The 50,758-nt window shown below is 39.8% G+C and overlaps 1 protein-coding gene across 1 annotated transcript; it reads left to right on the top strand.

Annotated features, from left to right (window-relative positions):
* Window positions 1-20,160: 20,160 nt before the first annotated feature.
* OPN5 (opsin 5) lies at window positions 20,161-49,684 on the top strand (the record flags this gene model as incomplete). The annotated part of the gene is made up of 6 exons (XM_081094646.1): window positions 20,161-20,290; window positions 23,988-24,107; window positions 27,576-27,746; window positions 31,463-31,797; window positions 45,412-45,653; window positions 49,621-49,684. The coding sequence occupies 6 exons, from the start codon at window positions 20,161-20,163 to the stop codon at window positions 49,682-49,684; spliced, it is 1,062 nt and encodes a 353-aa protein (XP_080950772.1).
* Window positions 49,685-50,758: the final 1,074 nt, after the last annotated feature.

Here is a 50,758-nt window from a genome sequence, read left to right as displayed (position 1 = left end):
AGATAGAAATATCAATGATGAGAGAGAATCATTGATCGGCTGCCTCTGCATGCCCCCTACTGGGGATCAAGACCAAAATCCTGGCATGTGCCCTGACTGGGAATCAAACTGTGACCTCCTGGCTCATAAGCCAATGCTCAACCACTGAGCCATGCTGACTGGGCTTTCCTTTTTTCTTGATATATATGCCTGGTAATTTTTGATTGAATATCAAAATACCATAGAGGCTCTAGAGCAGTGGTTCTCAACCTGTGGGTCGCAACCCCTTTGGGGGTCAAACGACCCTTTCACAGGGGTCGCCTAAGACCATCAGAAAACACATATATAATTACATATTGTTTTGTGATTAATCACTATGCTTTAATTATGTTCAATTTGTAACAATGAAAATACATCCTGTATATCAGATATTTACATTATGATTCATAACAGTAGCAAATTATATTATGAAGTAGCAATGAAAATAATTTTATGGTTGGGGGTCACCTCAACATGAGGAACTGTATTAAAGGGTTGCAGCATTAGGAAAGTTGAGAACCACTGCTCTAGAGTATTACCTTCCTCCAGAGAAGAGCAATCATTTTAATTCAGTCAGGGTTTAAACTGATTCTAAGCTTTATTTCAGTCTTTCTAAACACATGATCTATTTCCACATTATCTTAATTTAGGACAAGTCCTTTTGAAGCCTTGGATTATTTATCAGCATCCTTCCCAATAAGCAGACACATAACTCCAGTTTTTATTTGCTCAGAACAATGAGATTACCAACTATTGCTGAGATTTTAAGCCTCTTACCAGGCACTCTTTGTTGACCATAGACATTAAGTTCACTTTTCTGAGTCTTTCTTCTCTACAGGATTTTGGTTGCTCAAGTTCTGATTATACTGGTAGCTCTAAACTTTAAATATATCTTTCCAGCCACTTGAGACTGCTGAAAATTATACTTAAAAATTCTTCTGTTATCCAGTTTTGCTCAACTTCTAAGCTCCTTGACCACATCACTTATGAATTAGCAAATGCTTTGAAGAGCAAAGCAAAGAAGAATGTCAAACTGCCCTGGTGGTGTGTCTCAGATGGTTGAGCATTTCCTCATGCACCGGGGGTCCCTGGTAGATTCCAGGTCAGGGCACATGCCTGGATTTCAGGGTCAATCTCCAGTAGGCGTGCAGGAGGCAATTGATGGATGTTTCTCTCTCCCGCTCCCTTCCTCTCTCTCTAAAAAAAAAAAATCAATAAAAACATATTTTTAGAAAAGAATGTCAAGCTCACCACTCTGATCTCAGCCTCTTATGTCCCGGCTGCCTTGGTAGCATTTTGATACTTTCATTTAGATTTTTTTGTTTGTTTCTTTGTTTTGCATTTCACAAAATTGCCCCCCCCCCATTTTTTTTTTTCTTAGTGGGAGAATTGGCTTTCTCCCAGTTAAACCTTTATAGATGGAAGCAGGAATCTTTCTAATCAATAGAAACTAGAATTTACCGTAGATTTTATTATCTTAATTACATAAAGTATAAGTATTTGTTTTAGCAAATCTAGATAGAAGACCCAGAACACATTAAAAGAAGTCATTCGTCTTTCTGATAATTACTTTTAACATCAATATATGCTATGGTCTAAACGTTTGTATCCATCCAACATTTATGTGCTGATGCCCTAATCCCCTGTGTGATGGTATTTGGAGATGGGGCCTTTGGGAGGTACTCAGGGCAGGGGGCTGATGGGCTGGAAGAACTGCATCATCTGAGGAAACGTTTCGCTGCATTGAGGGTGGAAGCAGCTGAGACTGTCAGGAGGTAGATAACAAATGAGACAGCCATCAGCGTTGGAGACTGAGAGATCCGATGAAGCAGAGTTGGAAAGGGTCAATAAAGCAGGGCGAATCAGCGATGGAACAGACTCTGGAAAGAGCCATCAAAAAACTGGAGGTAAAGAGCAGCATTGGTGGGAGTAGCATGCCAATGTGGCAGGTGCTCATGTAATTGGAAGCCTGAGAAATTGAGAGGTGAGAGAGAAATGCAGGCTTTATCCCTCTTGGTTTATAGCCCAGGCTCTAGATCCCCGCCCCCCCCATAAATAATGTAGCTGAGAGAATCATATGGGTTTTTGCTTCTACTCATTTTATTCCAAGTAACTTATTTTCCTCCACTTGGAATAAACATATTAACCATCAACAAAATAGGGCCTCTTGCAAATTAACCAAGAAATCAGATTGCTGAATCACACTTCTAGACTCTAGAATCTAGAGCCTTCTCCTAGAGCAAAATGGCTGCCCCTAATCAGGAAAATGCACAAGCAAAAAGTAAAGCAAAACAGACTACAGTTCAGAAGAAAGTTACAAGGTTTAGGGAAAATATCTCTACTTGGGGAAGCTGAATATACCTCATGACAAGTGGCTCTTGAAATGAGCCATGAGTGGCATGTATTATAAGACTAATAATGGAAACAGCTCCAGACCAAAGTGCATGCGCCAGAGGCACAGAGCATGTTGGTGATTAGGGATCGATGAGACAATGGTTAACTGGCCCATACGTTTTCCATAGGAAGTGAGAATCAGCTAGAAAGCACATTTGAGACCATATAGCATGCCAGGCTGGAAAAACTGCAATGAAGCAAGCAGGAACTAGGGAAATTGCTAAATAATATTGAGAAAAAATTACTTTCTTTGATTTCTCAGAATAATAGTCTAAAATCTCCATCCTCATTTTTTTTTTCTTTAAACATTTTGCTTTGGTTTAAAAATCAGTAGTGGACTATAGAACATTTGTGTAGAGAATAAGAATAGAAAAAATAACACCCATAATTTTACTACCTGGAATGAACTTTTGGACTGCAAGTTTGACATGCTTGCTCTAAGTAAACTAAAGATGTGAGCTCTTTGCCAATGGAGCTATCCACCTGATTAGAGGGTTGGAACTTTCAGTCAGACCCACCCACAGCCCTAACCTCTGGGATGGGGATCAAGGATGGGGGCTGGAGAAATATCGTCTTCTTGACAAAGGTCATATTCTAGCTAGATAACAAGCTGTGCTTGAAAGTAGATAAATATACCTCAAAGGTCTTTTTAATAACGTGGTTCAAATACAGGAGGTTTTCATCCTTTAGTTAGTCAGAAAATTATTAATAATTTTGCTGAACAATGTGCATTACAGGCCGAATCTCCTTTATTCTTCACTGCAACTCTGTACCAACATAGGCATTATGTTGTTATCCCATTTTGCTTCTGGTGAAATGAGATTTAGAGTTTCAGTATCTTCTTTAGCTCACCCAGTCTGACCTGGTATTTGAATCAATTTTCTCAACTGCTGTTTGTTTTCTAATCATTCACACTTACTTTTTTTGAGATGTGTGTGGGTGGATGCAATATGCAATGATTGCTTATTATTACCTGACCACATATTCATTAAACCTCACTACTCTCCTATTTTAAATTTGACAGCAAAACTTTCTATGCACTATTCTAAACATTTTGCTTATATTAACTCATTTCAACTTAAGTGACTTGCCCAAAAGCACAAAACTAGTAAGTACTGGAGCTGGGATTTGAACCTAGGATGTAGGATTCGTTTTGATTTTTATTTAAATATATTCATCTTGCCGGAACCGGTTTGGCTCAGTGGATAGAGCGTCGGCCTGCGGTCTGAAAGGTCCCAGGTTCCATTCCGGTCAAGGGCATGTACCTGGGTTGTGGACACATCCCCAGTGGGGGATGTGCAGGAGGCAGCTGATCGATGTTTCTCTCTCATCGATGTTTCTAACTCTCTATCTCTCTCCCTTCTTCTCTGTAAAAAATCAATAAAATATATTTAAAATATATGTATATATATATATATATATATATATATATATATATATATATATTCATCTAACATATAATCCTAGCAAATAAAAGAGTAATATGAAAATTGACCATCACTCCAGCACACAAGATGGCCTCCCCCATGTGGTCAAAGATGGCCAGCAAGGGAGGGCAGTTGTGGGCAATCAGGCCAGCAGGGGAGGGCAGTTATGGGTGACTGGGCAAGCAGAGGAGGGCAGTTGGGGTCGACCAGGACTGAAAGGGAGGACAGTTGGGGGGGACCCAGGCCTACAGGGGAGGACAGTTGAGGGGGACCCAGGCCTGCAGAGGAGAACAGTTGGGGGGGAACGCAGGCCTGCAGGGGAGGACAATTAGGGGCAACCAGGCTTGCAGGGGAGGGCAGTTAGGGGCAATTGGGCCGGGATGGGAGTACAGTTGGGGACGACCAAGCCGGAAGGAGAGGGCAGTTAGGAGTGACCAGGCCAGCAGGGGAGGGCAGTTGGGGGCAACCAGGTTGGCAAGGGAGGGCAGTTGGGGGTGACCAGGCCTGCAGGGGAGGGCAGTTAGGTGCAATCAGGCCTGCAGGGGAGCAGTTAGGCTTTGATCCTCCTGGCAGGGGAGTGATTAGGGGGTAATCAGACTGTCAGGCAGAAACAGTTAGGGACAATCAGGCAGGCAGGCTAGCGAGTGGTTGGGAGCCAGCAGTCCTGGATTGTGAGAGGGATGTCCGACTGCCCGTTTAGGCCTGATCCCACGAGGCAGTCGGACATCCCTCGAGGGGTCCCAAATTAGAGAAGGTGCAGGCTAGGCTGAGGGACACCCCTGCCCCTGTGTGCAAATTTTGTGCACAGGGTCTCTAGTTATGTATAACATAATATTAAGATATTTAAGTAGACTTCTATTTAAATCTTAGTAAATCCTTCAATTCCTTCTTAAAGTCATCTTGAGAGGATTTTAGAGACAGGAGAGGCAGTTAGGGAAAAGGGGGGAGGGGTGCATGGAAATGAATGCATACAGACAGGTGGAGACAGCTCCAAGCTGCCAGATTGTTTTCTCTACATACACAGAGGAGAGAAGAATGTTACAAGAAAAGGGGAATAAGAAGAGGGGGGCACCAGGTGAGCTTTGAAACTGATACCATGCAGGGCAAAGGGGGAAAGTGGCTGATTAGGAAAAGCACGGGGGATATGAAATGAGGAAGCATCCAATTAGAAAATGGCATGAACAGACAAAGAAGCTGCCAGTATTTATAAACCCTTAGCCAAAGAGACTCATGATTTTTTTTTTCCATTTTGGGGACTTCTCCCCAGAGAAGAGTGTGTATATGCTTATAGTAAATTTCCATGCTTTTGCTTAAAATATTGTAATCCGTGAATTTTTATCCTTCAAAGTTCATAGGACAAGAACCTGGGATAGAGTTCTAGCTTGCCACTCGGGGCATCAATCTCACCTATTAAGCTGTCTCCTACAGTCTCAGGCTGAGCTCCCCAGCCTCATGTAGATATGTAACTTACAGCACTGCAACCTTTCTGCATTGTTGTGTCGTTATTGCACTACACATGTTCATTTCTTTGCTCTTACCAGACTAAAAGCCCCTAGAAGTAAGCATCTATCACTGACATCACCCTAAGCCACTTCTTCTCTCCCTTCAATGTTTGTCACCTGGAAAATACTTAAGAAACATTTGTGTAATGACTAAGTTTCAATCATAATTATGAATATCAATTCATTATTATATGGTGCTATAGAACACACTGATGCTCCCAGATGCTACTACCATATAGAGAGCTGCTTATCACTCTCAGTATCTCTGCATTTTAATGAATTCACTATTTTGTTTAATATATATATATATATATATATATATATATATATATATATATATATATATTGAGTTTCCCTTGCTGGCTTGTGGACTGCAATCCCCTCTTTTTAAATTAATAAACTATTTTTTAGAGCAGTTTTAGTTTCCCAGAAAAATTGAGAAGAAAGGACAGGGAATTCTCATGTAACTCCTGTTCTCACACATGGACAACCTACTATCAACATCTGTCACCACTGATGAACCTACCTTGACACATCATTGTGGGAGGCTGCCCATTGTCTTCACTATCAGAGAAGTGCAAACAAGGTTCCCGGAATGCTGGTGAACATTGAACCCATGGCAAGGGCCTGAGTTATGCACCGATTATCTAGTCCTGACAATGGGGACTCAATCTATTTCTTGATCAAATAGTCTCAGAGTAAATCCTTCTAATATTTACTGACCTTTAAGATAGCCTGTCTGTTACTGCAATTACTTGACTAAGGGCTTTATGTTTAACCAAAGTTGAATAAAAGGCTGGTGAGGCCTGGGCACCGGTGGAAGTCCTTCCCCTTGAGTTGGACTTGCCCGGCTGTCCCCCCAGTACTTCCAAATTATCTCTTGTCTCTTCTCTTTCATTTGTGTGCAGCTCCTCTTCCAGATCCTGAACCCTGAACCACGAGGGATGTGGGGGAATACACAAACACACATCATGATCATCTATCTTCCATAGCTGACATTAGGGTTCACTCTTGGTGCTGTGCATGCTATGGGTTTTGACAAATGTATAATGTTTTGGCTGCTTCCAAGTCACGGCAATTATGAATAAAGCCGTTATAATTCTGTGTACAGGTTTTTGTGGGAATGTAAGTTTTAACTCATTTAATAAATACCAGGCAGAGTGATTACTGGATCTTATGGTAAGGGCATGTTTAATTTTGAAAGAACTGCCAAACTCTCTTCCAAGGTGCCTATTGCTTTGCTTTTGAAATACATTTTCTCTGGTTATAGAATTCTAGGTAAGTGTCTACTCTACCACCCCATTTAGCGCTTTGGACACTGGTCTATTGCTTCTTGTTTCTGTCTATGACATCTCCAGTTTTCCTCTGAACTTTGTTTTTTATTGAGGTAATACATAACACGAGATTACCCACTTACAATTTTAAGTGGACAGGATAGTATTGCTAACTATACACACTTTGTTGTACAGCAAATACCTAGAACTTTTCATCCTCTATGACTATTTAAAGAACATATCCTTGGGTAAGAATCTTAAAAATGTAATGAACAGTGCAATAAGAGTTATATAAAATACGTAAATGAAATCTATTGTTACAATATCATTAGGTAGAGGTCCCTGATGCCCGCCATCATTAGCTGACAAGCTGTCATATTTATGCCCTGCTTGACATGAGAGAGGCTGGGAAAATTTTGTTTGCTGTTAAAATAAATTTTGAGGGTTGATGTATTTTTAAAATTCGGCCCTTGTGTTATTATAATATTCTCCTCATTGCAAGAAAGTGTCACCTGAGTGGTTCTCAAATTATGTCTGAATGAAAATTTCAGTTGCTACTAAAAATAACTATGACTTAAAATATCATCTACTTTACCTCATTCACTTTCCTCTCTCTTTGAAACTTCCTGTGAATGGAATTGTATCTGCACTTTGCTCCCTGTAAATCTCCAGAGTTAATTCAATGAAAACTTACATAAATTCCATTCAAAACACACCCACACGGCTCTTTTTTGAGTTTTCTTATCTGACAGGCTCTATGTTTCATTTGATCACAACATTCAACATTTGCACACTTCCCAGGGTATTAGACTAGCGTTCATGAATGTGTCCAGTCATACTGCAGCTGGTTTTGACTCCTTGTCTTCCTCACTGCCTCATTGGGGCAGGACGCATTGCAGAATGAAGAATTGGGTCTCCAACTGATCACCCAACAGTAGTTCATGGGCTTGTATGGGTTAAAGCAAGGAAAAATAACTTTTAATAACCTAAAATATGGTTGTGATGAGCATTCTTGGCTTGTTGACCTAAGATGTGTGTTTGTCAGTTACCAGGGTTTTTTTTTTATTTATTTATAGCATGTGAACCTGATAATATTATACTTCTCTCTCTTCACTCCTAATTTTTGTAATGTTTTCATTTGCTTTGCTTTTATATATACTGTACATCCCATATGACATTTTATTATTTTGGCTTAAACAGTTGCATTTCCAGAAGATTTAAATAATGAAAAGAACATTTACATACTTACCCACATAATTATATTTCTGTTGCTCTCCATTCCTTTGTGCAGATTCATATTTCAGTCTGGCATCATTTTTCTTCTGCCTTAAAGAATTGCTTGAACGTTTGTAGTATGGTTCTGCTGCTGCTGAATTCTTTCGGCTTTTGTATGTTTAAAATGTCTGTATTTACCTTTGCTTTTGAAATACATTTTCTCTGGTTATAGAATTCTACGTAAGTGCCCACTCTACCACCTCATTTAGCACTTTAAACACTCTGGTCCATTGCTTTTTCTCTTGCATTGTTTCTGGTGAGAAATTTCCTGCCACCCTGTATTTGTTCTGCTGTGTGTGATGTGTCTTTTATCCTCTGGCTCTTTTTAATTTTTTTCTTAATTACTGGTTTTAAGCAAATCAATTATGATGCACCTTGATGTAGGTTTGTGTGTGTGTGTCGTAGTTGAAGTTTGTTTAATGTCTTGAATCTATAGGTTTAGTGGTTTATTTTATTTTTAAAAAATATATTTTTATTGATTTCAGAGAGGAAGAGAGAAGGAGAGAGAGATAGAAACATCAATGATGACAGAGAATCGTTAATTGGCTGCCTCCTGCATGCCCCCCACTGAGGATTGAGCCTGCAACCAGGCATGTGCCTTTGACGGGAATCAAACCCAAGACAGCCCACAGGCTGACGCTCTATCCACTGAGCCAAACTGGCTAGGGCTAGGTTTAGAGTTTTAAACAAATCTGAAAAAAAAATCAGTTATTATTTGAATATTTTTATGCTAAAGCAATTGCACATATGTTGAACTATTTAAAGTTTTCCTGCAGCCTACTGATTCACTTATCAATTTTTTTAAATTTTGTTTTCTCTGTATGCTTTATTTTTTGAGTTGTGATTTTTTTTTTTTTAGGTTAACCAGTGTTTCGATCTAGTTTGTTTAATATGCTGTTACTCTCATCCAGAGTTGTTTTGTTTTAATTTTTATCTCAGACATTGTAGTTTTTGTTTGTATCAGTGTGATTAGGGACACTTTTACCAGTATATTTTATATTTTTCATGTCTCTGGTTAACTTTTGAGCATGCATATGGAATACAGTCATAATAACTGTTTATATGCACTAGCCTGCTAATTCTAACATCCCCATCAGATCTGGATCAACTTTGATTGGTTGATTCATCTCCTCACTAGAGATGGCATTTTTCCTTCCTCCCTCCCTTCCTTCCTTCCTTCCTTCCTTCCTTCCTTCCTTCCTTCCTTCCTTCCTTCCTTCCTTCATTTCTCTCTCTCTCTCTCTCTCTCTCTCTCTCTCTCTCTCTCTCTCTCTCTCTCTCTTTCTTCATCCCCCAACTCCATCTCTTCAACTTAGTAAATCCAGATTCTTCCTCCTTGAGTCACACCTGGAAACTCTCAAGGCAGGAAGCTGGGCAATAGAGCGGCCATGGAAGCACACACTATAAGGGTGTCATTGGGGCAGAGTATGAGGGAAGTGAGCGGGAAATCTTTGAGGATGTCGAGAAAATACCTTCTTTTTCAAAATACATAAAAACAAAACAAAAAACAATTGACCACATCTTATGTGATAAAGAGAATCTTACTATATTTCAAAGCATAGACATAATCCACACAGCATCCTCTTACCATGGCAATGCAACTAGAAATTAATGATACCATTAACCAGCAAAACACCTGCCCACCGAACAGGCTACTGAACAGTGCGGGTGCGGATGGGGGGCGGGGGTGGGGCTGCAAAAGCTTACCCTTGCATGAATATTGTGCATCAGGTCTCTCGTTAATTATAACAAAGCTTGATGCTTTTATCAACCTCAGTGCCCTCATCAAGCACATCCTCTCATTTCCCTTGGCCTTTGAGTTGTTTGTCCATCTCTAAAGTAGGGAGTTTAGGACACAGATTTTGGAGACATTTATAATTCTTCTAAATGGTTATTGGATAAGTACTTATCTGAATTATAATGAAATAAATTTTGCTTAGTGGCCATGCACCTCCATGAAAATGGAAACTATGAAAACAGGAATACATTTTGTCTGTCCCTTTCATAGTTGTATTCCCAGGACCTAGTACATTTCCTGACTCATAATGAACAAACTTAGATTTTTTTTTCATTAAGTAGCTAATATTACCCCTATGGTCATATGGATACTATTATATTGCATAGAAAATGCCAACATCTTTCAGTCCCTTTATGCCTTCCTCCTCAAAATTCCAATGTTCAGGCCATTTTTTTAAAAACAGGTAACTCTTACTTTTTGTGGCCATTAGTTATCTTTTCATATAGATTGTAAACACAACTAATCCTGGAACTTGGGTTTGCTAAATCTACAGTCAAAGATTTCATTTTGTGGCAAGCATGAATCCATGTACAAGGCATGATTGGACATGAGTAGAAAATCACATGCTAACTAAGGAAGTTAATGTTCTTTGCATTGTCCTCCCCACACCCTCACTACCCCCCACCCCCCCAAAACACACACACACTCCCATTTAAGCATCTTTTCATTACTTTTCTCATTCCAGTATCTTTCTTTGGGGAGACATAGGATTTTTAAGGTTTAAAAAATAAATCATACACAGACAATCCAGGCTTTTGAAAATAAGGTATCTATCTTATCTCTAGGTAGATGATAGGTGAGTGAATGGGAGATGAACTGAGGCATGATTTATGGTGAGAATCTTCAAAAATGGGATCATATAGAGAGCCAAGATATGGAAAAATCTGTGTCTATCAAGGGAGGAAGGGATAAAGGTGAGGTATTTTTGTACAATGGAATAGTATTCAACCACAAGAAAGAAGAAAATCCTTTTAGGACAACTCAGATGGACCTTGAGGGCATTATGCTAACTGAAATAAGTCAGACAGAGACAAATATGCATGGTATCACTTATCTGGAGAATTTTAAAAAGCAACTTAAGCTCATAGAAACAGAGTCAAAAATTATTTCTGAGGTTCTCTTCTTCTATTTTAGTACTCTTTGTCAAGCATTTATATTAGGTAATTGAAGAGAGTACGTTTTGATAAAAACTAAGCTACGACAACAAATGATTAATAAAAGCTTTAGAATTAAATTCTTGATTATTTAAAGATTAACCTGAGACTTTGAAATCTGAAAAGAGAAAAGCAAGTATATGGTGTCTTAAAGTACATTCAGCAAACAGCACTGTTCTAGTTTCCGATCAATTTAAGAGCCCAGTGGCTGCTGCTGGGTTTTTAATCACCAATAAGTTAAGCTTCCAAAAATTGCATCTCTCCTCACAATTCAATAAGATGAGATTATATTTTCCAAGGATGTGATTGGTCCTTCCAATAGAGGGGTGGAGAGAAGAGGACAGTCTAGAAAATGAATACCTTTCACTTGATAATGTCTGGAAGCAGCTGAGTGCAGACTAACTAGAGGGAAGAACCAATAGGAAGACATTGCAAGATCTGAGCAATTCCAGCCTGAGCAGCCCAGGAAAAGAATCTTGGTGTTGGCAGGCCCTGAAACTGGTGAGTTGTAACAAGGGGATCACTAAGAAACAATAAATGCTAAGGTTTACTGTCTGGACAGCAAGAAATTAATTTGCATGGTCACTTTAAGGGAATTATGACGATAGCCAATGCATGATCCATGGGGCGCAGAAACAATGGTGAATTAACTTTTAGGGGTTTCCCCTCTCTTTTTTGTGGTTATAAGAACTAAGATCATGTTAGAGCCTTTCTGTTAGACTCTTTATTCTGAATACCACTATGTAATTGATGACATTAACTGGATTTTTTTTCTCCTGTTGAGTTTAAGCCAAAATCTATCAACTAATCTTTATCAACTGATGTTTGAAAGGTATCTCAGAAGCAGAAATTCAGATCATGAGTAAAACCAGGAATGCACCCAGCAGTAGAATAATGAAAGACTATAAAATTACAGTTTCTGACCTGTCTGATGTTCTCCCCACAGTAACTGTGTGTCTAACCTGTTTGTTCCTCCTGGCTTGTATTTTTCCAAACCTTGTGTGGTATGGTTCATTTGTTTTTGAGAAAGAAAGTATACATTCTATTGTTGACAATTCTGCATGTACTTTATGTTCACTGTTGTGATTACTGAAGGCAACTTTAGAAGCATAAGTCACAGCTAACATGATCTATAGAGATGTATGATCTCAAAGCAGGAGTATTAAATGTGGGGAGTAAATAGAGGATTTCTGACTATGTTTTTCAAAGTTATTTTATTTTGCCTAAGTTTCCTTTCACAATAGGATTTTAGAGCTGGAGGAGGAAATACAAAGTCCGCAGACAAAAAGTGTCCCAACTTGAGAGAGATTTGCAGATCCTGTGTTCTGTAATGATGCTGAGGGTAGTCTGAGGTTCTAGTTTCATACCTGGGGTTTAAAGTGCCCTGGATGTCCTCAAGTCAACCTCTAGGCCAGGTGTTACCTTGATTATCTTCAGAGGTTTGGGCTATTTGATTGTTTACTTAGAACAGGCTCTTGGGTGTATGGGAGCTTCCCCCCAGAGAGGAATAGAGGAAGAGTCCCCTGCCAGAGCTGGGCAACATTGTCTGGCACATGAGTTGAAGGGGCCTCATGTTATGAGATAGAAAAGTATTGAGGGCTGGTGATTAAAATAGCAATTATTATATGAAATGTGCCCCTCATCCCTTTTGCCTGGGGGGAGTAGATTAGAGAGAATGTGGGATAAACTCATTTGAAATTTAGTACTCACAAGTTCAGAAAGAGGAGAGGTGGTTGAAATAAGAGTTTCATGACAATTGACACTTAAAAAATTAATATTAAAGTTTAAGACAATATTAAAGCAGACCTACCTCTCTATTGCTTACAATTCTCCCATTACCTTAGACTTGTCAATTTGCGTCAAGCTGAGCTCCTTAGGAAAAGTTGACACAAACTTTATTATTCTCTACAGACAACTCTGCCCCTTTTTTGAATGGCTTAGGTTAGGAGCTATTGAGTTGAATTGATTGCTCTCTTGCTGGCTTTATTCTATAGAGGAAACTATTATTTTTTCTCTCCTCGTTCACTCCTTCCCCCCTTTCCTTTCTCCTTTTCACTTCTGTTTCCTGCCATATTTCTATTTAAGTGGATCAAAAAATATGACTATTTCATTTCTCCTATAATATCATATTGAACCATGGCAGGAAAGCCTGAAGTGCGTGCGTGCATCTGTTTGACAGCCAACTGTGGCTGATCACTAGTTTTCTTCATGGCTGGGACAGTTCCCCCGCAGAGAAGGCGAGACTCTCATTAGCACTAACTAATAGATAAAGGTCACGGGGTGGGAGGGAGACTTCAGTCCCCAAATTATTTATTTCATTTCTTGATTGCCACTTTGGCAAAGTGCTTACAGTTTCCTTTATAATGTATATAAAATACGATATCTTTACATACACAAAATAACCCAAATCCGTGCAGGAGGACACAGATTTGATCCATAACATATTAGCATGGGTGTTATTACTGCTTGGTGCACATTAAACACCTGTAGTTGCTGACACAGAAATAAAATCATTATGAAGTTCAGGCTTATGCTTATTGAATTTACAGAACTCTCGGTGAGTAAGAAGAAGCACAATTACTGGGGACACACTCCCCAGTGACACCTGGGGCCACAACCTGCAGCTGACACACAGCCCAGACCGTGCTGGGCATGTGAGCAGGAGCACACGTGGGAGCTGCCACCTGTGTGGTGAGATTTCAGGGCCATGAAAGGAGTCCTTTCCTGAAAAATCCTCTATCTCAGCTCCTGGGAGGCACCCCATTAATGGCAAAGCCCCAAGAGAAGTAACTCATGAACTCAGGAGGGCCCTGCCACATGATCTGTGTTCATTAAATATTGACATAAATGGGTGAATGAATAAAATGTCACTAATGTTATAAGTAATCTGTAGCAAATCTTTCATTAAACTATAGATAATATAGATTATAAAAGTAATATAGCATTGCATAATTAGAAAATGGGTATGTCAAATAGCACCCCAACAAAGAGTAAAGAAAAATAGTATTCCTACCATCACTAACATAATAACTATACTATCACTATTCATAATTTAGAATTTTAATTCCTTGACATATTATCTTTCTACATATTTTTCACTATGCTTTCTTTATCTTAAAAAAAAATGTTTTCTAACACCAATAATTGTATTTCTACCACCAAGTATATTATGAATATTCTACCATGTCAATAAAATGTACTCTTCCAGGAGAATATGACAGGAAAGGAATGGGGGTGGGAGGAATGGCATGAGACACCCTGGTGCTCAAATGGGGAAGACAGAGGTAGAAGTTGAAGAGAAGAGAGAGCAGAACAAAGAAGCCAAAGAAAACACCCCTTCCTGGTCTTTAGCAACATCCTTCCTGCACACAGAGGTGGACCTAGGCTGGCTGTCATCAAGGTTGAGATGCATGGAAGTTTGATCCTGGGTTCTTGGCCCCTCACCATAAAACACCAGCCTAAGTCAGTGGCACAAATTTCTAAAGTTGATGTCAAAATGAATTTATCCAGAAACCCTTTCTCCTGCAGGCATAATATGGGGAATTCTTAAAGACAGTGGTGAAAATGGGCACTAATTCCCTTGGCAAAGGCCTATACTTTAGGCCATCCATAAGACTTCCAATTTTTTTTTTTAAACTGTGTTTCCTTGCTTACATTTTATCAGGCTTAACACTAAGCAATTTTATCCCTAGAGGTTGAATATTTCAATTCTTGCTGTTCATCTTTTGTTGGCATCCTTTCCTAGTTCTTGGATGCTTCTTCGTTAACTTTCTGGACATTTCATGGCTTTCCATGTTCTTTTAAGGATGACCATGGATTACATTGTCCCCAGCTCCCTCTTCCATGTCATGATGGATATAACCTATGTCACACCCATTTTCAGCTCCTCTGGCTGCTGCTACGTATCAAGTACTTAATCTCATTAATTCCTTCACGTTCAAGTTTTCATGGGTGCTAATAGATTCAAATCTTATGTTCTCAGACAATACATAACTAGAAATAAATTTGGGGACAATGATGCCTTAAGACAAAAAATGGCAAAAGTTTCAGAGGCTAGAGCAGGCCAGTGGGAAAGCTCATTTTGAGCAGAACACATTCAGACACTTTGCATACATAGCCATCCACAGTGTCCATGCTTTTTGCTAACTCCTCCCTTAAAACCAATGAAAATGTAGCATGTCAAAAAAAAAGAAAAAAAAAGAAAAAAAAATGTGTTGCCTAGCATTTTTAAAGTAATTCAAAGACTGGATAAAGTTGAACTGTATTACACTGTCATCCTTGATTCTAATTTACTGTCCTTATTTCCTCTTAGGAGTGACACTTTGCCATTCTTCTTTTTCAAACCAGCTAAATAGTGATTTTTTAAAAAGACCATTCAATTTAGGCATGTGAGGACTTGGGTCTGGCCATGTCTCAAATTACCCTTTAATTTTTATTGTGGAATCATAGAGTTTTTTGGGTTTTTTTTTTTCAGGTTAATCCTAGTAACTCAAAAATATTTATAACTTTTATGGGTAGTGAGGGTGGGGATGTTTTCAGATTTTTCTGTAATAAGCTGTTATGAGAATAGTCTTAAATATTTTCCATGGTCAAAAGAACCATTAATTAGCACATGTGAGGGCAGTAGAGTGCATTTTGTTGCTTAAAGGATTATGCTAATATGAGTAATGTGAATAATCACATGTAATTTACTCCAAGAGGTTTACTTTATATGTTTGCATAGAATCGTAAAAGCAGGAGGAATCTTGAGAAGTTGTTTATTTTTTCCTCCACTTTTACACAGAATGCTTCTCTAGCAATGCCCTCAACATCTTTTCTGAAATATTAGACCCTTCAAAGAAGTGCTTCCGGTGGTATGCAGAATTTTTCCAGCAACCAAAAGCTTCATTCAGTTTAAAGTTATTTTCTCTACATGCAATATGCTTTTCCAATTCCCAGTCACAAATAAGTTATTTAAAGTGTTGTTTCTTTAATGCAGTTTTACTAAAGCAGCATTTCCCCACATATGCTTTCTCTCTGAGCACTGGTACAAGGAGATACTATGAAAGAAAAGTTTCCATGATTACAAAATTTGGCAGCTTCTGCATACTAAGGGGCCCTGTTGGAAATGATCTTCGTGTAGTTATCACAGTCTTTGAAAATTGTCTCCAAACCACATAGCTAAAGAACAACTAGAACGCAATCAACAACTAACATAAAAAGCGAACTACTAGTAAGTGCACAGGTATTCAGATGTACAGCTGGTTGAGAACCATTGTTGTCTGTTTAATTGTTTTGTTCATCCTCACCTGAGGATATTTTTTCCATTGCTTTTTAGAGAGTGTGGAAGGGAGGCAGAAAAAAGAGAGAGCAAGAGAGAAAAAGAGAGAGAAACATCCACGTGAGAGAACGACATCGATTGGTTGCCTCCTCCATGCACCCTAACCAGGGCCGGGGATCTAACATACAACCCAGGTACGTGCCCTTGACCAGGAATTGAATCCACACACCACTCTAACCACTTAGCAGCACTGGCCAGGGCAAGGGAACCATTGTATTTGATTGTAGGAAGTCGTCCCAGGAACTGGGACATGCAGTGATGAGGATCCTGAGCACCTGGAGAGGTAGAATGGGACTCTAGGGGCCATAGACAGTCTTCAAACACAGGTGGTAAAACAGGGGAAAAAATAAACAACCTTCTTTTCATTTACACCAGTGGTTCTCAACCTTCCTAATGGCGCGACCCTTTAATACAGTTCCTCATATTGTGACCCAACCATAAAATTATTTTCGTTGCTACTTCATAACTGTAATTTTGCTACTGTTATGAATCGTAATGTAAATATCTGATATGCAGGATGTATTTTCGTTGTTACAAGTTGAACATAATTAAAGCATAGTGATTAATCACAAAAACAATATGTAATTATATATGTGTTTTCGGATGGTCTTAGACGACCCCTGTGAAAGGGTCGTTCGACCCCCAAAGGGGTCACGACCCACAGGTCGAGAACCGCTGATTTACACAGTGAGGTAACTCAGGTCCACTCAATAGTGAAAAAGGAACAAACACAATTATGACTGTAGGTTGTATTGATTATTTGAGGTAGTAGAGTTAGTGTTGTTCTATAGATGCCCTTGTGATGGTCACATTGCTTCCTCCTGCTTTAATCCCTCTCAGAGGATGAAAGAGCCCCGCCATAAAGTAATGATAATGATCTCAGAGCCAGTGCTCTTTCTCTGTGCATTGGTACCTCCTCCCTTTTTCTTTAAAAGCTATTCTGTGGCTGTGAAGGTAAGCAAGAGGAAAAAGGAAGTAAATGAAGCATAAATAAGTACCCCTCAGAGTACTTTAGGAAGTGGAGAGAAGACAGGTTCTTTTCTCAAGTAACTATTGAAAGAGCAAAATTTATCTTCTGAAGGATGTGGACTTTGGACAGGGGTCTGAAGGTCAAGTAGAGTATGAATAGAGGAGGAAGAAAGGGAACAGACGCTACATGGAAGGGGAACAACACTTGTAAAGTGTGGAGTTGAAAATGAGCCTTTAGTGTATGGGGAAAAGTGAAGAGTACCCAAATACCCTAAATATTTAGGGATTTTTTTTTTTTTTTTTTTTTTTTTTTTTTTTTTTTTTTTTTTTTTTTTACCAATTTCTCTCATTCTGCTGCAGGAAACTATCTAATTTTTGTTTTTGAAAAGAATCGGAAATGCCTACCCTCAAATATGTTGTTGACAAGTTATTTTTATAGCACAAATTTGGATCAGTAATTCTAGTGTGTGGGGGGAGGGAACCCCATATATGATTTGTCAAAAGCAACTCACGCCAGGTATTCCAGGCCCCTTGGGACAGAATCCTATTGTAGCATGCCAAGGTGGCTGTCCCTCCTCCCATGGGGACGCTCTATCCCAGTGAAGCCAGCCTTCCATCCTTTACATGTTTTATGTTAATTTTTGCCTCCAAATGTTTGCTCATGTTATTTTGCCACTGAAAATCCCCCCCCACCGTTCTCACTTCCCCTTAAAGCCCCTCACTTCCCTTGAAAGCCCCTCAAAACCAAGCCAAAGTTTTACAACATCATTAGCAATACCAACATATTGAGTCTTACTCTGGAAGTCCTGGGGGCCCTCCAGATATAGAAAGAAAACATTTTAATATTAACACAAACACACACACACACACACACATACACACACACACACGTAATCTACCTAATTTCTCAACCATAAATATTTATGTTATGAATATAACACACTTATTTTCTTGCTTTAAAAAAATTACTGTCTAAAGCAAAATAAGGCAGCATCTTATTGTTTTACAATCTTGTGTTATTATTTTCTGATCATTAGCTGTTTCTGTCCAAAGTGAAAATTATATTCCTTACATCTAGATAGCATGCTACACATATGTAAAAAAATGGACACATATGTAGATAGCATGCTACATATCTCTTATCCTATCTCATAGAGTTGGATTAAAAATAGGTGCTCAACAAGTATTTTCATTGTCACACAAGCATACAGTTATTTAGCTGAGGACCCTGAGGAAATTTGTTATACAATTGCTAGTCTTCATGGATGGGCAAGTTTGGGAAAAGCAAGTGTCCCAGAGCATAATAACTAGACAGGATTCCCCATTTACAATGTGCTTTCAAATCCAATATCCTATTGTTTCTACAACAAGCATGAGTGGTGAGTACAAATGTTAATACCCGTTTTACAGATGAAATGATTGTGGTCCAGAGAATTGAAATAATCTGCTCCATGTTAGAGGGTGGGTGTTAGGGGTGGGTGTCACAGCTGGACTCAAACCCTCATTTTATGATTGTGAATCTAAAGTAGAGGACAGGGCTGGACAGCCAGTGGGCACGGGGAATCTGCAGTGAGGAGAGAATTTATCAGAAGGAGGGTCAATCCATGGGGAATGAGTTCTGAAGATAAACTTGGACTCGGTAACCAGATGTTTCTCCTGGAAGCTTCACTTCCTACAGCTCCTGGGAATAAGAATTTTGAATGGCCATTAATCACGTGACTGTACTCGAGCTGTGGGTGTGGAAGTAGGCAGGAGTTTCAGCTAACTTGGCACCAAGAAGGTTAAGAGTGGGTTAAGAAGTCATATTTCAGCTGTAAATTGGCCATTAGCAAGTGGTTAAGCTGTGCCTTTTGAGGAAAGTGATTGGCATCTGCTAATCAGCCTGCCACCCATTATGAGGTATACATCTCCAAGTTACACTTGTGGAGTGAGAGGTTCTACCCTACATATCTTCCTACAGGGCTGAACAGTGGCATCTAGTGGTTTGTTTTGAAATAAGCAAGTTCAAAACAGGTTGGACCATCCACCTTAGTATTTCTCCTCAGGACATGCTCAGCAGTATGTTTTATCAAAGGAATAACACAGCACTCCCAACTTTCAGTACTGGGGTTATTGTGTGATATATGCTTGCACAGGGCCAATCAAAGACTTATTGTAAACTTTTGAAATCAAAATGTAATAGAAACACTACAAAGGCTGTTTTTTTGGGGGGAGTTCCTCATTGCTCAAAGTTTCATTCAGGAATGAGCAAATTTAGAAAGTGAATTAGAAGGGGTTACAGTGGAAAATAAGGAAGCTGCTTTCTGCTTTGGAAAACTTTAAATCCAAATCTTCCTGTGGATGAATTGTGAGTTACAACCAAAATTGAATTCTTTTCCAAATGGCTCCTCAAAAATCCAGCTCTTAAAATTATTTAGTGAAGTTTCTATATTCCTTTGTACTTAATACCCTAATATCAACACTATTGATTCTCTTAAAATACACTAAACATCATAGAGATTCTTTTTGGATAATTTGTGTGATTTTAAAAAAAACACCTATAATCTGAATTTTAAAAAAATATTCTATATATTTAAAATATTGATGGAGTTTATCTATCTATCTATCTATCTATCTATCATCTATTATTTACCTATCTATTATAAACTCCATACAATATCTTCTCTTAGTTCAGACCTTTACAAAAATTGCTAAGAAGCAGTAAAATGGATAGGATTTGGCCTTCAACTTCATAGTCATTTCACCCAAAGGAGGAGAGAAGTAGCCCAAAGAGGGTAGCATGATGAAGAAATGAAATAATGTAGGCATGGATAATCAGCACACTGAATAATTAAATATTGACATATTTAGATCATCGAAAAGATTGTTAAATGTTCTCCAGTTATTAATTAGACAAACAAACATGACTTTGGGAAATTGTTCTTTATTTTACAAGTGACATGGTTATGAGATGGTTCAAGTTGCCTTATTCAGGTTTGTTGAGATCACTCCCAATTTGCTTTTCAGACTCTTGGTTGCCTGAGAACAGCATGGCGCTAAACCACACTGCCCTGCCCCCGGAGGAGGGCCTGCCACACTACCTTCAAGACGGAGATCCCTTTGCTTCCAAACTTTCCTGGGAAGCGGATTTAGTGGCTGGATTTTACTTAACAATAATCGGTAAGCTTCCTTAATTTTTCTGTGCAAAAGCTGCATCTAGAAAATTCCTGGGCTGATATGTTGATTTTGCACAAAGATTCCAACACTCACGTGGATATTTTGAATGGAGGTGAAAGTGGGAGGAAGGCAGAAGATGGGGTGGATTCTCTATTATCTTTATTCGTCGAGATAAAAATTCCCTTGATGGTTCAAAGAATTTTACAGCAAAAACAAATTTACTTTGAGACTACACTTCATTTTCATTATTTTGGTAGTGAGATTGTCTTCTGAATAAGAAAAGTAATGATAATGAGCTCTTATTTAAATACAGGGCTTTTGCTTGCTAAAAAATGCTTTGATATAATAAAAATATTATAAGCTTAGAATGGACCATGATAAAGTAATTTGGGTGAGAGTTGAAAAGATGGATTGATAATAAATAGGTGTCAGTCCAGGGCCAAAGGCTTTTGTGCATAATCCACATTGGCTTCCAGGCTGTGCCATCCAATGCGGTGGCCGCGTGGCTCCTGAGCACACACCTGAGCTGTGACTTTTCCAAACTGAGATGCACTACAGTGTAAATACACACCAGGCACTGAAGACTTAGCACCAGAAAAACCATGTAAAATAGCTTGTTCATCATTTTTACAAATGACGACATGTCCTACCCATACATTTTGGATATATTAGGTTAAGTAAATATAAAAATTAATTTTGTACTATTTTTACTTTGTTTAATGAGGCTACCAGAAAAAAAAAATAACTGCATGTGTGTGTGGCTCACATTTCTGGTTTACATTATATTTCTATTGGGCAGCACTAGTCTAGGCACTCAGAATTCAACTATGATGCTTTTCTGAAATTTAAAATTGTTTCAAATTTGAGCAACCAGTGTACAGGTGGGTTATGTCTTTAGGTGTGTCTGCCTTTCATCTTTTTAGATGTTGGGTCAAGCTTTCTCTTTCTTCCACTCCCTTCCACCCTCCCTCTCACTGTCTCTCTTTCTCTCTTTCTCTCCCTCTCTCTTGTCTATTACTGGATAAGACTTTTATTTAAACTCCTGAAATTAGCAAAACTCACTAGAAAAGTCTGGAGACCCTTCTATGGTCACTGCCTGATTCAAAGGAAATCAAGAAATTCTGCTGCACAGGGATTCCCTGGGTCCCTGGCTTTATTAGAAGTAACTATGAAACTGATTGAAATTCTATATTTTATGAGTGGGCCTCCACATCCTTTCACACACAAATAGATACTGAATGCCCATTCTTCACTACAGTTTAAGTGACTTGGAAAACAGCAGGTAATAAAGTGGACAAACTCTCTGCCCACATGGGGACTATCTATCTGGAAATAAAATCCACACGGCATTTTTATTAAGCATAAGTACTTTCAACGATCAGAAAAGACAGAAAAAATAGACATCATATAACTTGAATTTGTCTCAATTAGTTGCAAGGAATGAATTAAAAAGTAGCATCTTTAACCTGACCAATTTCCCCGAGACCACAACCTAGGGAGGGAGAGCTGTCCATTCCCCACCCTGGCAGAAGGGATCCAGGGAGAAGAGGCAGCTAGGGTGGCTGTGGGAAGAGGAATCCAGAGAATTTTTCACTTAATTCACAGGAATTCAGAGAATGCACCTGGGGTTCAAGCTAGGAAAATAAGTCTAAAAAGAGTCCCCAAGGGGATCATCAAGTGACTTAGGGAGCTGGGGGTGAAGCCAAGACATGTTCCAGAACATTCAGTTTAGTCAGGGGCAGCTGGAGGGAGGTGGATTCAGCCTAGACCCAGGTCTTGGGCTTGGTCCTGTACCTGGTTTTCATACCCTCCTAGGACAGGATTACAGGATGTACCTAGATTCCTTTTAAGGAACCAGAGTAGAATGACATTCTTGGTGGACTCTGTTAAATACTGGAAGTCTTAGGGAAAACTGGGAGATGAAGAGATAAAACTAGAATGGAGGAGAAATAAACTACAGACCCATTCCCATCCTCTACTCTTTTACTATGACTTAGTTTATTATCTGTCAATATATAAGAGTTTATATTTTTGTATTCACAGAAAGAGTCAGGATTTTCATCTTATAAAAATGTTCCCCCTTTAGCCTTTATTTTCTTAACCTGATTTCCCTTTAACTATCCTTTAAAATCAGTTTGCATTCTCTTGATACCCCCATGCAGCTAACATTGCCTGTGGGATAATCTAAATGCAACTCATAGTGAGTTGACTATATATGGATAATGCTTTGGGCACTGGGTGAAACCTTATGAATCAGAGTTAGTTAAGAAAGGAAAAGCAAGAAAATCAATATTCTCAAAAGAAATATAGAAAGACAAAGGGTATTTAAATGAGCTTTGTGTTTCAAATGCATATGCATACTTATTTCAATCTCCTTCGATACCAAGTAGATGGCATCTGTTTATAATTTTTCAAGTCATGTTTCCACATTTTAATTTCCCAGTGTGCCTTGCTAGCTGATTTCCTTTAATGAGCTGTAGGTTTCACTGTAGTGGGTTTGCTCTAGAATTCCATACTCTTTTCTATTTTTAACTCTTCTGCCTTAAGAAAGCTAAAGAGACTTTAAGGGCCCATTAAGCAGCCTTGTTCCGGGGATCAGAACTTCCTAAGAAGGGCAGCCAGTTCCTGGTGGTTTCATACCATCAGCTGAAACGCACACTTTTCTCCTTGCCTCCCAAATGAATTATAGTGGAGAGGTAGAAATTAAAATAGAAAACTCTGGGTTTCTCCTGTTAATACTCTCCTTATTCCTTACTACTAAAGGCAGCTGTACCAGATTCTCATTTATACACAGCTACACTATGAAGCAAGAATTCCTGAAGAAATCTACTCTACATGTTAAGCTATGGAAGTAGGTGTATTCTTTTCTTAAATAAAGTCAGTAGGGATTGGGTCATTTTGGATTTAAACTGGGTTTGTAAGAACTTTGGAACAGTTTCATTGTAATGCCACAGTCAATTAGTCATTAATGAAAGGATATTAAAAAACAAGTGGGAACACGTTGATACCATTGTTTGTAGGTTGGTGGTTGAGGGTCACTTTCTCTCCCTTTGGTGGGAGGGGAGAGCCTATATTATCAATTGTCACCCACTTCCCCTCGATACCTATTCCAGTAGCAGCTGCAGACACCAATGTCCACATGTCCTCAGGAGGCTGTGGTCCTGGGGTGTGTCCCTAGGAGATGACCTTTCCTGGCCTTAGGCCATGCCAGCTTCATCTGGCCTCGGCCTCTCCTGAATCCCTCAGAGTCCGCAGCGATAGTGAAAGGAGCTAGTTCGGTTTGGGTCACTTTATCTTCAGGACTTACCAAGAGCCAAGGGGCTAACCCATCTTATCAGAGGGAGGGAGTTCTAGAAAGTTAATACTCCATACAAATGCCTGAGGAAATATTTTGCCGGGGACCAGTACGAGCACTGACTGTTAAGATGCCCACACCCTCCTAGGCTGACTGGGAAGTTATGGCTCCTTTTTCTGGGTAAGTTCAGTTTTATAATCCCTGGTTCCTATCCTTTTGGAGGCAACCATCCCTCACCTGTCACTCATGCTTTTTGTTTCATCTTCTTAATCTAGATTTTTATGTAGAGTCCTCTCACCACCCTCTAACCCTATGGTGTCCGTTTTTGAAACTGAGAAGTGTTTCGTGTTTGAGTGAACTCTAAATCCCAGTTTTAACAACAGGGATTTATATTTTTCTTTGTAGGGATTCTGTCCACAGTTGGAAATGGGTATGTCCTTTATATGTCCTCTAGACGAAAGAAGAAGCTGAGGCCGGCGGAAATAATGACTGTCAATTTGGCAGTCTGTGACCTGGGAATCTCAGGTAACACAATCACGCTGTTTTTTCTTTGGAGGGTTGAATTGTGTCCCGTTCTAAAGCCCTCCCTGACTCTGAAGCCACCCCATCCCATCTCCTTTGCTCCTCCCTTCACAAGTCATGTTTACATTTTGTGGTAAGTCAACAAAGTGTTGTCTGGCTAAAACAATCATTCCTTCAGCCTTTATTGAACTCTTTCCATGTGTCAGGCATGTTAGATGTTGAGGAGACCATCTGGAATAATACAGGATACCTCAGACACCCCCATATGTAGTAGGGCTTACTGATTGAGAAAACAGAAACTTACCAGCAGGCTGTAGATCACTATTTTGAGCTCCATTCCACCTCTTTATTCCCATATGGAAATCTGTTAAAATAAGCACCTTTTATATCCAGTAACTTTCATTTAATTGGTTGAGACTGTCACCTGGATATCAGGATATTTAAAACTAGGGTTTTCAGATGCGTTTACTGTGAGTCCAAAATTGAAAACTGAAGGGCTGCTGGTAACCCATGAAGAATTTGGAATAAAGTTTCTCTTTAGTTGTAATTCATTTTTACAAATATGAATGACTTTGGGAAAAATCACCTCCCTTTGTTTTCATCTTTAAAATTCCCGAGTTGCCTAGATACATTCAAATGTGCCTCTGGAGCCCACGGCCTGCTGCTATTTAGCACATAGGGTCTTCAATCACTAGAGTTAGGGGTATGGAGTTGGAACAGCACACATCCACTCCTCTTTCTGCTGAAATCCTTTTAAAAGTTTCCCATCTAAAGCATCCCCTTGAAAAATATTTCCTGATATTTGTTTCTCTCTTCACATGGGGATCTTCCTGCCACTGTCAATCTCTGAAACAAGGCCCAATAATAAGCCTGCCCTACTGAGTACTTATCACATGGCGGTGAGGTGCTGCCCTCTTACTGAGAGTTGGATGGTGTAGGTTATTTGGAAAGGTTTTACTCAGCATGGACAGACTTAAACAGCATGAACTCTTACAGGAAATACACAGGCACATTAAGAGGAGCATGACATGTCAGGCCCCGCTTTGTGAAAATAGCCAAGATGAACCCCAGGGAATTTTCGAGGCTGCAAGATGACTGCCATTTTTGCTATTGCCACACGATGGCGCTGTCACAACATACATGACAGCTCTCCTGGTCAGCTAGCCCTGCTGACCCCTGATGGTTCTCTTCCTGGTACTGAAGATAAAGAACTTGAAGCGTGCATTCTGTAAACTGGGCACACATCTCCTCCAGAATGAAACCTGCTATTTCAGCCACCTCTTTCATCATTAAATCATACCCCACTGATGCTTATGGCTGAATTAGACTAGGCTTGAGTAAAATGTCCTTAAACGGTTGTTTACATTGAAAATGCACTCAACTAAGCAATTCTGCACTAGAATGGCACAAACCACCTCATCAGTCTGCATATGTCTTTAGAGTAATTCCCTGGGAAATATTTTCTTCCATGTGATAGCTTCCTCTGGTTCTCAGATCATTTTTTCAACTTCTGAGGGATATCTCTAATACACTTTCCTTTTCCAATAAACCTTAAAATATGTTTATGTCTGTATTATTTTTGTACTAGTCAACGATATTCCATTATAAGCACCTTAAGCAAGCACATCCTAGAGACCAGGTATCTATACATCTGTACAACTAGCATTTGTTGTTTAAGTACCAATGGCTTGCAATCATGCATATGTATTAGAATCCCCTGGGGGAGTTAAAAAAAAAAGTATATTGAAGCCTGAACTCACTGCAGATCAATTAAATCAGACTATCTAGGGATTTGAGTCGTGGACATTAATATTCAAATAAATCAAAACAATGCAACCAAAACATAACCAAACAATTCCTTCAGCTATCCAGAACCAGATAGGTTCATTATCATTCCGCTAAGCGAAGAAGGGAGAGACGTTCTACGTGACATTGCAAAGGTTCATCAAATGCTTGCTCCAGAAGGAATCTTAAAATAGCTTTTGTTAATGGGTGGAAGGCACAACTGACACCAATTACCCCAAGCGAGTCACTTTCATTTGTCTTTTGTTGCCTTCAGCACCCATGGCAGACACTTAGCTCAAGCTTTGAATTGGCTATTTCCTCTGCCTAGGATATTTTCCCTCAAGATATTTCCACTGATTTAGGCATCTGCCTCAATGTCATATCCTCAGAGAGGTCTTCCCTGATCTCATTATGTAAACAACAATTTCTATCTATCCCCTTCCTCTGCTTTATTTTTCTTCACAGCACAAATCACTACCTATCATCCCATTACATCGTATCTTACACTACAAATGATTTGTTTCTTTTGTCTGCGCTCTCTGTTAAAACATGAATTTGTGAATCTTGTTCTCTAGCACCTTGCTCTGATTGTGATAGAAGAGGCACTGAATAATTACTTGTTGGATACAAGCAATTCTTTTACATTCGGTTTCCTTGCTGACACGGGTTAGGAAGCTCTCAGAATCTGAGGGTGCACAGTCTAGCAAGATGAGTGTGTTTAGCTGTCTAGACAACTGGGGGAGATGTGTGTCCAGCTTACAGAATGCACTCAAAACTACGTGTTAACTGACGGAACTAACAGGAACTTCTACATATCTTTGTATACCAAGGAAGGGGCACTCCAGGGAGGGATGGGACAGGCCAGCACCTGTAGGCACTGAATATCGGTTGAATATTGGTTACTGGGTTCTCCTCATGCAGTAAGGTTCCAGAACCCTTTTGACAGATATGTCAGGTAAAGAGTTTGAAGAGCTTTGTGATCACATTCCCTTCAGGGAGGTGGAGATTGAGTGTAAGGACTGAACAAGCTGGGAATGAAAGTACAGATGCTCCTCCACATGCAACGGGATTACATCCCTATAAACCCATCCCACATTGAAAATACTGTAAGTCAAAAATGCATTTAATGCACTAACCTAGTCCATCCAGCCTACCTTAAACATGCTCAGAACACTCACATTAGCCTACAGGCTGGTAAAATTATCTAACAAAGCCAATCTATAATAATAAAAGCATGATATGCTAATTAGACTGGATGGCTGAATGACCTTCTGGACGAAGCCGAGGCTGCGAGGGCTGAGCCCCTTGCATGAATTTTGTGCATCGAGCCTCTAGTTTTACAATAAAAGTATTAAATATCTCATGTACTTTATTTATTACACATATCACTTTCACACCATCGTAAAGTCAAAAAATCATTACATTGAACCATCATTGGTGGGGGACCACCTGTAAAAGAATATTTTCTAGGAAATGAATAGCAACAACAATGTAACTAATGGGCAGCAAAAGGAATAAAGAGTTTAAATCCCAGAAATCTGGGCCTGATTGGAAAGAAATTGAACCTAACATTTACTAAAACAGCTATCTCTTGTTTGATTAAGATGTAACTCAACAGTGAGTTGAGGTAGGTGGGTAAGTGTTAACTGGAGGGAACTTCCCTTCACAAACTGCTTGGCGCTCTAGTTGTAGGCAAACCGTTCACGATCATCTCTTGCTTCTGTCACCGCTGGGTGTTTGGCTGGATTGGCTGCCGCTGGTACGGATGGGCTGGATTTTTCTTTGGCTGTGGAAGTCTGATCACCATGACTGCTGTCAGCCTGGATCGATACCTGAAAATCTGCTATTTATCTTACGGTAAGTAGGAAAGTTTCTAACTCCCTGATAGTCAAAGCTAGATGGCTTGTCAGAACTGTCCGTATTTCACCCATAGGCAATAAACAAAGATAATTCATAAACTCATTAATACTCAAGCGTATGTGTATTTATAATCTATCTTATTCTAGCATATGTTTAAAGGTTTGAACTGGTATCAATGTGGCTTTCTTTTAATACTACATGTATAAGAATGTCTGGTGTTTGCTTTTAAAAGTATCCTTTCCTTGTGTAAAGTGTGTAAGCTTCTCCCATGTTTTGCCATGCAGACAAAGGACACAAAATGCTTTGGAAGGATGTTAGGTCCGTGATGCTTAGCTGGTTCCCACACAGTAAGTGTAATTGTATGAGCTGTTTGTGATTCTCCTCAAACACCCAGGCTCCCTGTGATGGCAGAGATGAGGAATTCAACGGCCTGCCTCTAAGTTAGACAGCCGGGCAGCTGGGTCTGCAGGGAAGGACACACACAGAAACGTCGCTCAACGCCCCTTTTGTGCTATTGGTACATAGGTAGAAAGAAGAGTTGACGCGCCAAGAATAACCAAGTTTCCAGGGGCTAGAGTTTTTGTTTTGTTTTATTTGTTTTTGGTTTTTTCAGTGACTAGAATATTCCACATGTTAGAATAACTTTTTATTACCTTTACTTCTTGGGGTTCTGGGAACTTATTGAACCCACAATAGATGCATTTAACTTATGGGCTCATAAGTTAAATATTGAGAACCAAGGGCAGCCAGGGAATAATCTTGGCTCCCTCTGGATTCAGCTGCTCTGTCTCTCAATCTGCCAATCAGAGTGACTGTGACCGTGGGGACAGAGTACAGTCTGGAGCCCGAGGTGGGAAAGGTTGAGTTGACTTGCCACTCTCAATGTAATGGGGTTTTCTTTTATATTTTAAAAGTTTACAGTCCCCAAATCCAAGGAAATCATGCACAGGAAAGGGAAGGGTCATGATCCACCATCTTCACAATCCAGCACTCATTCTTTTATTTTTTTTAAACATTGTATCTCCTTTTGTAAACAGTTTAAAACTTCCAATAGAAATAGATTAAATTAAAATTCCCAATAAGATAAAATATACAACTATACATATTCTAAATGACTTCAGAGTCAAATTCTTTCTATAATCTTATATTTGGTCATATCAGTGATGGAAGAAGGCTTGATTTGGGGTGGTGAACACATAATGCAATATATAGATGATGTATTATAGACTTCTACACCAGAAACCTATAGGATTTTAGTAACCAATGTCACCCCAAGCAAGTCAATAAAAAAGAAAAATGTGGACATGTATACACTAGTACAGTGGTTATCAACCTTCTGGCCCTTTAAATACATTTCCTCATGTTGTGACCCAACCATAAAATTATTTTCGTTGCTACTTCATAACTGTAATGTTGCTACTGTTATGAATCATAATGTAAATATCTGATATGCAGGATGGTCTGAGGCGACCCCTGTGAAAGGGTCATTCGACCGCCAAAGGGGTTGCGACCCACAGGTTGAGAACCGCTGCACTAGTATATTATATCTGATATAATATATAGTGTAATATGATATTTATATATATTATAGACAAGAAGGCAAAACGTTAAACTTCCTGGGAATATTGGAGGTATATGAAGCCTTAATGTCTCTGCTTTTTAAATATTTTCTTAAACATAGGCTTTGTGTCAATTAAAGAGGTGATCTTTTCCATCCCTAGAATGATTACTGGGCATAACTCCTATGGGAACTGTGTATATTTATTTCCTAGCTTCTTCTAAGGTGGAACTGCCATAGGATGGTCTCATCATTTGATTTGACACACTATTGAACCCTCCACACAATGTCTTAGACTGTTGGAATTAGAAGATGGCTTGGGGATATGTAGACCTTTCTCCCATATAATGTGATAAATTGTTTTAAGACATCCCTGACAGACAGCCACTTGGCCTCTTCTTGAATAATTCCAGTGACCAGTGACGGGGAGCTTACTACTGCACAAGGCAGCCCATTCTCTGATTGGTCTGCTATCATTGTTACAATGTTATTCCTTATATTAAGACAAAACTGCCTCCCAGTAATCTCCACCCATTGGTCCTAGTTCTGACTTCTGGAGCAACACAGAACCAACCTACTAATCTACTCCCTCCTGTATTGACAGCCTTTCACCATACTCAAATGTAAGTATAAAACACCTCACCAAGTAACCCTAACCATAAATGCTTGTAAGTATGCCTATGCACATTCCCTAAATATATGGGATTTTCCATGCCCATGTTTTATCCATTATAATGGATAACCAAGAGTTGACATATATAGTTGTTATCCCTATCTGCTTGTGCTCAAAAAATTTTTAAATGCCATGTACTTGAAAAAATAGAGACAATAGAGTATATAAACAATCTGTTCTATTTCTTGTTAGCACTAAATGAGACAAATCCCAGGAGTGAAAAATGTATGTTACTGTAGTTCTTTATAGTTTGCAAGAGAGGCTTTGCATTATTTCACTTAGTCTTATTAAAACCTATAAGCAATATAGTCTTACTTCTTCCGTTTAACTCCTAAGAACACTAACATTGACGGGTTCCGTGAAGGTCAAATACTAGAATTGAGAAGTAGGCCCTGCTACCTTCCCAAACCTCACAGGGCACTAAGTAGGGGGCAGACCTTGAGTCTATGCCCAAGAAGTCATTCTTTTTTTATTAATATATTTTGATATTTCTTTTCTGCTACTGTAAGACCAAGGCAGGAAGGGGTCACTTCTCAGGCCCTGTGGTTTGAGGTGATAGGCAGGGGGTGGAAATAATTTCCCATGGGCTGCAGCCAACCTGCTCGTGGTGGTTGTGTTGAACTTTGGGAAATGCCCACCAGTGCCTTACAGCTCTTCCAGATGATTGCACTGTTTTTTTCCTTCTGGAATTCTCTTTTAGTTAATAGACACTAGTGCTGACAAATGGAGCTCATTATGTTTTTTTCTTTTGTTTCATTTTCCTGAAAATATTTTCACAGAATATTTTGTAGAATGTGATACCATCTACCTAGATTTCCTCCCTCTTCCCCTAAGGCTGTGTGAGTGTGGCTCTTGTGTTCAGAAGGTTGAAAGATTCAAAATCTGCCCTCACCAAGCAGAGTCAACCATTTCAATGTCACCTCAAACAGCCACAATAAATGGCCCACCAATCCCCGCTCGACAAGTGTTTAGGAAGACAAGTGAAATGAGAGACACAAAAGCTTTTAGGGAGAAGGGTACACATGCAGAAAATATAAGCACTGTCTTGTCATTTGATTCTACCTTGGATGACCCACTAATGCGTGCCTTTTTTAGTTCAGTCTACCAGTTGGCCTCTTGCATTGAATAGGATCTCAAAGTTCATTCTGGATGCTTCCCCAAGATCCTCCACTGTCTTCAGCATCCTCTCATCTTTTTTTCTGTCCTCTTTCCCCAGCTTTTGTCATGTCCCTCTCCAAAGGCTCCCAGATGTCTAGAGCAAACTATCCCTGTGAAATCACTTCCAATTTTGTTCTCTTAGAAAAAGGTCCAGCTCTGGAACTTTCCTACCTTCCCTCCGCTCTCCCTCAGGCTTCAGTTATCTGACCACTTCTCCCAGAAGCTAATGGAATAACTCTTTGGATGTGGAATTTGACATATCGAGGGGAGGTATTTGGGTGGAGGGCAGATTATATCTTGGTAATGGTTTTCTTCCACCTCCAGGGGTTTGGCTGAAAAGGAAGCACACCTACATCTGCCTGGCATTCATCTGGGCCTATGCTTCCTTCTGGACCACCATGCCCTTGGTAGGTCTGGGGGACTACGTACCAGAGCCCTTCGGAACCTCCTGCACCCTGGACTGGTGGCTGGCCCAGGCCACAGTAGGGGGTCAGATTTTCATCCTGAACATCCTCTTCTTCTGCCTCTTACTCCCAACGGCTGTGATTGTGTTCTCCTACGTGAAGATCATTGCCAAGGTTAAGTCCTCCTCCAAAAAAGTAGCTCATTTTGACAGTCGGATCCATGGCAGCCACATGCTGGAAATGAAACTGACCAAGGTAACTGCGGTAATCATTTACAGAGGTGTTTTCTAATCACTTAAAACTTCAAAGGGCAAAAAGGATAGGGAATGTTGGAGACTGGGAGATCTTAGAATCTCTACTGTTTATGTCCTTCTGAGCTTTGTTATTATTTATCTAAACCTTGTGGTATATCTTTTCTCTGTCTCTGTCTCTCTCTCATTCATACACACACATACATGCACACATACACACAATAATTGTAATATTTACCAAAATTATACAGTGGATCTATGGAGACTTATTCTCCCTGTTGGACAGAATAGTAATGGCTCTTATAAGTTATTAGCATAAGAATCATAACTTTTATGAATTATAAAATGCCTCACAGAATTCACTGTTTTGTATGGACTTTGATTGGGGACATGATTAGGGACATTCTCACACTTTATTTATAGAGTAAGAACTTAATACATCTGCTTTCCTATGGAAACTTAACACAGGAGCAATTTCTGCAAGTTTGAGTCCCCTGGTGAATGCTAGTTTTCAGAGTTGGCAGCAATTTAAATATTGTGACATAATGAAAAGGGCAGATAATTTGAAAACTAACTAGGGTTTTAATTTTATCACCAACATTTGCCAGGTTTGTGACCCAAAGCTAGACACGTTTAAATCTCTATTTCTTCACGAGTATAATCTATCACATTGGGTTATGGTGGAGATGTAATGAGGTAAAACATGTTATTCTATCATCTGGTGCATAAAAGATGTTAAATAAACCATAACTTCTTCTTTCTCTTTACACTTTCATCACGTCTCATCCTCATGTGGAAAATACTTTTCAGCTCATACTATCACAATAAATGACATACAGATAATATCAAGCTGTGTAATTAATATTGGTACACTGGACTTTCCATCTTATATTTTAAAGATAAAAGTAAATGTAGATGGAAATTCTAGTACTTCCTTCTGGTATCCCAATCAACCATGTTGATGGATAGCTCACCTTCAGGTGTCATCACCACCTACCTTAAGGACCAAGGTCTCAGGGACCTTACTAGTTCCCTTACTAATTCCTTTTTGACTGGAGATGGTTTCCTAATAAGTCAGGGCCTTCATCTTAGTCATTCTTCTCTCCAAGTTGCTGACTTTCAGTTGTTCTAAGATCTCTTGGTTGCACAGTTAAGCTAAAGATTCTTTTTTAAAAAATTAAAATACAGTTGACATCCAATATTAGATGTATAACCTAGTGATTCAACATTTACTAATATATTCCTTATGAGATCACCAAAATAGTCTTGTAACTGTCACCATACAAAGTTGCTATGATAATATTGACTGTTTCTCTTATACTATACTAGTACATTACATTCCTGTGACGACTTCCTCTTCTTCTTCTTCTTCTTCTCCTTCTTCTTCTTCTTCTTCTTCTTCTTCTTCTTCTTCTTCTTCTTCTTCTTCTTCTTCTTCTTCTTCTTCTTATGTTTTTTATAACTGGAGGTTTGTACCTTTTCTTCTCCTTTCCTTTTTTACCCAGTCCCCACTTTACTTCCCTCTGGCTACCATCAATTTATTCCAGTTGACTTTGGCTCCCTAAACTCCACTTGCTAGGCAGGAGGAAGTTTGATGGAACTTTTCATCATTCGAAGTCTATACCAATAACCTAAATACAGAGCAGCTCTTCATAGACAAAAGTGCAGAATTGGGAAGCATGATCTCCTTCTATCTTATAACTGGCTAAAAGTAGGGAAAAATTTTTCATAAAATGTAGGATCATGAATTAATTTATTCATGTTCAGCTCTTCCTTGAGCTCCTATTTTTTAAAAAATAAATAACTCCAAGTTACATTGGGTTACATTTAATCCAAATTCTATTCTATATCAAGCACTGTTCTAGGAACCAGGTGAATGCAACAGTGATGGTGTTCCTTTCTGGTCACTGATGGAAGTTGGCCCAGGGAAACAACACGATGTCTATCACACTGCTGTGGATTTCAGTTAATTTGACATATCATGAGGGTGCTGAGATGTCATATCACTTTCTCTTCTTCCATCCCCCAGTGTCATGGCTTTGAGACATTTTGATAGTCTTGCCTAGTGAATCTGGGTCCTCATATGCATGAGGCCATTCTCTAGTTTCTTCAAGTCTGTTACTCATCATCTCTCTCCTGTTTGTTTAATCGCTTGACTTGACCCATTCACAACTATGCATATGCCAGAATCTTGTTTTTTTTGTGTGTATTCTTAGAGGGTTGAAAACTTCTGAAGCTCATTATCCATATGAGGCGAAGCTCAGCACACACCATTTAATTTGATTTATAATCATTCTCCTTGTCCTGGACTGTATAGGTTAAACAGGCTCACCCAGACCAGATTAACCAAACAGATGTTAAATGAAAAGTGTAGGTATATATGTGCATGATTTTATTTTATGTATATTTTCTAAAATATATACTGAATGATATCATATTATATATTACTAGAGGCCTGGTGCATGAAATTCGTGCAAGGGATGGTTCCCTCAACCCAACCTGCACCCTCTCCAATCTGCGAGTCCTCAGGGGATGTCCTGCTGATGGATTAGGCCCGTTCCCCGTGGTTCTCTGCTCTCTGTAGGGCCTGCCTGCTCAACACCGCGATGACATGCAAGCAGGCCCTGCTGTCTGTTGTCTCTGGGGCCCACTTGCTGGCTCGCCCAGTTGCCACAGTGACCCACAAGCAGGCCCTGCTGTCTGCTGTCTGTGGGGCCCGCTTGCTGGCTTGCTGCCAGCGGGACCAAAAGGACTGGAGGACTCCTAGGGTGGGTCCAGCTGTGCTGACTGCCTGCCGCTCCTCCGGTGGGGCTGAAGGGACTGGGCGTCACCATCTTGTGGCTATGGGTGCCGCCATCTTTTGTGATGGAGTGACGGTCAGCTTGCACATTCCCTCTTTATTAGATAGGATTTCTATATTTCATTTACATATATAAAATCTATATTTAAATAACCAAACATATAGTGTTTCTAATTATTCATATTTGTGCAAAAACCTTAAGTCAAACTTGAACTCACAGTGAAAAATAAACACAACTTCCTATTGTGGCATATTCTGTACTAAATTAAAACTATTTTAAATTACTATTTAATTTTGACCTTGATTTTCTATACTGAGTGAAAATAAATAGGAAAAAAACCTCCTGCTGGGTCTTTTTCCTTCATTTAGCTACCTCTCAGGACTGGCAATTTGCCTGTTTGCTTGGAGCTTCTGATCTTCAGAACAGCCTGGTCTAAAAACTTATTACTTAAAGGCCACCTCCGAGGATTCTGGGATCAAAATCATTTACTTTTTTGTGTACTCTAATTATTTCTAGATGGGTTATTACCTGGGCCTGCGTTTTGCCAGTCTGGCTTTGTCAAGTTAAAAATTGATATTTTATTTATAACCCTTTTTCCACATTGTTGCGTCTCTCTAATTTATTTTAAAAAGTGGTTTTGCTAAGCTTTTGTAGCAGGCTGAAATTTCACAGACTACAGAAATTGCAGAGGTGTGCAAAGTAAAATAAAATAATGATAATCCTAAAGAAATCAAAAGGAAAAAAAAATATTCTATTTATATCCATGTCTATGACTCAGCCTAACCTCATTTTTAGGTCTTCATTTGACCTTGTAAAACAATGTTAAACAATCAGGATAAATTCAGGTGAATCAAGAGTTTTTGTCCTCTTCTCACATCTTTATAATTCCATGGTGCCAATGGGCGGGGCTCCTGGTCTGCTGGTTGTTTATTGATCCTGGCATTGCTGAGATATTTAAGGTTCCTTCTGGTCTCAGTCACCACTTGTCATGGGTCACTTTGCATCTTTCTTGTCCAAATATAAAGCCTCTTTAGATTCATTAACAATTCCAGCTACTTCCCCATCTTTTGACTGCAAATGTTAGGAGCTTGGTTAAAACCCTGAAAAGTGATGCATACATTTTCTGCTCTTCTATCCCCAAAGCATTGAGGCTCTATTGCTCCCAGAATCCCATCCCTGCCCCTCTTGCTCTCCCCCTCCCCACCCCATGCTAGCTCAGTGAAGTAGCTTCAGAACAGTTTCTCCAGGTCAGCTACCAGCTCCTCTGCTGCCCTCCCTTGCCTTCTGGCTGTAAGCTCTTCACCCACGCTGCAGTGGGAAAACTGGCTCCGACAGCACAGGCATCCCTTAAATTGTTCACATAATAAGCCTAATGCCCTGAGTCCTTCAAGTCTCTGGCTGCGGATACTCAAAGTCATTTTAATCCCACTCAAAACCTTCTTCTCTAATCTATGTTCTCTCTCGTAAATTTCCAGTTTCTTTTATGAAACTCAGACGCTGAGAAATGAATGTTTTACTTCTTTGGGTATGTTGGCTTCTAAAAACCTTCATACAAGGCAATGAAGGCCCTTGCTGCTACTTTACAGAGGGAGGTGTTGGAGTCACAGGAAGGAAATACCAGAAGCATAGATTAATTTTTCTAGGTATTATTAGGCAAATTCTATTAGTACTTCATATTTATTCATTTAACAGACGTAGATCAGCTATAGTGCCCCAGACCTATAGTTAGTATCTAGACCCTGTGGGTACCCAGCTTTCTCTTCATTTTCCTATTTCCTCTAAAGTCCCTGCCTAGCTTAAGACCCTTTGTAGGCCATCAGAGCACTTAGCATGTTTACTTTACTGAATCTCATGTTTGTTGCTCTTTTTTGAAAGACAGTAGGTAGGTGAAGGCAAGCACTGTTTGCTGCTGCCCCCCATCGCCTGGTGCCTGCTAGAATCTTAATCAAGATTGCTGTAATGAATACATAATTGAATAAATGAAGTTAGCCTAATTACGTTTGATGAGTGTTAAGTGGTCCCTTGACCCCTGGCTTCAGCCCCTCTTTCCCTTTCATTCCTGAGGAGGTGTTTTGTTTTGCTTTGTTCTTTCACCATGATTGTGAATTCTTTTTAAAATTCATGAACATAAATGTCTGCTTCCCTCAAAGGATTCCTCTCCTTTGTTGCTCATCAAGTGTTATTTATCATTGATGATTCGGATTCGGGGAACCACATGTGTATTCTAAGGGTAGTCTGTAATAAGGCTGACTGCATTGCTTTATTTTTTCACCTAATTAATTGACTTATTTTCTCTGTTTCTTCTTAGCTTAAACACCACTTCCCAGAGAAACATTCCCTGATTGAATTAGTCTTCTTATTATAATACTAGAAGCCCAGTGCATGAAATTTGTGCACAGAGGGGCGGTTCCCTTAGTCCAGCCTGCACCCACTCCAATCAGGGACCCTTCAGGGGATGTCCGACTGCTGGTTTAGGCCCTATTCCTATGGCAATCAGACACCCCTCTCACAATCTGGGACTGCTGGCTCCTAACCACTAACCTGCCTGCCTGATCGCCTCTAACTGCCTGCCCCTGCAAGCCTGGTTGCCCTCAACTGCCTGCCCCTGCCAATCTGATCTCGCCCCCAACTGCCCTCCCTTGCCAGTCTGATCTTGCCCCTAACTGTTCTGCCCTGCTGGCCTGATCACCCCTAACTGCCTCTGCCTGCCTGATCACTCCTAACTGCCCTCCCCTCCTGGCCAATTTGATTCTGATTGGTCAGTTTCTATGTCAGTCAACGTCTCTGGGCCTATCAATGGAGCCTGATCAGAAATGTGGGGCTGATCAGCAGCCCCAGTGGAGGCCTGGAGAGAAATGGTGGCGGGGCTGTTGGCCAGGCCGGGAGAGAAAGAGAGGCAAGTTCTGATCAATGGCTGCCACAGAGGCTATGGATCAGACCCTGCCTCTCTATCTGCAGGCCTCTCTCCAGGTGTGACCTGCAAACCCCTAGGCAGTCAGTGCTGGATCAGGGGCCTGCAGCGACCCCAGTCAGTGTTGGGTCGCCAGGGCAACCTAGCACTGTCTTCTGGTATGGTCCAGCCTTTGGTAGTAACAACCCTGGCTCTTTATTATATAAATTTTCATGCTGCCTTTATATTTTCTTCTTAGAATATATCACAATATATAATTAATTTACAATTACATATTTATTTTTTGTGATTATTTGCTCAATGTCTGGTTTTACCACTGGCAATAAGGCCCATAGGGTTAACAACCATATCATTTTGTTTACTTTATGGCTAGTTTTGCCACTAGCCCACCGAGAAGTCTCACATAGGTGACATGTGTTATTTATTTTGGCTGCCAGTGGCTGAGCCCCTTTCTGTGACTGGGATTTTTGTGTTGAGGAATTTCCAACATTTTATGTCTTGCTGAGGAGTGTGGGAAATCAGGGCTGGCAAAAATCGCCTCTTAATTTAAAAGATACAGAAAATCCAGTTATTAATTTTCCACGATTTCCTTGCAGCTAGAGTACAGCTACATGAGCCTGTTTCAGAAATTAGTGACACCAGATAAAGAGGCAGGGAGGTCTCTTCCCAGGCCCTGGCTACAGCAGCAGTAGTTTCTGCATCAGAACCAGTTCAGGGCATAGTTTTGGGTATCATTCCTGCCTTCTTAGCCTCAATTCTAAGTCCAGCATTCTCAGCGAGGCTGTGTCTTCACCAACACATTCCTTTTCTGTCTCTCTCAGCCAAGGTCTATTTCTATCGCTTGAACTCAGAATCTTGACAGATTCACCTTGAGTCAAGAACTTTCCCTCTCCAGACTTTAGTTTTCTCATCTGTGAAAAAAAGCTGTGGGAGGGAATTAAGTGATAACTAAGTTACCTTCTAAAACTCTGAGGTTTGCTCTGCTGGCATGACTCAGTGGTTGAGTATTGACCTATGAACCAGGATGGTTCGATTCCCAGTCAGGGCACATGCCTGAGTTTCAGGCTCCATCCCCAGTAGGTGGGTGTGCATGAGGTAGCTGATCAATGATTCTCTCTCATCATTGATGTTTTTCTCTTCTTTTCTGAAATCAATTAAAAATATATTAAAAAATAAATACAATTCTGAGATTCTGTAAAAATGGCTGATTGGTTGGATTATTTAAAGGTCTGTGGTGCCCTAGCCAGTTTTGCTCAATGGATAGAGCATCATGATGCCTGTGGACCAAAGGGTCCCAGGTTTGATTCAGGTCAAGGGCATGTACCTTGGTTGCAGGCTCCTCCCTGACCCGGGTCCTAGTTGGGATGCATGCAGGAGGCAACCAATCAATGTGTTTCTCTCATATTGATATTTCTCTCTGTCTTTCCCTCACTCTTCCACTCTCTCTAAAAATCGATGGAAAATTATCCTCAGGTGAGGATTAAAAATTTTAAAAAAAGATCTGTGGTAATAGCTCTTATTTCTAAAACCACCTGGCCTCCCCACCTGAGTGCCTGAGTGTTTGCCCACCTCCAAATAGTAGTATCCCCATCTTGGCTCACCTGTAATGAACAGTGAACTCTCTCTTGTTTTGTTGAACCAGATACTTATAAATGTACTAGAGGCCTGGAGCGTGAAATTTGAGCACAGATATGGTCCCTAGGCCTGACCTGTGATCAGGGCCATCTTTCCCATCTGCTGACAGCCAGCCCCACTCCCCACTGCCACCCACCCCCAGTTTCCTGTTCCCTATCAGGTGATTGGAGCTACAGGCCAGGGGAAGGGACCAAGAGGTTGGCTGGCAGGCCCTGATCAGGCGATGCCTGCGGGCTGGGGGCAGCTCCTGCATTGAGTGCCTGCCCCCTAGTGGTCAGTGCACATCACATCATAGCAACTGGTCATTCCACCATCTGGTCGATTTGCATATTATGTTTTTATATAGAGAGATATTTTCTTTTCTATATGCCAGCCACTACCTTGTTGGGGAATATTGTGTTCAGTTTTAGATAAAAACTCTAAAACACAGATGCATAGAGTGACATGACCTAATTTACACTCTCCTCTCAACAAGCTTTTGCTTGTTTATAGAGTAGTGGTATTTTAAGATTTGAGAAAATTGCAACTGGGAAGTGCAGAATTCTTCTTCTGCTTCTTTTTTTAAAAGTATGAATTGATGTTCTCTACTTGGATCAACAACCAGGGGTGACATATGGCAGACACACCAAAGCTCTCAAGAGTTATTTTTCTAGAAAAGTGTTTGAAGGAGGGTTTGGGGCAGTTGGTTGTAGTTGTCATCCTGCTGATAACATAGAAGGAAGGTAGAAACTCAAACCAGATATTCTTAGAATGGTTGAATTACTTAATTTCTTAAAGTTGGTGTGAAAGGTTAATATCACCACCCAAGCTTTTATATATATGAGGAGTCTGGGGGCGAAAGGAGGGAGATCATGATGTCAAGTCCTCTGCCTTCCTCTATACCATTGAAATTATCACTCAGTGACAGGCTGGAGTCTTATAACTGGCATCTACTACTGCATTACTATCTTTTAATATCATTTTCCCACTTTAATTGGGAGCAACTCTATAAAATTTCTAACTAGACCCAAGACAAAAAAAAAATCTAAACCAAATCTTATTATTCCTATGCTCCTGTCAATTGTAGGACTCCTTAACCATTCTCTCATTGCACAGATGTGGTGATGGCTCTTCTTGTGACCTTATCTCATCCCAAACACTGAAATATATTTCTTATTAGTGGTCTAGCTGCTTCACCAATCTGATTCAGTCCCATTATTGGTGAGAAATTTCTTCCATCTCTTTGGTCTTTCTGTTAAGCCTTTACTTCCACATCAATTCCATGTCCTCGTCACATCTATTTCATTGTTTGAGAGGGCATGGAGCTTTAGATGCTGGCTGAAGTCTTACTCATATCAGGGCAAAGGAGCCTGATGGGAAAACTGAAATAGTGGTTCTTAGAGGTTCTGCCTCATTCACATTGGTCCTTGGAGCTGAACCAAGATGAGAATCCAAAGCCCAGAGTATCTCCACATCAGTGACTGTCCCTCAATTCTACATCACCCACACGAAGAGGACAGGACCCCCCTTCTTGGAACTCTCCTCTGCTGGGAAGGTTCAGGTGTGTTGGATCCAACAGCAGACCCTGTAATTGGAGAATTTACTTTCAGTCCTATTGTTTTAATTGTCTAATTCACTGGACTTGATCCATACGGGCAATATCAGTTACATGACACTTGATGCCAGTCTGCACTGGAGCTGAAACACAATGATATCCCTTGGTCTCTGCAGCAAGATGATTTTGAAAGGAACTGGCCTGCAGATGTGATTCTTTTGTAGAAGCTAAACACGTATTCTGTGATTTTCCTCCCACAAAAACTGCCCAATTTAAGAATTTAAAGTTCCACTGCTTTCCCAGTGAACCAAAAAGCAGTGATAAAAGTGCAACAATTAAAAACTAAACAACTTAGAGAAAGAAGACAGGTACAGGTGCCTATGTTATAACGGGTTTAAGGATATCTGGGAGAAAATTCTGGAAGACAGAAATGAGGACACATTCAGAAATGAGGAGGGCAAGGAACAGACTACAGAAATGATTGAACACGTTGAGTATAAAACTGAGTAGAAAGTTTTGGGAAAACAGCACTCTACATGAAAGTTTTGGAAGATTTTGTAAAATATCTTAAAATAGGTTGAATATTTTAATGTTTAATATTTTGTGGAATACATTTTAACATGAGAAGGTTGAAAATAATGAACATCCCTCATTTTAATTTCGTATTCACTTAAAAAACATAAGTAACATTTTTTAATACCTTTTAAATCCAGGGTTCCTTCATTCTTTCTACTTTTAACCTGCTCTATTCATTCACTTTAAAGTATTCAGCTTTATTATAATCTCAGAAAAACCACACTGATTTATTTGCTGTGTTTAAAAACTACAGTAGTTCAATTCTCGTATGCCATTTTAAAAGGGATAACAGAATGAAAATGTGTTTGGTCCTTCCTGTCGCCCACTGCACACTTCCATGATAGTAGAAAATATGTAAAATGTGGAATGTATCATGGACTAAGTGCTGATCTATTTTTTTGTCAATGACTCTGGCAGCAATACAGAAAAACAGCTTTTAATTAAGATACTGTGAAATAAAAACCTCACCAAAAGGAGAAAGGAGGGTGCTATGTTAAGTTCCCAGACATCTGCTAAAGCAAGTTTTATTTATATAGTTATTGTTTATTGGGGGTTTGAAAAAATAAACCCTCAGTGTGAGCCTGGAGGCCTCCATTACATTTACAAACAAAACTCACACAGAGCAAACCAAATACAATCTCACCCAGGGAATCTTCTGCAGAAAAATGAGAAAGCAAGCAGGCAGGGGACCTGGGCGTGTGTGGTATGCCTGGTTTATAACTGTGAAGCACAGGTGAGAATTTTGGCTCAGGACCTTAATACAAGGCTGTAGAACAGGCTTCAGGTCCCACGGGAGATCTGGGCTAATTTGATTCATCTCCTTGGGATTAGATTTTCTATTTGCAAAGTGGAGTGAAATTAAATATTGTTGAGGGGTTTTTGCTGTTGTTTTGCTGCAGTTATGTTTTAGAGATGAGCCTTGAACTTTTGGGGTGAAATTCTAGAACCTGAGACTTAAGGATAGATTTGCTTGTTATTTGACACATCACACACATGCAGGGTTCCTGGGGTGAAGGCGCACTGCTGACAGGCTGTTCACAGGCCAAGCAGACTGAGGGGTATGGACAGTTCCTGCAAGCAACACTCTGCTCCCACAAAGCACGTTGAAATGTGCATGCACACAAATGACTTTGCTGTAAAAAATACTTATCCAACTAGATTTCTATTATTATTATTTTTAATCCTCATTTTAGGATATGTTTTTATTGACTTTTAGAGAGGAAGAGAGAGGGAGAGAGAGAGAGAGAGAGAGAGAGAGAGAGAGAGAGAGAGAGATATGAGAGAAATACATGGCTTGGTTACCTCCAGCATTTGTGTACTGACCTGGGATAGAGCCCTGATCCTGGGTATGTCCCAGAATGGAACCCACATCCTTTTGATGTACAGAATGATGCCTCAACCAACTGAGCCCCCTTCAAGGGCTCCAATTGGATTTCTAAAGCAAAAAGGGATGCATAAATATTGTTGCTTTAACTCTATTAATAAAATATTTTGTGTCTCATTACTCATTATTGATCCTCTACACCAGTTCTTCATGACCTTGATGTTGGAAATTGTTATTTTATTTCTAAATAAGGGGATAGGAAAAGAAGTGGCCCCTGGCCTCAGATAGCTCCATCCAGGGCTGTAGGGAACTCAAAGGTAAAAGGAAGGCCCATTTCCCCAGAAATCCATGATGGGTTTGATTATACTCTCTCTAGTCATGTGCCCCTCCCTGTTCCTGCTAATGCAGCCAGGGACACACAGTCATCTGGTCAACCTGCTCATGTGATGCCTGGTCCATAAAATAGCCTAGGGGTGGGAATGCTAAGGTACTCACACCCCTATGTACAGGATATACTCAAAAGAGAAACATAAACCATAACAAACAAAACCAGATATCCTCTACACAGCAGACTGATTTGAATATAGATAGTATCATTATAGCAGGTCCTTGAATAATGTTTTGTTCAATGTCATTTTGTTCTATTGTTGATGAGATGAGATGTTGTAGGAACTTACTCTTATTTTTATCAAAGTTAGTTTTGTTATAAGTTGTTTCATTTATAATTGCAGACCTATTGATGACGTTAAGTGGTTATCTAACAGAAAGACTATTCTAGTAGATGACAGTGTAAGAATACTTTGAAGTTATTGTACTTTCCCTCAGTGAGGACATGAAATAGCTCAAGTTTAAAGAAAATTAAAACCAGCCTTAGTGGGTTTGGGTCAGTGGATGGAGCATCGCCCCGTGGACTGAAGGATCCCGAGTTTGATTACAGTCGGGGCACATACCAGGTTGCAGGCTAGGCCCTGGTCTGGGTCTTTGTGGGAGGCAACCAATTGATGTGTATCTCTCTCACATTGATGTTTCTCTCTCTGTATCTCTCTCCCTCCCTTCCCTTCTCTCTAACCGTCAATGGAAGAATATCCTTGGGTTAGAATTAACAAAACAAAACAAAAAACCTGATAAGAGTAATAATTCTATGTGGGCAGAGATTGTGTCTGCTTCATTCATTGCTTTATCCTCAACACAAAACATACAAGAGATACTCAATAATACTTTTGGATCGGACGGATAAACAATGACCTTTCTACCTCCTGGTTTCCTCCTCCTCATTTCATTTTACTGGTTAATCTTCCTAACCACAGCTCTCATTATGTCTCCTGCTCAAAAACCTACTAGTGCCTCAGAGCATATGGAATTAGGTGCAAGCTCAGTTATTTGTTATACAAAACCCTGCATACATGGATGTTATCTTCTTTCCAGCATTATCTTCCTTTGCTGCTTTCTCATACGCCAAAGTATATTGCTCACCAATTCCTGTATGAACTTCACAAATACCTGTCTGTGCCTTTGCTCACGCTGGTCTCACTACTGTTCCATTATTTCCACTTGCCAGCATGAAGGTTATATGCTACATCCCTCATGAAACTCAGTGTGTCCCATAGCATGTAATTGTGTCCTCCTGGCACTTAACTCCTGTTCAGCCTTGTCCTGTAGTTATTTGTATTCTAGAGGATACAGTCAGGCACAAGGTGTACAGGTACCGCCACAGCACTTGTTAGTGTCTCCTGCCCAAAGCACTTTTTAAAAAGCATTTACTGAATTAAAGTGAGAGGATCTATTCTATAGGGCCAGGTAGATAGTTGCAGGGCATTAATTATGGCTACATTACTAAAGGGACTGAATTGCATATTGTGAGAAACTAGAGAAGATGTTTTAAATCCTATTTCCTTTTATTGTTAATCCTCACTAGAGGAGGATCTTTTTTCCATTGGTTTTTTTTTTTTTTTTTAAGAGAGTGGAAAGGAGGGGCAAGAGAGTGAGTGAGAGACAGACAGAAAGAGAGAGAGAGAGAGAGATGTGAGAGAGACACATCATTTAGTTGCTTCCTGCACACACCTGACCAGAGTGGGGATTGAACCTGAAGCCCAGATACAGCCTTTGGGTTCTCAGGCTCTCACTCTAATCACTGCTCAGAGCTTAAATCCTATTTCTAATTATTCTTTGGCTTGAAAGTTTAGAGGCCTTTAATGTAAATATATTTTTGTGAGAGAGAACAGGGCTTTCTGGAAAAGTCTCATTTATACAACTGTGTCACTTTGGTTAAAGCTCAGTGATTCTTTTACTTTGTAGCTAGTGAATTTCCATGATCTGAGCCTCAGTAAGAAAAACTTGAACCAAAAGAAATAACATTTAATAGAAATCTCTGAAGAAGATTCATATTAGAATTTCAAACAGGGGCAGAGTTTCTAACTTTCCCGAGGCAAATACGGGTGATGTAAAATTTCATCAAGGTGAACATATTTTCCATCTAGTTTTTAACTCAACGTGGGCTGAGAAGTCAAGAAATTGCAGGAGCAATGATGTCTTTTTTGCATGATTTCCAGTGCCATGTAGGCACTGTGGGACAGTGTTTATAGGGTTAAACTTTGGGCCTTTGGGTACATTCAAATTCTGGAGTGAAGAATGCATGAAATGTGGTAAGTGGGATAAAGAATTGTAATAACTTCTCCTAGCCTAGCATTTCAGAAGTTCATATGAAATGATTCTTACAGACAGGAGAAATGGAAAGAGAATAGACTTTATTGAGTATCCATAAGCTTACCTGCCTTTCCGCCACACCAGGATTCCCAGCAGGTGTCCTGATTTTGTTGCCTGTTGCCTTCTCTCACTAGGTGGCCATGCTGATTTGTGCGGGCTTTCTGATTGCCTGGATTCCTTACGCAGTGGTCTCTGTGTGGTCAGCTTTTGGGAGGCCAGACTCCATCCCCATACAGCTCTCTGTGGTGCCAACCCTACTTGCAAAATCGTCAGCAATGTACAACCCCATCATTTACCAGGTCATCGATTACAAACTTGCCTGTTGCCAAACTGGTGGTTTGAGAGCAAACAAGAAGAAATCTTTGGAAAACTTCAGGTAAAATTTCAGAAGCTGGAAATGAGTGATATTCGTTGGTTTCAGAATCCCATGGGGTTCAAGCCACTCCAATGCGCTTCCTACTTAGGGTCAGTGCTTATCACTTAGGAGTAGTGTAGGATTGGTTTTATTTTCTTTCTTTTTTTAAAAATATATTTTATTGATTTTTACAGAGAGGAAAAGAGAGGGATAAAGAGTTAGAAACATCGATGAGAGAGAAACATTGTTCAGCTGCCTCCTGCACAACCCTATTGGGGATATGCCCGCAACCAAGGTACATGCCCTTGACCGGAATCGAACCTGGGACCCTTCAGTCCATAGACCGATTGTCTATCCACTGAGCCAAACCGGTTAGGGTGGAAAAGCTTTATTTGCTTCATCAAAATTCCTGAAATCAGATAATGAGATAAGTAGGAGATGATGACATGAGAGTGAGAAAAGTGATTCTATTTTTTGATATTTTACTTATTTTTCAATTAAAGTTTACAATCAATATTACTCGGTGTTAGTTTCAGATGTACAGCATAGTGGCTAGAAAATCATGTACTTTACAGAGCAGTCTCCCCAAATGTTTCAAGTATCCACATGGCCCCATTCATAGTTATCACGATATTATTGGCTATATTTCCTATGTTCTAATCTCCATAGCTGTGACTATTCTATAACTACCAATGTGTACTGCTTAATCCCTTTACCTTTTTCTGTTTTTGATTATAGAGCAACTAAGATATGAAGCTGTGTTCATTTGAACAACCATTATGTATCACTCTTCCTTATCTGGGACCAAACCCATTGAACTCCAAGACTATAGTTCCACATGGCACTGATCCAAAATTAAGTTCTCCTGTTTGGGACATTTCTATCACTAGCTAAGAGTATAAGATTTGGGCAGGCAAAAATAGGAGAGAAGGGGATGACATTGTCATTCTGCCAGGTTCTTTATTTTATTTTCACAAGAGCCCCCTGTTATCCCTTCTCTTATCTTTTTCAGATAAGGAAAACTGAAGTTAAGTGAGCTTCCCAAGTTTACCTAGGCAGGATGTAGCAGAACAGGGATTTAAATTCAGGTCTATTGAGTTTCAAAATTCATTCTCGTTGATCTATGCTGATTCTACTTCACCAGGAATAAGTGAGTTTGGGGATCCAGTACCATTTCCCCTAAAGGCTCAGGGTAGGTAAAGAGTTGAGGATTATATGTAGTCTTCTGTGTCCAGTCAGGGCCAATCCCAGCAGTAGAATGTGGAATAGGTACCTGAATTTATGATCTGAAGTGAGGGCTATTGAGAAGGCCCAGGTTCTCTGAGCCCACTTTTTTCTTACTCACTTGAGGTCTAGTTATTTTTCAAAACAATTTTCTGCAAATAAGTAGGAAACAGAAGTGGGGGTGGTATAGAACTAGCTATGAGAAGATGTGGTTTTTTATCTTGTTCTTTCACTGTGCTTAAGTGACCGATCTCTTGACCTTTTGTTTCCTCACCATGTAGGTACAGGATCAAATGAAAAAGATAAAATGAAAGTACAAATAAAAGGAGGTGTTGTCATTTTTTGCTATGGTACAGGGGAAGAAACACACAATATGGAGGTAGAAGATCAGCATTTAAGATCGATTTTGCTATTTACAATAGGTCTAAAATTGGGGGGCAAATTAACAACTTAGAGCCCAGGATTGGAATGAGCTGATGGCCCTACTCATGTTCCTATATTGTAAGAATTATACAAAATGTACATGTGACAAGGGCTAAGAACAACTGTTAACCCCCTTACACACACACACACACACACACACACACACACACACACACACACACATTGTTGGTGTTTAATGCCTTCTCGGTTGAATTGAAAAAAATTCAAATACTAAACCAAAATGCATCTATTTTGGAAGTAATAACACTTTGTCCTTATCAACTATTGATATTCTATTATGAATAAGGTAGAGAGGATACTTTTAATAGAGCAGTTATGAAAGAAAATAATGGGACACTTCTTCTTCTGAAGGAGATGGGAATTTGACAGGAAGGGCTGAAGGCAAATTTCATCCACCTCACAATTTTGCCACAGATTGACTGTGTTCTGCACATTCACTCACAAGTGTGAGCAGCACATACATATTCAACACTCAACAATGACACGACAGGGATTTATGTGGAAGAAAGTGGCTTAAGGCTACAAACCTTTAGAGAAATCAACCAGGAGAGAGACAGTTCAGCACACCTGCTCCCGTGAGTCATTTATAGGAAATATGGCCATTGCTTTGCCAGAGGAAGACAAGGACTGTTTCCTTTACTCCAGAGTGTCAGCTTTCAGGGGAAACAGCAGGCAGTCAGGCTGAAGCAAGGAGGAGCCCTTAGGTTCTAGGGGCTGAAGCATCTCCAGGGGAGGTATGCTGAAGAGTATGATGAGTTGCAGATTTTAGAAGGATCTGCTTCAGACCAGAGCAGAAGGGTGAGAAGTGACCACCAGAGGTTTCTTCATAACTTTTCAAAGGGAAAAAAACACACAAATAAACAAACAAAAAAACTTGTTTGTCTTTGTTGTTATTAAAGAGCCAAGAAAGTGTGTGACATGGAGTTCCCACCACACCCCCTGTAGAGTGAGGTGATATGAAGCCAGTCTAGAATGGGTAATGTTTTACCAGAACAATTCAACCAAATTATTCTGAATTAATTGATATCTGTGTACTTTCCTTTTCTGAAATGTGTTTGCTTTTAATGGAAGACCCTCTAGACTCCAGGAATAGTTTGATTTCAAAGAAAAGAGCTAATGTGTTGAATATGAGTAACTGTAACAGTTCATTGAGTTAATTCATCCCCCACCCCAGCCCCAAAATTAAGCTGATAAAGGAAAAAATACATCCAAGACCCATTTTTGATATGGTATTTATTCACCCCCCCCACACACACACACACACATAGGGTGTCCAAGTATAGCTCCTATATTTTGGAAATTGTTTTTCTCCACCTTGTTGCATGTACTAGTAAGAGACACAGAGGAAATTTTGAAAAATTACTACTGCCAGACTTCACCTGCAGAGATTCAGTTTTAACCAGTCTTGACTGGGGCTGAACTTCAGTTGTTTGATTGTTTAACTTTCCCAGGTGGTTCTCATTTACAGGCACTGTTGCCAGCCAGCGAACCAGAGCCTTGGAAAAGAAAGCATTAGTGCAGCTCATGGAATCATAGGCCTTTCACCCATGGTGACCGACTGTCAGTGACAGATGACCCAGACAGCAGATGCTAAGCCAATCTTAGATGGAATAGAAAAGTTCAAAAGACACTGGGGGTACATGGTGAAGAACAAAAACATTTTACTTTCCTAGGATTTTAGTAAATATAAAGAAGAACAGAGCCCTAAATTCCGCATTGTTATTGTAATCAAACTTCTGACCACCTTAGTTTTACTAGTAATGCTGTCTTCAATAAGAATGCTCTTTCAGTAGGTGAGTCATAGGGTGCAAATAAATGGTAGACAGGTAGACAGTGATTATTTTTTTCTCCTAGAGGACAGCAAAATTACTAGAGCACAGGAAATGTGGCATGAACAAGTGGCATGTTTTTGAAAAGCTTTATCCAAGGGATTACTTTTATTTTGAGAATACTAAATTGAATTATTACTTTTTATCTTTTTGAAAAATATGTTTTTATTGATTTTAGAAAGCAAGGAAGGGAGAGAGGGAGAGAGAATCACCGATGGAAAACATAGATCAGCTGCCTTCTGCATACTGGGGATAGAGCCCTCAACCTGGGTATATGCCCTGACCTAGAATAAAGCCCAAGATCTCTCAATGCACAGATTGATGCTCAACCAACTGAGCCGTATCAGCCAGGGTTCTTTTTATCTTTTTAATTTAACTCTTGTGCATATAATATTCATGCTAGTCAATGTTGACATGACGTGCATATATATGTGTGCGTGTATATAGGCAAATAGAATACATACTAAATTGCATTGTTCTTCTCTATCTAGGCTGCACACTATAACTACCGTCAGGGAGGCTTCTGCTGTGCTGGAAATCCATCAGGAGGTATGAAGATGGACACAGCATCACATGGACACCATTAGTCACTTCTTTGCCTCTTCACTGCTGTTAATGTTTAATTGCAAACACACTTTTCTCTGTGTTATATTTTTATATTTTGTACACTTTTCCTCTTTCTCCTTAAGCCAGGATTTACTAGGAAATATACCAATGGTCAAAAGGAATCTAGATTATAAGATGCTGCTTAAATAATATTACTAGGAAGAGAGACTCCTTGGAATTCTCTTTTTATTACTATTTTAAAACCTATTGTGATGTCAAACAGTGTTAAGTCTGAGATATGAATAAAAATGTTTAAAAGTTTTATTTATTAGGGTATTATTTAATTCCATTGCCTCATCACTGTTATGTATTAAGGTGGGCAGTTTCTGGGGTTCAGGGAGGTGGGTGATCACTGGGACCCTGTGCTGGACCATGGCTTTGACGGGTAGATGTTTGGATTCTCACAGCCACTCTCTTCTCATGCAGACAGAGGTTCCAAGTCTAATGGTAGAGATTCTACAAAGTTGTCCTCTGGGGAAATCAATTTTGCCTTAATTCCCCCAAAGCTCTCTTGTATCTCAGAATTTGAGGACTGAAATAATTTGAGGAGTGATGATAATTTTACCAGTGTGGGTTTTTCTCATTAAATTCTACATGCTAATATAGTGGGTGTAATAGGCCATTAGCAACTATAATTATTCCAGAAACAAATTTAGAGAAAATAACGATATATGTGTCATTTCATTGTTTGTTACCTTTATTCTTTCTTGTGTCTGTCTTTTGTTTTCAATAAATACCTTGTAAGGTTAACAGGTAATGAGCTACAGATAAAAATGAGAGATAATTTCAAAGGCTGATAGATTCATGTCTTTTAAGAGTTAATGAAAGGGCAGGCATGTAAATACTAGGTCCAAATTAGTCTTCAATTCACTGTCTATACTTGATTTTCTTTCTTAATCCAAGGAGTTGGGCCACCTATTTTAACTCAAGCCCTAGGCAGGTATTCTCCAGGTTCTCCTGCCCCATCCACCTGCTCCTGCTGCTTGAATCTAAGCCCTGCTCACCAATTCTGATCCTACCTTT

This window comes from Myotis nattereri (assembly GCF_964212035.1).
Source record: "Myotis nattereri genome assembly, chromosome: 6".
In the NCBI taxonomy this organism is placed as follows: Eukaryota; Metazoa; Chordata; class Mammalia; order Chiroptera; family Vespertilionidae; genus Myotis; species Myotis nattereri.
The sequence above is the reverse complement of the archived record's forward strand: the minus strand, read 5'-3'. Positions and strand labels throughout refer to the sequence as shown.